Below are 72,089 nucleotides of genomic sequence, written 5' to 3' on the forward strand. Positions count from 1 at the left end.
GCAATTCCACTACTAAGCATCTACCTAGAGGAAAATAAATCATTATATTAAAAAGACACCTGCACTGGGATGTTTATCACAGCACAATTCACAGTAGCAACATCATGGAACCAACCTAAGTATCCATTGATTGGATTAAAAATGTGTTTTATATGCACCACGGAATTCAATGCAGCCATGAAAAGGAAGGAAGTCATGTCCTTTGCAGCAACATGGATGGAGTTGGAGGCCATCATTCTAAGTGAACTAACTCAGAAACAGAAAATCAAAGATTGCATATTCTCAGTTAAGTGGCACTCATAGACATAAAGACAGATAATAAACTCTGAGGACTCCAAAAGGAGCGATGGGAGAGGGATGAGGGTCGAAAAATTACCTATTCGATATAATGTTCACTATTTGGGTGATAGGTATACTAGAAGTCTACCATTATACGATATACCCATATAATAACATGCACGTTTACTCATTGAATTTAAAATTAGAAATGAAACAAAATTTCAAGTTACCTCTGGAACCAACAGCAAATAATTCTGTAGTTGATTAGTAATTCCTGCCATAGGCACAGGGTGAAGTAAAAAAGGCAGGAACATCAGGTATTTGCCATCCCACAATAGGGCAGATACTTAGGAACTGAGCAGATCTAAGCTCAAATCCTGACTTTGTCACTCACTAACTCTATGACAATGAAAATGCTACTTTATCTCTCTGGGTCTTCATTTCTTCTATAAAAGGGGGGCTAATAATTTCTACCTTACAGGTTACAATGAGGATTATATTATATAGTTTATGAATGCTGTAAACTGAAGATCTCATATACATTAAGAGCTCAATAAATGCTTGTTATCATTATTTAATATAAAAACAGTAAGTTGTCAGAATTTTCCCTATTCAGTAAGCTCTCTAATTCAATTAATTTCCCTGTGATTTTTTTTTCTGTTTTAACCTCCAAAATATTTTTGACAACATAAATTTTAAAAAATTATAATTTTAGAAAATACAAAAGTATGCATGGTTTCTAATTTTCTTGAAACATACCATTTTCTTCACCAGTTTTTAATCTTTTAAGTAAGCACTCATGTCCTGTGGATATCTTGGATCAGGATTTGCTGTTGTTTATTTGTACCTAATTTTCACTCTAATAAAATGGATTGGATACTATAGCACAGTATTAAAGGAAAAAAAAAGAAAGAAACTAAGGAGAGCACTTCTCTAGACTATGGATCTCCAAACTTTTCCTGTAAAGAGCCAAATTGTAACTATTTTTGGTTTTGTGTAATATATAGTCTCTTTTGTTGCTGCTATTGTATAAACAAATGCAAATAAATTTATATTATGTAAACATGTTCCCACAGCTATGTACCAATAAAACTCTATTTACAAAGGTACATGATGGGTTGGATCTGACCCTGGGGCTGTAGTTTCCCTGGTGCAGACCAACTAACTCAGTAATGGATGAATGTCTGGCTCTTGTCCTTATTTGCAACTTGTCTACGCTTTGTGCCTTTCCACACCTTCAAACACCAACAACATTCTTCATTTTATGATAATAACAGTAATAATTTTTAAAAGTTCACTTTTATAAAAAACTTAATATGTGCTTGAAATCAAGAAAAACACATAGAGAAGCTCACATTTGTACCCCAAATCTATGTGCTATTTTATGGATTGAATATCATTCCCCCAAAATTTGCAGGTTAAACCCTAGCCCCCACAGTAACTGTATTTAGAGATAGAGCTATTAGGGAGGTAATTAAGGTTAAATGGAATTATAAGGGAAAGACCCTAATCTAACAGGACTGGTGTCCTTATAAAAAGAGGAAGAAACACCAGAGATCTCTCTCTGAATGTGCACAAGGAAGGGTCATTTGAGGACATAGCAAAAAGGCAACCACCTGCAAACCAGGATGAGAGCCTTCACCAGAAACGGGATTTTCTGGCACCTAGGTCTTGGACTTTTCGTCTCCAGAGTGTGAGAAAATACATTTTTGTTGTTTAAACCACCCAGCCTGTGGTACTTTGTTACAGCAGCAGAGCTAACTAGTGTAGTTGTGGCCTTCTTGATTGACTTTGACCAAGGTTACTCCAATATCTAACCCAGTTAGATTATGAATGAGTCCTCAAATGACACTCGCTGAGGACCTTACTAATGATGATGTCCCAAACTGCTCTTTTCATAGAAAGAAGCAGAATAGGACATCCTGTTCTTTCCTGGCCACCATCCTGGCACAGAGATCCCCTTTTCTTTCCAGTACTGAAATTAATCTTTTAAGTAAATAACATATGACAATAAATCATTCTTCAAGCATGAAGAGAGAACAGAGAGAAAGATTGTCACTTTTTGATAGATGCCTGGAAAAAACATCAATTAAAATATTTTTCTTTCTTGATAGAATTTTCATTTGACCATGTAAAAAGTTTTTCTTGGATTATTTTGAGGGATGATGCGCTGTCTTGCTGCAAGTCATTCTAGGTACTTTATTTTAATTTGCTATAGTGCTTTTAACTATTTCTCAAGTCTATGGACATCTTGCATTCTACATTATTATTATTATTATTATTTTGAGATGGAGTTTCGGTCTGGTTGCCCAGGCTGGAGTGCGGTGGCACAATCTTGGTTCACTGCAACCTCTGCCTCCTGGGTTCAAGCAATTCTCCTTTCAGCCTCCTGAGTAGCTGAGATTACAGGCGCGTGCAACCACGCCTGGCTAATTTTTTGTATTTTTAGTAGAGACAGAGTTTCACCATGTTGGCCAGGCTGGTCTCAAACTCCTGACCTTAGGAGATCCACCTGCCTCGGCCTCCCAAAGTGCTGGGATTACAGGCATGAGCCACCGCATGTGGCCTCTACCTTACTTTTTAACATGTATTTTCTACCCTCTTTCTCACTTCAGCAGACTTTTGCAATAGCCTTCTGCAATACACTTGTTTGTAATATGAATAATTCACATTCATAGGGGAAGGAGGTCATGGAAGACTTTCAGAATAAAGCTGCATCTTTACTGAGATGAGAAAAATTAATATAGAGTTTGGAGAGACAAAAATTCTAAAATGGAAGGAAAAAGGGGAAGAGAAGGACCAAGAATGGATAAAGTGGTTGTGCTAGGAAGAGGGGGCAAGTGTAGAAGGGAAGGAGAGCAACACAAGGGCTGTATCTTTTACAATTTGTTTGTTTTCAAATGACCTCTTCAAAACACAGATCTGTTCAATTTCCCAACTCAAATTGGTTGAAAAATCCTACTCAGCAGCCAAACTTCATTAGAACAAAGCAAAACTAGGCAAACCTGAAATCTATGCATTCTCCTCGTCTTCCTCTTTCAGTTTTATCCTTCATGTAATCACCAAATTTGATAAACATTTGGTTCCAGCTATCATCCTTCCTTCCTGATTGACTACAACAGCTTTATAACAGATCTCAGTGCTGTACTCTTTTCTCCTTCATTCCCTTCTCCCCTGTGGTAATTATCTAAAGTTAGGATTTGATGGTATTGTGCTTAAAACCTTGAAGTGGCTTCTTCTGACACATGAATGCTCTGTTTACCTCTTCAGCCTCAACACTTGTGTTGCTCTCCTTCCTGTCTACACTTGAATGATTTTCTTGAAATTGTTTCCACATGTCCCCTCTTCCTAACATAACCACTCTATCCATCCCTGCTCCTTCTCTTCCCCTTTTTCTTTCCACTTTAGAAATTTTGCCTCCCCAAACTCTATACTATTTTTTTTCATCTCGATAAAGATGCTGCTTTATTCTAAAAGCCTTCCAGGACCTACTTCCCTATATGAATGTGAATTATTTATTCATTTGTTATGCTCCTATAACACCCTGTTCTTACACCTATATTACCCACTGTCACTGTTTACTAGCTACTTATTTACAAGTTGGTCTGTCTCACTGGAATGTGACTTCTTTAAAAAGAGACAGTTTATTATTGTTTTTATCCCTACTGCTGAATGCGATGCTGGGCATGAAGCAATTGCTCATTAAAAGTTGTTGAGTAAACTTAGACCTTTAAGATAAGAATTTTAAAAGGAAGTAATATTTAGGGCAGACACTCTCAGTTCTGATCAGTAACATAAAGCCTCTACAAGGATAGAGAAGGGAACTTATTTTTCAAAGAACTTAGGGATTCTGCATTCTCTTCCAGGTACAGATTAAAAATTGTTAGCACTGATGGAAACAGCTGGCATTGTTGGAAATAAGCTAGCTCCATGAAATATGAACTTACGAAATGTACCCATCTCCCTCTGAAGAAGGCTATACTCATGAGGTGGTTCTCAGAAATATTAGATAAGCTGCAGCTAAAAAGGAGGGCAAAGAGTAGCATGACCCCAGAAAAAATATCCTGTTAAGTGTATTTTTTTTTTTTGTAATTAACATTGTACTTTCAGCTAATTAATTGTTTTTTATTAGCTAAATACATAATGTGTAGTTGACAAAGATCTCAATCAGGAAAAGGTATTTCTTTAAGGTTGATAAAATCCTGGATTGACAGAACTGGAAGAGACTTAGAGATAATTTATCCAATATCCTTAATACATGGAGATCCTGAAACTGAGAGGAACAGTGATTTTCTGAGCAAACCTAAGTGAGTATAAATCAGAAATAAAAATTTAAGTGAATGGCTTGTAATCTCATGTTCTTTACACCACATCCTTTAGCCTCATGAATCGTAGTCTTGTGTTCTCTGTATAAATAATATTGTCTATCTGATTGTGTTTTCAGGCAAAAGGAATGGAATTTGTATTCAGTGATCTTAGAAAATTGTTAGTTATCTGCAGAAATGGTCACTTCTGCTTATTTGTAGAATATTTCAGTTTTGTATCTACAGGACATGAGGTAGAAAAAGTACACTTGTAGATTTAATCCACATATAGCAATGGGGTTAGTGATAAAAAGTGAATTCCAATGCCTTGACTTACATGAAAGAAATCCACAGGGTCAGTTATACAATGAAAGGTTGTCAGCTATTATATTCTTACTTTGGAATCAACTTTGTTCCTGTAGTTTTAAGTAAAAAGAGTTGGCAGAAATTCTACTGCTAAGATCTCTAAAAGTGAGCTCTTAAACATATTTGCTTATGTTCTAGCCTTTGTTTGTAGAACAGGCATTGAGGAGTTGAACAGGAAATGTCACAACATTCTTTAGCAAGGAGCTATTCCTATACACTCAGAAGAAGCAGCTGGATGAGCTCCAGCTGTAAGGGTTTACTTAGGAACTTCTGGTAGGGATGCTCACCCTCAGATTAGCTGTCTTAGTTCATTCTGTTTTGCTCTACAGAATATTTGAGGCTAGGTAAATTATAAAGGAAAGAGTTTTTGTTTTTGTTTTTTTTTAGCTCATTGTTCTACAAGCTAAGTTCAAGAGCATAGCACCACATCTGGCTGGCTTCTGGTGAGGCTACATTCTGGGTCAAAACATGGTGGAGAAGCATTAAAGTGAGTGGCATGTTCAAAGAGATCTCATGGCAACACAGCAAGGAAGAGAGAGAATCTAGGAAGCTGAACTCAATTTTATAACACCTGCTTTCTGGTAACTAATCCAGTCCTTCAATAGTGAGAACCCACTCACTACCAAGGGAGGACATTAATCTATTCATGAGAAATACATATATTTTGGGGTTCTCCAAGGCTCAAACACCTTCCACTAGGCCTCACCTCCCAAAATTTACACATTGGAGATCAAATTGCAACATGACCTTTGGTATGTTTAAATGCCATGTGGTTTGGCATGTGCTTTTCCTTGACAAATGAAGCAAATACCCTATCTTGAGTTAACAGACAATCATCATTGAAAAGGTCAATCTTGGATGTGGGAGGGACCCTGCCTTGTTTGTGTATTTATACCTCTATGGGATAGACCACTCTTCTCTCTCTGGACTCCTTGGCTCAGAGCAGCATATCTCCATCATTGGCATTCACCATCACTATGAAGGGCTTCACTGCTTTTGCCATCCTTGGTCTAGCAGTCACTGCTTGGGCTACCTCGCCATATGGCAAGTCAGGGTTTCTTTCCAATAGTCACGTGTTTATGTTAACTGTAATATATTCAGCCTTCATTAAATTATAAATGTTAATGTCTAAAGAAAATTTAGAAGGCATCTGTTTGAATTGGCCTGATTAACAAAAGTGAGTTGAGTCAGATCTTTAGTGTGAGGAAGAGAGACTGAGGAGATGGATAGAAGGATTGTGGCTGTATGTTCCATTCCTGAGCAGGATCCCTCAGGTTTATGACTTGCCCTTTCAGAAACAACCTATAAAGCTTTGGGACCATAACCCATGCCATCCTACTCAGAGGATGCCCACAGGAACTCCTGGACATCTGTGACAGCCCTTTCTCAATAAACTGAGCTTTCCCCACTGGATTTTTTTTTTTTTTTAAATCAGAGCCACATGCATGTCTATCTTCATTCTGAGTTTGGACTTGCATGAAGAAATGGCCTCTTTTAGGGCTGGGATGGGAAATGGGTTTAGGTTACCATGAACAATGGGGATTTAGCTTTGCACTTCTAACTGTGCAATTTGTTCTTTCTCCAACTGCTCCTCTTCAATTGATTCTTGCTTCACTCTCTTCTGGTGATCAAACAAAAGGGACAAAGGTGAGTGCAACCTTCTCTGTGTGGTATTTGTAAAAATGAAGTCATAGTGAATGTGTAAATAGAGCTGTGAAAGTAGCTAAACTGGCTCACAGTGGATTCACGTAACTCCTCTGGAGGTAAAAACATGTCTGCTCTGCGCCTTCCTGGTGGTATTTCCTTCTCTAAAGCTTGCACAAGGAACCTCTTCTCAAAAGAACCGCAGATAAAGTAAACTTTTATCTTTGTATAGTACTTTAAATTTTCTGAGCATTTTTCACATTCCTTATTCTTTTAGACTTTCATTAGAATCCTTAAAGGAGAGATTGATATTTCCTTGTTAAACAGAAAATTCCCTTATTATTTAGGGCATGTTCTGGTCTGTTTATTTCTGTAGCACAACACCTGGTCCATAGAAGATCTTCAGATGTGTTTGTTGAAAAGCTGAAGAGGCTAGTTTTCTTTCCACTTCCTTCCCCTTCAACATCTTCATATAAGAATAGAATTTAATAATGGGAATACAGGGCATTATTTTTTGTTCCAACTATAGGTGAACTGTTCCAGATACATTAAAGGCTTAAAGACTGCATGCCCAAGAGACTGGAGACCAATATGTGGCACAGATCAGAAAACTTACAGTAATGAATGCATGTTTTGCATGCAAAACCAGTAAGTGTTATACTCAATTTGAAGCCCCAACTCTTCTTTTTTTATGATTATAAAGCCCACACTGGCCAAAATCTTGGTCTTTTAAAACATGGCTTGACAAATGCCACTTTCTGTGTGCTTCTTCAATACCCCATGCACATTGCTCTGTTAAAGTTGTGAAAAAGAAAAGCTTAGCTATATGTCTAAAGAAATATACATATATGTGTATATGTGGATTTACATATGTAAATATATATATGTGTATGTTTGTGTACTTGTTGGAAGTAATGGCAAAAACTGCAATTACTTTTGTACATATATTATATATACATATATAAAATATATTTGTTATTCAACCAAATTCTCATTCACATTATACACTATCTTTTGGGTATAGCTGTTACCTATATGCATTTGATACCCACATTGCATTTAAGGAAACAGTCTCAAGCAGGAAATATATATTGGTCACATTTTCATGAATCTCCTATACTTTTCTTCCTCCACAGGATAATTTTGAGGATAGCTATTTCTATTTAGGCTGTTAGCCATAGACACATAAAACCTTGTGAACTTATATGGAAATAAATGACTTTGATCTATCCTTTAGAATTTGTGTTTCCTCTCATGATCATCTAGAAAAGTTGAGGGAAGAGAATGATGGTACAAATGAATAGTTGGAATTAGCATATCCCCACCACTACTAGCACTACAAGTTTAATATTAAGTCTTTACTTTTAACAAGATCTGAGACTTTAGAAGAATGAAACAATGATTATTACCAGCCTTCCAGTAGTATGAATTCAATACTTTATGATTCATGGTTAAAATCATGGGCTTCGGTGTCAAACATTCGGATTAGAATCCAGACTCCACTTTGTAGATTATGCAAATACCCAAATTACTACAAGCTTCAGTGTTCTTATCTCTAAGACAGAAATTATAATAGAATTTAGGATTCACTGTGATAAAGCATGCCAAATCTTAGCTAAGTAGCCAACACAGAGTGCTTTATAGAAGTAAGCTCCTTTTTTCTTATCTTTTTCTTCCTTCTTTTCTCCTATTTTCTAGTCCTTTTGAAAATTTAAAGTCAAGTGTCACAGCAAGTGTTATCCAGAATAGGGTCTCTCAGTATATGTTAGCTCACACACTAATGCAACCAGAAGAGATTAAAATTATATTATCTCATATCCTGTTTTTAGAGAGCAGAAATCTAATATTTAGAAAGAAGTGACTATACCAAAATTGTACAGACTTTAAGTGGCTGAGAAAGATTTGGGTGTATTTTCTTTTTCTTAATTGCAAAGTTAAGAATGTTTTCACACTATATTATGTCTTAGATTCTCACTGAATATTCACAGGATTTTAAAAAATGCTCAATCTACTTTTAGTGTTGATTTTATGTTTTTATATTCTTACTTGATTCAAAAATGTTCATATATTAAAGATGTTTACTATCAGTATTAACCAACTGGGATAGTTATTCAACAAGAACTTCTCATTCTCAGTCTAGGTCAGACAACAAAGAAATAACATATGACTATTTTACTCTATAGACTATGAAATCTCAAATTATCACATTATGCATTCAATAAAATCTTCTCTTCCAGAGATCAAGAATTTCAACTCAGAAAACTTCATGAAGGTAAATGTGTAAGTATATGCAGAAATTTTATTAATTCTTAATTCTTAATTCTTAATGTAAAATATGCCTCACTTTCGTAGAAAACAACTATTTAAAAATACACATTCTAAAAATTACCTATGACTATTTATATTCATAGATAAGGCATCTGGCCAACCTAAGCAGATCTGAAATATAGCAGAGGAAGAGTTCACAAACCTTATTTATAGCCCTTAATTGGAATATATTGCTATCCATATAGTTATTTTCTAACATTGCAATTAACTAGAAGGTTAAGGTGAGGATTTCAAGGAAAATTAGGAACTCAAACATGCTCTTATAACAATAAAAAAGTTATAAATAAAGTATGAAAAAATTTAAAAACAAGCGTAGACACAATTAATTCAGGGGTAAAAAGCTAGGTGGGTGGAGTGTCAATAATTCTAATAGAGTTTAAAATGTGATATAAGATAATTATAAACATGGGGTTGTGACAATAAAGACAGTTCATTTTTAGGACAGGCACCTAACCAAATTTGATGGGTGAGAAAGAGAAGTATCATCGTGAAACTGTTCTATAAGTAGTTAAAATGACATTTAAAGAAGGAGTGGGAATTGTCCTGATAGATACAGTTGGTAAAAGTTAGGCAAGACAGGAAAACAGCAAGAGCAAAAGCACAAATGTATCCAGGGGCAGGAAATACTTGGGAACTCAGTCCTGAGGTTTAATTAGAGTAAGATGCAGAAGACATTGCAGACAAACCTGAAGAGATAAGCATGAGTCAGGAGAGGATTATCTCCTAATGGAGAATCAGTTAAGTATTTGAAGAGCAATATCTATTTTGCTTTTTAAAAGATCAGTCTGGCATCAGTGTGGAGAGTGATTGAAACCTCAGATAAGCATAGAGAATGGGCAGAGAATTAGCAGAAAATTGGGGTCGTTTGAACAGGACATATTGAGGGCTTGAATAAAGTGGATGACAGTATGATGAGGAGGGGACTGACTCAGAAATGAAGTACCAGATAGAATCCACAAGGTGTATTCATCACTTAGATATAGGGAATTAGTGAGAGGGAGGGCCTAAACTGGACTGAGCTGTCCCTAGCTGTGACAAGACTCCCAGCCTTGTTGAGACAGAGTATGTAAGGTGCAGCAGCTATATTTTTTGCATATGGAATTTTGGAATGAATGATCTTTTAAGATATTTTAAAAGTTTGTTTTCTATGATTTAATTATTTGAAAGATAAAACATGTTTGTTTGTTTGTTTCTGATGGAGCAGATTCGGTGTACCAGGTATTCTGAGGCATGTACCATGGACTACACACCTCACTGTGGATCTGATGGAAATGTATACTCCAACAGATGTACCTTTTGCAATGCTGTTGTGTAAGTGCTGAATTTAATGTATTATTTGCAGAACTAGCCTCTCTCAGAAGTAGCTGGAAACAATCTTAGTACCTAACAGGCTAGATGTTACTATGAAGCATAAGACTGATTATTATCGTAATATTTTACCAAAAAAAAGAAAAGAAAAGAAGAAAAGAGAGAGGAAAAGAGGAAGAAAATATATAAGGAAAAAAATTGATGCTAAGAAAATAAAAAATTTGATCAATATCACTAAGTGGCTGCTAAGAGAAACATTTACAGATTCTTTGGCTTCTGACTCTGGCTCTTATTACCATGAAACATCTCTTTTCTACCATGTTAAAGCTTATTGATTAATTACTCAGTTTTTTAATGCCATGTACTCATCTAGCTGGCTTAATCTAAAAATATGAAACATTTCATTTAATATTTCCAAAGCCATCCTTTTAAAAAATAATAATAATAACTTTTCTTGTAGGAAGAGCCAAGGTGCAATTTGGTTGAAAAATTATGGATTGTGCTGAATCTCCCTGATGCTTAAGGATATCAAGTCTCCTTTGGCAGATTCCACTTAGATAACCAGTTTGTCTTGGACAGCTGAGCAGGCAAGCAATAATCTGGTACAAACATGGATTTGAGTCTTCAATAAAGTATTCTCAGCAAGGAACTGACTATCAGTCCTATCTGTGGATGTGATTCTTCTCTTAAGGAGAATATCTATGGTCATTTTCCTAAGCTAAAAATCATACAGAAAGATTTTCTCTATTTCTATACAAATTGGGAACTAGATATTATACACACAATGGTGAGAAGAGAATATGCTTATATCATGTTTAAAAGACTCAATTGTTTTAAGTAAACATGAGTCAGAGGATGGATCTGTCCATTGGTCTCATATTATCTTTGGCACACTAATGAAGAGTGAAAAATTTAGATTTGGAGAAAGTGAGAATCCAAAATACTATACACTAATCAGAACAGACCAGTCATAACGTATATTTTAGGTGTCATCATTTAAAGAGGACTCAGTCACGTATGGGCACATGCAAAAAAGGCATTATGTTGAAGGGAGAGAGACATTAAAAACAAGATCTGATTGATTAAATGTTGAAGTCACTAAAAAGGCCTCAGGAAAATATGATGGAGGTGGGAATGATGAGGGTATATTCAAAACCATCATGAGAGAGAAACTCCAGAATTTTCTCATCTAGCATGCCATAGAAAGCACCCAGAGAATTAATTCAACTTGCTGAGATAGATATTTCACCTTGAAGGAGGAAAGAATTTTCTAATAGTAAGTTTGGAACACAGTAATGCCCTATAAATTTAACTGTGGAGAGCACATGGTTTTTAAACACAGGTTGGTTAAATACATGCCAGATATGCAGTAGAGATGTGTGTATGTGTGTGTGTGTGTGTGTGTGTGTGTGTGTATTTTCCTAGTAACACGTATAGAAAAGTTATGAAGGGTAAGGCAATGTTTTGTGTGGGGAAAAGCAATACTAATGGGCAAAAGAAGAATCCGTTTCATAAAGAAATTTTCAGACTAGTGAGAGAGACATACTTTTAAGGAGTTAATTACTATACAATGTCACAAGGACCATACTATTAGAAGTTTAATCAAGACAAAAAGAAAGATATGAGGTGTTAACGACATACTATATCAATCTGTCTACTTGTTTCTCAGTTATTACAAAATACCACAGACTGCATGGCTCAAACAATGTAAATTTATTTTCTCAAAGTTCTGAAGGTTGAAAAGTCCAAGATCAAGGTGCTGGTTAATTCAGTTCCTTGTAAAACCTGTCTTCCTGGCTTGCAGATGGCTTCCTTCTCACTGTGTCCTCACATGATGTGGGTGATGGTGGGAAAAAGGCAAGAAAGGGAGAGTTATCTTTTTTTCTTATATAAGGCCATCAATCCTATTAGATTGAGACCCCACCATTATGACCTCATTTAACCTCAATAAACTCCTAAAAACCTTATCTCCAAATACAGTCACATTAGGGGTTAGAATTCCAATATGTGAATTTTGGGGAACATAATTCAGTTTATTGCAGCTAGGTTACTAGAGTTTTATTTTTATTTTTATTTTATATGCATAAAGGATGGTACTTGGACAGGAGAAATGAAAGTATTCTATTATGAATTTCTTATACTATAAGTAAAGTGATATCATACCATTTAGACTTACACAGTGAGAATACATATATTTTGGGGTCTTAGTGAGAAACTAAGGTTGTATATTTTTAAACCCTATAACAACATTAAATAGTCAATAAGGGAAATAAAATGGAATAATAATTTAAAAAAAAAAAACTAAAAAAGAAATTTCAGTCCAAAGAAGGAAAAGAGAATAAAAAGGAAGTAAAACGAAGAAAATAGGTTGGACTAATGGAAAACAAGTGGCAGGATGTTAGAATTAATACAACTGTATTAGTCTGTATTAGTCAGGGTTCTCTAGAGAAACAGACTGATAAAATAATAAAGTGTGTGTGTGTGTGTGTGTGTGTGTGTGTGTGTGTGTGTGTGTGGAGAGAGAGAGAGAGCAAGACAGTAGGAGATTTAAGTCCCTGGCTCACACAATTATAGGGCTGGAGAGTCCAAAATCTGCAAGACAGAGCACCAGGCTGGAAACCCAGAGGTGTATTGACATTGCTGCTCAAATCTGAAGGTGTCCTGGAAGCAGAATTTCCTCTTCTTTGAGGGCTGTAATTAGTCCATTTACTGTTGCTTATAACAGAATACCTGAAACTAGGTAATTTATAAAGAAAAAAATTATTGGGAACCATGCACAGGGCTACCGTAGAGCACACTGAGATTCATTCCCGGCCCCCAACCACTCTGGGGTATTGGTTGAGTTAAACTGGCAAGGAGCAACCTGTTCTCATGATGGGGTTCTGGAATCCTGGCAAGACAAGACCCCTCAACCACTATGGACACTTGAGTTGGCAGGGAGAGCTGCTTAGTGAAGTATTAGGGGCAGCACTCCACTTGGTGTAGAGCCCAGAGGGTTTGGTGTGGGAGCATCTGTAGTGGAGCTTGTCCAGGGATGCCCATCCCCCTAGGCTCAACTTTCTCCTGTAGGAGACTTTAGCCCTGGGGGAACTGCCAGACCTAAACTCTGCAGGGAGGTCTTGCTCATCAGACAGGGCCAGTCTGACCTGAGCACCTATTAGTCTGCTGGCCTCTCTTGGGGTCCCAGCCTTGCTGTATCTGTTTGCAGTGCAGGCTTTGGTGCCCTGGCGACCCTCATCATAGCTCTTGCACTGGCAGACTGCACCTGACCAGCAGAGCAGTCTCTGTAGACATGCACCAGCCTGCCTGATCTCTTCCCCCACTGCAGTTTCCCCAGGGTCCACAGCCACACCCCGCATTGCCTTATTCATATCCCCTAGCACCATTCTGCAGCTGATGAGCATGCACCCTGCCCTGTTGTTGCTGCCACTACTGCTGGCACGTGAGAACAATGACAGATCCTGCCACCTTTACCTTACAAATTGCTTTGGCTATCACCACCCATCAGGGTTTGGTGACCAGTGGTCTGGAAGCACCTTGACCCCCATCCCCAGCATAATGGATTTCTAACTTCAAGTAGCCAGAGAACAAAGTCGGGGCCTGATAGCAGTCCCCCAGAGTTAAAGCAGAAAATCCAGCAGTTGGTAGCTGAGCCTTTGCCCCCTAAAAATCTTCCAATAATGAAGCCATGAGACATAATCCAATTTTTACATACAATCAAACCCTCAAGGTCATAAAATAGAATACAACAAAAAATAAAATTCCAAGGGACAGCAGCTTCAAAGATTAAAGAAACATCAGCCCACAAGATAAGAACAGCAGCCGGGTGCGGTGGCTCATGCTTGTAATCTCAGCACTTTGGGAGGCCGAGGCGGGTGGATCACGAGGTCAGGAGATCGAGACCATGGTGAAACCCCGTCTCTACTAAAAATACAAAAAATTAGCCGGGCGTGGTGGTGGGCACCTGTAGTCCCAGTTACTTGGAGAGGCTGAGGCAGGAGAATGGCGTGAACCTGGGAGGCGGAGCTTGCAGTGAGCCGCGATTGCACCACTGCACTCCAGCCTGGGTGACAGAGTGAGACTGTCTCAATAAAAAAAAAAAAAAAAGAAAATAAAGAATCAGCACAAGAACTCTGACAACTCAGAAAGCCAGGCTGCCTTCTTTCCTGCAAATGACTGAACCAGGTCTATAGCAAAAGTTCTTACCCAGGCAGAGATGGCTGAAATGACAGAAATAAAATTCAGAATATGGATAAGAAGGGAGATCACTGAGATACAGGAGTACATTGAAACTCAATCCGAGAAAGCTAAGAATCACAATAAAACAGTGCAGCAGCTGACAGACAAAATATCCAGTATAGAAAAGAACATAACCAACCTCACAGAGTTGAAAAAATATACTACAAGATTTTCACAATGCAATCATGAGTATTAATAGCAGAATAGACCAAGCTGAGGAAAAAAATCTCAGAGCTTCGAGACTGGCTTTCTGAAATAAGACAGTCAGACAAGAATAGAGAAACGAGAATAAAAAGGAATTAAAAAAGCCTCTGAGAAATATGGGATTACGAAGAGACCAAATCTACAACACATTGGTGTCCCTGAAATAAATGGAGAGAACGGAAACAACTTGGAAAACATATTTCAGGATATCATCCATGAGAACTTCCCCAACCTGGCTAGAGAGGCCAATATTTAAATTCAAGAAATGCAGAGAACATCAGTAAGATACTTTTCAAGAATATCATCCTCAAGACAGATAATCAACAAATTTTCCAAGTTCAAAATAGAAGAAAAAATATTAAAGGAAGCTAGAGAGAAAGGGCAGATCACTTACAAAGGAAAGCCTATCAGACTAACAGCAGACCTTTTAGCAGAAACCCTATAAGACAGAAGAGATTGTGGGCCAATATTCAGCATTCTTAAAGAAAGGAAATTCCAACCAAGAATTTCGTATTTGGCCAAACTAAGCTTCATAAGCAAAGAAGAAATGAGATCCTTTTCACACAAGCAAATGATGAGGGAATTTGTTATCACCAGACCTGCCTTATAAGAGCTTCTGAAGGAAGCACTAAATATGGAAAGGAAAGACCATTACCAGTTACAACAAAAACACACTTAAGTACACAGACCAATGGCACTATAAAACAACCACAGAAACAGGTCTGCATAATAACCAGCTAACATCATGACAACAGGATAAAATCCACACATGTCAATACTAACATTGAATTTAAATAAGCTAAATGCCCCAATTAAAAACACAGCAAGCCAGATAAAGAACCAAGACACAATGATATGCTTTCATCAAGAGACCCATTTCACTTGCAACGACACCTGTTGGCTCAAAATAAATCTACCAAGCAAATGGAAAACAGACAAAAGCAGAGGTTGCCATCCTAATTTCAGACAAAATAGACTTTAAACCAACAATGATCAAAAAAGACAAAGAAGGGCATCACATAATGGTAAACAGTTCAATTAAATAAGACCTAACTATCCTAAATATATATGCACCCAACACAGGAGCACCATGATTCATTAAGCATATTCTTAGAGACCTTAAAAGAGTCTCAGACTTCCACATAATAATAATGAAAGACTTCAACAGTTGAAAACAGTTGAAAGACTTCTCAGTTGAAATACTTCAACTGAGAGTATTAGATCATCGAGGCTGAAAATTAACAAAGATATTCAGACACTGAACTTAACCCTAGACCAAATGGAACTGATAGACCTATATAAAGCTCTCAACACAAAACAACAGAATATACATTCTTCTCATCACTACCTGGCATATACTCTAAAACTGACCACAAAGTCAGACATAAAACAATCCCTAGCAAATGCAAAATAACTGATATCATAACAACCACTCCCTTGGACCACAGCGCAATAAAATTAGAAATCAAGACTAAAAAAAATTACACAAAACCACACAATTACATGGAAATTAAGCAACCTACTCCAGAATGATTATTGGGTAAATAAAGAAATTAAGGCAGAGATCAAGACATTCTTTGAAACTAATGAGAACAAAGATACAACATATGAGAACCTCTGTGACACAGCTAAGGCAGTGTTAAGAGGGAAATTCATAGCAGTAAATGCTCACATCAAAAAGTTAGAAAGGTCTCAGTTTAACAACCTAACATTAAAATTTTAAAAAACTACAGAACCAAGAAGAAACCAACCCCAAACCTAGCAGAAGACAAGAAATAACCAAAATCAGAGTTGAACTGAAAGAGATTGAGACACAAAAAAATCATTTAAAAGATAAATGAATCTAAGATTTGGCTTTTTAACAAAAATTAGTAAAATAGATAGACCACTAGCTAGAATAATAAAGAAGAAAAGAGAGAATATCCAAATAAACACAATTAGAAACAATGAAGGGGTATTACCACTGACCCCACAAAAATTTAGATAACCAATGCAAAAATCCTCAACAAAATATGGGCAAATAGAATTCAGCAGCACACCAAAAAATGTATCCAAAATGATCAAGTAGGCCTTATCCTTGGGAGGCAAGACTGGCTTAACATATGCAAATCAATAAATGTGATTTATCACATAAATGACACTAAAGAAAAAAAAACACATGATTATCTAAATAGATGCAGAAAAGTCTTTTAATAGAATTCCACACACATTCATATTAAAAACTCTCAATAGACTTAGTATTAAATAAACATACTTCAAAATAATGAGCCATCTATGACAAACCCATAGCCAACATCATACTGGACGTGAAAAAGCTGGAAATGACATGATCTCATTCCCTTCATTTGCTGCATAGTATTCTATGATGTCTACATACCACACTTTCTTTATCCAGCCTATTATCAATAGGCATTTGGGTTGATTCCATGTCTTTGCTATTGTAAATAGTGCTGCAATGAAAATACACATATATGTATCTTTATAATAGAATGATTTATATTCTTTGGGTATGTACCCAGTAATGGACTGCTGGGTCAAATGGCACTTCTGGTTCTGGGTCTTTGAGGAAATTGCCACACTGTCTTCCACAATGGTTGAATTAATTTACATTCCCACCAACAGTGTAAAAGCATTCCTTTTTCTCCACAGCCTTGCCAGCATCTGTTGTTTCTTGACTTTTTAATTATCACCATTCTGACTGGCATGAGATGGTATCTCATTGTGATTTTGATTTGCATTTCTCTAATCATCAGTGACGTTGAGCTTTTGTTCATGTTTTTGGCTGCATAAATGTCTTCTTTTGAAAAATGTTTGTTCATGTCCTTTGCCCACTTTTTTTTTTTGAGATGTAGTCTCGCACTGTTGCCCAGGCTAGAGTGCAGTGGTGCAGTATTGGCTCACTGCAACCTCTGCCTCTGGGTTTAAGCAATTCTCCCTCCTCAGCCTCCCAAGTAGCTGGGATTACAGGCACCCACCACCACACTCAGCTAATTTTTTGTATTTTTAGTAGAGACAAGGTTTCACTATGTTGGCCAGGCTGGTCTCAAACTACTGACCTCGTGATCCGCCCCCCTCAGCCTCCCAAAGTGCTGGCATTACAGGCGTGAACCACCACACCCAGCCCCTTTGGCCGCTTTTTAATGGAGTTGTTTGTTTTTTTCTTGTAAATTTGAACATACTCTTTCAAACATTAAGACCTTTCACTGCTCAGAGTATCAGTGATATTCCTTCCTCTGTCTTTGGGATTGTGTACCAAGAAAACAATCCCCTTGTCAGCTTCTCCTAGCCCTGGCCCCAAATAAGCACATTCAGCCTACACAGTGTCTCCTCTCTGACATAGTACCCTCTGACCTCGAATTGTTATTTGCTTAATTTATTGTTTTCTCTCTTCTAGGATGTGAATTCTTTTCTGTTTTCTCCTTTTTATCAGTATCTTCTGCTTATGGTGACAGCTTATTTTGCCTACGCCAGCCTTCCTGCCTGTCAATATGAGTGATTTCATTTATTCCTAGCCCTGTGAGTATTTTGCCTTGTCCAGCCTCCAACTTAAATGCCCTGTGAAAAAATGTCAACAGAGATCTGTAGTTGACTAACCTGAGGAAGATATTTCAAGGTATTATTACTTAAAATTAAAAATGTTCAAATAAAATTTGTTTTACCTTCTATATCTTGTTGATAATTTTGTTAAGCTCAATGAGCTCAGTGTTAGTCACAATATTACAAACTTTTGATATATTTCTAGCAATAAATTTACAATTTAAATTAGACACCCAAGGGAAATTTGATGTGACTTCTTCAATTGGCTGAATGAGTATTTACTAGGGATAGCTAATAACTGCTTTTAAGATTTTTAAAATTCTCAAGTTCTAAAATATTTTTGAAAAGTATTGCATTTTTCTCTAAATCATTAAGATCTCAGTTGGTCAAGAATGCACTCATTAACTTTCTCCAAATCCATTACCAATCAATAAATGAAAGTGAGTGATATTCATAGTTGTTAAATTTTTTTCAATAGTTTATTATTAAATATCAGAAAATACAGAAAAGTTGAAAGAATTTTATGGCAAAACTCATATACCCACCTCCAAAATTTTGCCATTAATATTTTGCTGTACGTGTTTTACCATATAAATAATTTAATTTTGAAATTTAAAAACAAATCTATCATTTCCCTATCAAACTTATGGTCAATATAATTTAAAAGTGCTTCAGAAAAGTCAAAGGAGTTATTTAAAAACATGTTCAACTGTTGGTCTTTGTGAATCTAAGTGTTCTAAACATGCAACTGTATTAATTTGCCAGGGCTGTCATAATAAAGTACTACAGACTACATGGCTTAAACAACAGAAATTTGCTCACAGCTCTGGAAGCTAGAAGTCTGAGATGAAGGTGTCAGCAGGGTTGACTTATCTCTGGCTTATAGATGGCGATATTCTTTGTGAGACTTCTCATGGTTTTTCTTCTTTGCTTGTCTTTATCCCAATTTTTTCTTCTCATAAGAACACCAGTCATACTGAATCAGGGCCCACCCCAATGACCTAATTTAACCTTAATTACTTTTTTAAATACCCTATCTCCAAATACTGCCACATTCTGCTATACTGGATATCAGGATCATAACACATGAATTTAAGGGGTATATAATTCCGTTCAAAACAAAATTGAGATGTAAAGTGAAACCTGAAGCTGATATTAGACAAAAATATCAATCATAACTTGTAATTATATTTTTCCTATTTAATCAAATAAGCCTTGATATTCATGCTGTTTGATTTTATTGCAAGCATATGGTATAAGTGAAATAATTCCTAATTGCAGAATACTCTTTTGTGAGCTTCATTAAGAAAGTAGGGATCTTGGCTGGGCGCAGTGGCTCACGCCTGTAATCCCAGCACTTTAGGAAGCCAAGGCTGGCGGATCACCTGAGGTCAGGAGTTTGAGACCAGCCTGACCAATGTGGAGGAACCCCGTCTCTACTAAAAATACAAAATTAGCCGGATGTAGTGGTGCATGCCTGTAATCGTAGCTACTCAGGAGGATGAGGCAGGAGAATTGCTTGAACCCAGGAGGCAGAGGTTGCAGTGAGCCAAGATCGCGCCATTGCACTCCAGCCTTGGTAACAAGAGCGAAACTCCGTCTCAAAAAAAAAAAAAAGAAAGTAGGGATCTTAAAGTTAATAACAAATACTTTCTAAGTCAAAAATAATAAAACAAGCAAAATAAAGATGGGAATTATATGTTGATAAAATAATAAGAAAGATGTTGTACCAGTAAATGAAGACAATGGTTTCTACGTTTTTAGAAAAATCTTTAAAAAAAAAAATACTGGGAGCAATTTGTTAAGAGAAAATCAGAGCTTATGTAAATATACTAACTTTTTCCATTTAAAGGTAAATAATTATATACTTATTATGAATTATAAATGTTTTAAATGTGTTAAGTAAGCTCAATCTATAAATTATAGATTACATATAAATATATAAAACCTCTTAACATTTAGGGACAATCAGGCACTCATGCAGACATATTGAAATGTATGGAGATAAGTTTTCTTACCAAAAATAAAAACCCCAAAATCAGATATGACAGAAGATTTTAATATATGTAATTAAATAATTTATTGGGAAGAAGTATATAGCTAGATGGAAAGAAAATAAAAAAAAGTAGGGGAGGTAGGTGTTGCCATTCTTATTCTAGCACTGCGGAAGGTCAAGAGCATTCTCTCTCAGAGTGCTGCAACCTTTTATACACTTCAATGATTCATACACCTCTTGTGGATGTATATGCATCAGCTATTACTTTGCAAGGCTGGAATTCTAAACCAGTCGATAGTCTTATTAAGATATGTTAAGAGTAGCCAGGTGCGGTGGCTCACACCTTTAATTCTAGCACTTTGGGGGGCCGAGGCAGGTGAGTCACCTGAGGTCAGGAGTATGAGAGTCTGGCCAACATGGCGAAACCCCGTCTCTACTAACAATAAAAAAAAAAATAGTTGGGTGTGGTGGCATACACCTGTAGTCCCAGCTACTCAGGAGACTGAGGCAGAAGAATCACTTGAACCCAAGAGGCAGAGGTTGCATTGAGCCAAGATTGTGCCACTGCACTACAGCCTGAGTTACAGAGTGAGACTCCATCTCAAAAAAAAAAAAAAAAAAAAAAAAAGATATGTTAGGAGATTGGTGCCCAAGGAAGTAATGAAAAGAAAGGCTGAAATTCAGTTTGAGTTATTAGTATTTGCCACCACTGTTGTCAGATCTTGTACCAGGTTCTATGGATACAGTGATGTCCAGGACAATTTCTGCCTTTATGGATAGCCTTCTTAGGGGTGAGTAACATAGAGACACAGAAACAGACAGGGAGACTGCCAGGAAATAAGGACATTCAGAAATAGATTTAAGAGAGTAGTGCTGTCAATAGCAGGAGATGGAAATAAAACAAGAAAATAAGGGAATAGAATATCACCCTTATTCTTCAGTTTAGAACCTGGGGAAATGAAAGATTTTTATCTCAGAATTTAAGTCCTCATTAAAATGATCTTTCAAAAACATTAAAAATGAAACTGATAGAATATTCACTGTAGCGATATTTAGCTCCTTTCTTATTCTGGCAGGCCTGAAAGGGCTCCTTCTGAAAGTTGAAAGAATATAAACTTATTTTCTCCTTAGAAGAGGTGGACAGTTTGCAGATGGTGAATTATTGTCTTCTTCCTTGAAGGTTAAATCTAGGGTAAAAATAAATGTGTTTTCTCCTAGGAAGAGGTGTATAGATTACAGATAGCACATTTTTGTTTCCTTGCTTGTGTTTGAGGCTTTTGAACTTTCTTGATTGTGGTATCAGCCTGTTCTTGCACTGCCACAAATAACTACCTGAAACTGAGCAATACATAAAGAAAAGAAGTTAATTGGCTCACAGTTTCGCAGGCTGTACAGGAAGCATGGCTCAGGAGGCTTCAGGAAACTTAGAATCATGGCAAAAGTTGGGAAAAGAAAGCAGGGGAAGCAAGCACATTTTACATGGCTGGAAAAGGAGGAAGAGATTGTGGGAGGTGCCACACACTTTTAAACAACCAGATCTCATGAGAACTCACTCACTAGCATAAGAACAGCAGGGAGGAAATCTGCCCCCAAGACCCAATCACCTCTCACCAGGTCTCTCGTCCAACATTGAGGATTATAATTCAACACAAGACTTGGGCAAATCCAAATCATATCATTTCACCCCTGGCCCCTCCCAAATTTTATGTCCTTCTCACATTGCAAAATACAATCATCCCTTCTCAACAGTCCCCCAATTCTTAACTCATTTCAGCATTAACTCACAAGTCCACAGTCTAAAGTCTTATCTGAGACAAGGCAAGTTCCTTTCACCTGTGAAACTGCGAAATAAATAACAAGTTAGTTACTTTCAAGATACAATGGGGATACAGGAATTGGGTAAACACACCCATTCCAAAAGGGAGAAATCAGCCAAAATAAAGGGGCTACAGGCCCCATGCAAGTCTCAAACCCATCAGTGCAGTCATTAAATCTTAAAGCTCCAAAATAATCTTGTTTGACTCCATGTCTCATATCCAGGCCACACCAATGCAAGGGGTGGGCTCATAAGGCCTTGGGGATCTCTGCCCCTGTGGCTTTGCAGGGTACAGCACCCTTGGCTGCTTTCACAGGCCGGTGTTGAGTGACTGCAGCTTTTGCAGGATCACAGTGCAAGCTGTTGATGGACCTACAATTCTGGGGTCTGGAGGATGGTATCCCTTTTCTCACAGCTCCACTAGGCAGTGATCCAGTGGAGACTCTGTGTAGGTGATCCAATCCCACATTTCCCCTCTTTACTGCCCTAATAGGGGTTCTTCATATGGGCTCTCTGCAGCAGACTTCTGCCTGGTCAAAGCCATTCAACAAGTCTCTAGGGAGTTTCAAACTCTCCCTCAACTTCCTGTCTTCTTTTGAGCCCTCCAAAATTGTTCCAACCTCTTCCCATTACCCAGTCCCAAAGCTGCTTCCACAGCTTTAGATGGCCAAAGCTCTGCCCCTTAGACATCCTATAAGATATTGTGGGCAGAATTTGTTGTCCCAAAGTGAAGTGGAGAGAAGCAAGTAACTCTTTGGAAGGGATCATAAACGGGAAGAAAGAAAAATCAGTTAAGACCCAGATGAGTTTTCCATCAAGGCCTACTTTGAGGATTTCTTATTTTCCTTCTCATTTCTGAGGAAACTTATCTCTAGGTTACAGCTTTTTAACTTTCCCCCTTCTTGATAATTCTCTTTAAATAATTTTATCATATTATTATTTTATGAGATATAATTAGATACTATTATATTATGTTTATACTTGTAAGTTTAGTATATATGTATGCATTTCCCTTTCCTTACCTTTTTTGTAAAGAAAATATGTACCCTTGTACATCCAGGGGCAGGAGTTTTAGGGAGAATGAAGGGTTAGGGTGGCTTTCTCTGTTCCACCTCTTGGTTAATCCCAATGGACAGGGAGTAGCAGCCCATGGTGGTGGTTGGGACCAGGGAGCTGGCCAGCTGGAACTAGCAGGGCAGTGACTGGGTAGTTGACAGAGGATCTCAGAATGACACAAAGGGGTACATAAACAGATAATTTAGGACAGGAAGTAAGGTTAATAAATAGCATTTTTATTTTATGCTAGAAGAATTGCATATCTGAAAGGTAGAGGAGCTGACACTTGGATTATGCAAGGCTAAATATTGGCCCTCTGATACGGTTTGGCTCTCTGTCCCCACCCAAATCTCATCTTGTAGCACCCATAATTCCCACGTGTTGTGGGAGGGACCCAGTGGGAGATGATTGAATCATGGGGGCGAGTCTTTCCCATGTTGTTCCTGTGATAGTGAATGGGTCTCATGAGATCTGATGGTTTTCTCTGCACAATGAGAGTTCTCTGCACAAGCTCTCTCTTTCTGCCTGCCACCATCCACATAAGATGTGACTTGTTCCTCCTTGCCTTCCACCATGATTGTGAGGCTTCTCCAGCTACGTGGAACTGTGAGTTCTCCATTAAACCTCTTTTCTTTGTAAATTGCCCAGTCTCGAGTATATCTTTATCAGTAGCGTGAAAATGAACCAACACACCCTCTAAAGGAGTTAGAGGAAAAGTAAAAATAAAACAAAACAAAAAATGTTTTGGTTTTTTGTTTTGTTATTCATGTTATGCAAAGAGAAAAGATAAGGAGATCTGTTATTTGGTATGTAAGGTGGTTCTTCTGAAGCAAACATTGTACATGACAAAGTTAAACAGGCAAGAATGATTTTATTTAAGGTTACTGCAGTCAGGAAGAGAGGCCAGAACTCAGCCTGAACCCAAGTCACCGAAACAAAGGAAATGGGAGGGTTTTTAAGGGCTGGGGTGAGCTAATGCCAAGTACTGGAGGATATTACGGAGAAACCATAGGCCATCTGTGTTTGCTAATTGGCTTAATCCAAAGTAAAAAAAAGCTCATATCTTTATGATAGGAGGTGTTTTTGCAAATTGGAGCAAGGTGCTTACCACCCTCAAAGGTAGCTCTGTACCATTCCACAGAAACTAGTAGATACGGGCACTATTTGCCTTAATGATTACATTTCAAAGGGATATCCCCCAGGCCACCGAGAAAGACAGTCCTGGGTTGTTAAACTGGCAAGAGGCTTCTAAAAGGATTTACAAGTCAAATGGATATATAAAGAAATTAGAGTTACGCATTATAAAGTAAATGCTTCACAAAAAAAGGAGGTCAGTGGCTTAGAGTTAAGAAGCTTATCTACAGTTCAGTTGAGCCAAGGGGAAGGTTAAAGCCGTAAAACCATCTTGGTCAGTCCAAATAACTGGTTATCCAAACCCATAGTCAAGACCAGTGCAAAAGAATGTACAAGTCTGGTTAATGCTGTCCTAGGGCTTCCCTAAAATCCTTGAGAAGGGGAAGGCTTAATCCTACAGCCTGGATGGGACCAATTATTTGCGTGGTATCTGGTGGTTTTTCTGTGAGGGATAAAGCATTGTTGCCACTTATCAGTACTGTGGTGGAAATATAATTGGTCATCAGAATGAGGTGGACTATGAAATTTCTAACCATTGGGCAGTGGAGCTGAGACTTTCTGCAAGAGGACAGTAGTAGAGCCTTAGATCAATCCTGTGACACTAGAAGATTTTGCATCCGTGAAAGGTGATAAGAATCTGCTTTGGACAACAGGAGGAGGCATTGGGTTTTGAAGATGTGGGTTTGAGGTGAAATTGGAACACATAAATTGAATTACTTCACAGCTAGGGAGGCTGGAATTCGGTGAGAAAGCCCTAAGCTGTAGCTTTTGGAATTAGACTGGGTGTAACAGATGATGACAAAATCATAGACTAAGGATTCTCTGAGGGAGATATGATCCTTTAATCTTACTTCTTGTCTTCTCCCTGTATTAGTTCAACTGAAATTTGGGGGGATTGGAAGAAGTAAAGATGTTCTAGCCTTAATTATTTCCTGTAGCACTTGGTTTTCCTCTGTGTGCTTCAGGATTAAGTGATGTTTATAGACCTCCCTCTGTTATCTTGTTTTTACATCTATTAAATAGAGCCATGTGGCCATAATATGCAATTCTCTTTATCTTAGAATATTTTGCTTCAGTTTTACATAGTTAAAATATCGGATTTGTGGCATTTTATTGTTTGATTCCTTAATGCTAATATAAATGAGAAACACAGGGGTCATGATTAATACCTAAATGTCTCAAGATTCAGAAAACACAAATATTGGAAATTTCCTCCTCAAGTCTGCTTTCCTTGAGTAATTATTTGTTTAATGACTTTTCCTGTAGTGTGTCTAAGCTCCATTAGGGTAAGGATGATGCCAATAGTTTTCACAGCTGTACTTTCAGGGCCCCTCACAATTCCTGACAAATCAGAATCCCAGACTGTAGAAGACCTATGGGAACTCACCTTATGAGTGATGCTCTGCTAATAAAATTTGCAGCAAAACAAAGTAAAAAAAATGTAAATTATTTATTCTCAGATGGGAAGTAATTTCACACTTATTATTTTTGAATGCCATAAAATGAGTCCGTGGCTCTGAATTTACAACACTCACATCCATATAGTGGCTGAGAAGAAGCCAAATTAAAATAGCATTTATTGGTGGCTTATCTGGTTCAGTTTTCAAAGCTGTTTAAGTGTTTGTTCAATTAAACCTCCAAAGAGCACTTGATGGAATGTGTGATTACCCAATAGCACAAAATGGAAAATTCTGTAGTCCAGATAGAATAAATTACTTTCCAAGTTGACAAAACATTATAAATTGATGTTCTGATTCTGCGTTCAGAATCCTTTCTAAACAACAGGATGCATCTACCTTTCCAAACTGGAGAACAAATGATCTACTCAGGAAGATAGCAGGTTGTTTTCAAAATATTTCATGTAAGTATGGAGCCCAGAATTACAAGTATGGAGCCCAGAAATTGGATGAAAACCACCACCTCCCTCATATTCTAGGTGACCTAAGTTCTTTCTGGAAGTTTTCAATGGGTTTATTTACAGGCATTTATTAAAATAAAATATTAAAAGACAACTGACGTAAATAAAAATCTGCCTATGCTAGCACTATTAATAACAATAAAAAATTGGCATCACCCTAATTGAGCAACTATTAAAGAATATTAGTATAATTAAAATCCACATATGTGATGGAATATGACACCAGGCCATCTAAATTCATGTTCAATATAACTATATTTAGAGATCAAGAAAATGTAATAGCGCATTTCTAAGTGAAAAAAAATATATATTATAAAAGTTGAATATTGTAATAAAACATATGTACCTGTGTGATTATGTATATATATTTAAACTGGAAGAATATAATTTTATATATATTTAATGGGTACCTCTGAGTTGTGAGATTTTACATCTTTTTATTTCATTTGTATATTTTTTGTTTTATATATTTCTATTTCATTTTGTATGTTTCTTTTTTTTCATATTTCTATTTGGCCATTTCTATTTGTATGTTTCTACTTGCTCCGCCTCCCTCTCTTTTTTGTATATTTCTATTTTATAAATTTTCTAAGTGAGCATATATTTTCTTTGTATAAGAAAAATAGCTTTTTACAGAAGGAATGGTAGAGGCCAGAAGTTCAGATAATAGGACCTTAAGCTATAATAATATATCTTCTCTGCTAAAATGGCAAAAGCTCTGGGTTACTACAGGCACAAGGCTGGATCTACTGCAAATGGTATCCAAGGATCTCATCTGTAACTGCAACCTCCTGTACCAGCCTTCTCTTTATTAGATGTTTCCACACATTTTTTCATTCTGGTCCTAATACTGGTCCTGGTCTTGATACTAATTATTGTTGTGGAACATGTTATATTCTTTCTGCTTGCTCTTTCCTACTGTGGGATGTTTTCTCACGCTATTGCCTCTCTTGAATTGCCTGCTAATGGCTGCCCTTTCCAGTGATCTGTTCTTACCCCACTCAGGTCTTCCCCTGCTGAGGTTTGATGCAATCTGAACGATGGATCTCCAGGGCCTGCTCAGTCCAGCACACAATGCCTCAGTGACTTTTCTCTCCTACGCAGCATTTACTCTATTTCCTCCTGGGGCCCTAATACATGCTTCTTAAAAGGAGCACATTATATTCCTCTTCCTTTTCTCTTCTTTCTGAGGTGGGTCAGCTGTGACATGAGGGATGGAGAGAGTGGGCCTCTGTGTTTTGCTCTAGTTTTCTGGCTGCAGCTGAACTTGTACTGTTCCTGTTCCATTTCTGGAGGAAGCCAGGGAAAATATCAGGATGAGATGGGGGTGTGTTTAGCAAAACATGGTGTCCCAGATTGTGCCAGGAGTAGGCATGGTAGGCAACCTTGCATAGTGTACAAAGAACTTCCAATCATCCTGAGAGTAGAATACTCTGGCTACATTTTAATGTCTTAAGTAACACCTGCCACATCAGAGCATATCAGCAGTTTATATAAATTATCCATTGACGTGTGTTGCAGACAGAGATAAAAGCCTAGAGAACATATGGAAGACCAGCCTACTTTTCTAGAATTAGGAATGGAGGAACAGTTAAATGTGGTCCTTGGTCAGGCCCTAGAAACTGCAGTTTCCATTCTCTGGGGTCAGAAATGTTGCTACAAGGAAAGTCCATCCCGAGGGAGGATTTGCTCACTGACTTTTCCCTTTCTGTGTCTGGATTAAAATAGCTGTGGAACCCCAGTGAGATGGCAGATAATGATTTTTCTCCCTGTGAATGTCCTCAAAGAGTCTAGGATTCAACATCAGAAGATCCTTAGTATAGACAAGCATGCCTGAATCATCAGAAATCTTTGTCTTAATCCAAAGAGGTATTCTTTGCTTGATGAGCAAGTACAGATCCACTCCACTTATTGAGAAGTTCATGTTGTCTAGGGACCTCAATAGCCCCATCTTTTTTTTGCATCCCCTCAAAAGATAAATTTAGGTGAAGCTTCAGGTAAGGAGTTGCTTTTTCATGACATGTAAAATGTTTTCCCACTAAAATAATACACTTATGCCCATAGAGCAACCTATGATTTACTTCTGAGTATTCAAAGATCTGTTACTGAGCTCTATACTTTTAATCAAGATAGTTATTCAAGGTTTAACTTTTTAAACATTTGTTTCTGAAGAAGAATGGAATAGGCTTTCCAAATACATAGTACTGAGGATACAATGGGCAGAGTAGAGATGGCTCTTCATTGTAAAAGTCATCTTAAATCCTGAGTGTCTCTACTTTAGTGATTGTATTAGAGGGCAACAACCTGAGACAATATTTCAGAGCATCAGTCCAAGGACACACCAGGAGGAAAAATGGCCAAATCTTTCCCAGTATTCTCACTTTTGTCCTTTATCTTGATACATTTGGTGTTATCTTCCGGTGAGTAATTTAGCTGGTCTTGGCCAACAGTTGAAATTGATTTGTGGGCTTTTACATCATAATCTGAGAGAGAATGCTTTGAAATTATTCTTTAACTGGGATGAATATATATATATATGTGTGTGCATATATATATATAAATTATCCATTGACATGTGTTGCAGAGTGTATATATGTATATATATATATTTATATATATACTCAGAGTATATGACAAAATGAAGGTCTCTGCCCATTGAATCAGTGTTTTAGACTCTCTCTGTCTCTATATTTGTATATACACACACACACTCTGAGTATACTCAGAGTATATATATGTATACACATACTCAGAGTATATATATATATACACACACACACACATATGTATATATATATAGAGAGAGAGAGCGAGAGAGAGAGAGAGAGAGTCTAAAAGACTGATTCAATGGGCAGAGACCTTTGTTTTGCCATCTTTTGCATGCCAATTATGAGATTTAACTCATGAGGGCAAGGAGGCTTGGGTGACTCACTGAGGTAATATGTAAAAGTGACTAGCAATATAATATGCATACATGAGATCACATCTGGAAAATTTAGAGTGTTTGATTTGCTGTGTATTTGACTGGACCATTATCTTTTGTGCCCTCTTCTAGAGAAGAAATCATGTAGGGAGTCATAAAGAGGTCTAGCCTCAAGGGCTGCAGAGCTTGCTTTTTCACATATTTACCAAGAATTCCTGAGTATTACCCAGGTGTCTTTTACGCCTAAAAAAATATGATGATTGGGCCAAAAGATCACTTTAAAGTTACAGCATTGCTTGTTTCTTTCATACATAGATTACCAGCTTTAAATCCTCTCAAGTCCAAGCTAATTAGGAAAATTATTTAGTACACTGGACTGCCAGCCTTTATGAAACAGTGATGCGGCTATATAGTCCCCTGCTGATATCAATTAGGAGTAAAAGATTTATTTCACATTTAAAAAAATGAATGAATACATGTATAAATGAAATAATGTTTTCCATTGCTGAAAACTTCCTTGATAATAAATTAGAACTCTTTTATTCTGCCAACAGATTAAGCTATAATTTAACAGGAATTAAATTCTGTAACTATTTTCATGTATTCTCTAGTTTCAGGCCCTAGACACTGGTGGCCACCACATGGAATTATTAAGGTAATGTTCCATTAAATTTCCCCCCAGGACTGACATTATAATATGAGGTCTTGTTTTTTGGAATTGTTACTGTGGAAACTTAATGCCTCAAGGTCACCCGTAATAGTCTTCAAGGCCTATTTGTATGAGGGTGGTGGATACACTGCTGAAACAGTACCCCAGAGTAGAGATCCGAACTTGGAACCCAGACAACATTCACTCATACATACACCAGAGAACCCTCTTTAGTGCCTGAGAAATATTGAAGAGTATTGACAATTGCCAGGAGCATGACAGGTTCTTAAGAACCTATGGACTTGGGCATAACATGGTCCTGGCTCTCAAGAAGCTCATAGTCTGATGAAAAGAATGACTTAAAAGAATGCTCCTAAATGTCTTGAGATGTACAGAGAATGCCTATGCAAGTTGTGAATGCAGAAGGCAACTTCTGGATATGGGTGGAAGAAAATGTGAAGAACAGTAGATACCTGAAGAGAGCCTCAAACTATGTTTGCAACTGAGGGCAAAATGGAGACATCTTTTTCATTTTCGTCTACCTTAATGAGCACTGCATATAATGTGAGGTCAATCGATATTTGATAAGTGAGGGAAAAGATGAATGAGGGATTAAACTTTTGATTTTGATTCACATTTGCATCACTGTATTCCTTCCCTTTAGAAGTATTAGCACCTTAAGCTTTTGTCTAATTCATAAATTTTAAATTTTATTTCTTCTTTGTAAAAAAGTCTGTCATGAGTTGACTGTTGAGAAAGATATTTTGAGGGCAGCTCTACCTTCAAGAGACCCGAGGACCAGAATGTGAAGCTTGTCAGAGGCTACTGCCCCAGAAAAAGGATCTGCAGAATTTGTCCAGGATTTATACCCTGGTCTCATAAAGCTCAGTTCTGGAATTTTCTTCTCCAGAAATTTACCTGCAGGATAAGTCTGCCTCATGCCCATAAATCCATAAACAATAATAAATGTGCTCACTTTTACTTATTTTCTTTAAAAAATATTTATTAATCACCTATGCTGTGCCCTAAGATACACTATTGAGGAAAGCAGTTATATTCCTTTTCCTCATGAACCTTGCAGATAACCAAAAAAGGAAGAAACCAACTATGATTTATGGTAAATTTTATAAATACAAGAAATAAAATGGTATGATAGAGAATATCTGTTGAGTATAGAGATAACTACTGTAAACAATGGGTTCAGGCAAGGTTTGTCTGTCATGGGGATATCTAATGTGAGACTTGAAGGATAAAAAGTAGCCACCCAGGTGAAGAGGGGGGAGAAAGACCTTACCTACCTGGGTCACTAATTGAAGCCCTGTGTGACTGGAGCACAGACAGGGAAGAAAAGTGGCAGATGCTACAGTGAGAGCAGCAGGTGGGATTCTTACCTGAAGAATGCATAACTTCCTCCAAAGAGAGAGAGAGAAAAGAAGCTATATTTATAGACAACAATATAAACTGTTCTTACTCTTGTCTTTGATAACTGTATATTCTTTCAGACTCAACTATTTTATATCTCATTTATTCATTTGGCAAATGTTTATATAGCAATGACTAATGCCAATATATGTGCTGGGCACATAATGACTAGCCTAATCAGACACAAACCTTTCCCTTCTGGGCTTATACTCCTTTGGGGGTGTGGGATTAGTTAAATAATTAAACAAATGCACTGTTACAGACTGATTAAAAGTATAAAAATAAATAACAGAGAGTTGTGACCGTATTTTAATAAATAGTTCTCAGAAAGTGGGTTATAACCTGAGCTCTAAAGTTAGAATGATTTTAGGTTGAGAAAAAATATATTTGGTGGGGTGGTTATGACACGTCAGAAGACCTTGAGGTGAGGGAAAGATAAAGAATTTATAAAAAAGAAAAGCAAACTAACGAACTTACTAAAAGGGCAGAAAGCAAGGTAGTATCAGGTAAGGGCGGAAGATTTGGGAGGTTCCAGGTCACATAGGGACTTTTAGCCCATATTAAGAAATACTTTTTTATAATGTGCAATGAGATTCAACGAAAGGACCTTAATCAAGGAAATAAAATGATTCAATAGAAGTTTAAAATATGAAACTTCAGGAAATAAGGAATAAAGGAAATGGAGGGATTAGTTGGGTAACGATGGTGACCTGGCCATGATGGTGTTGAATAAAAAAAGAGGGAAGAGGAATTTCTAAGTTAAAACATGACCCCCTTCTTTCCAAATTCCTAGCCAAAACTTTCTCCTACTTTGTGCGTGTGGTATTTTATCTGTACCAATCTTATGACACTTATGGAGCCCCTGAGAAAACTAGCCTCAAGCTTCATAATCCCAGAGTCACTACTTCAATTCATCACCAGCACCAGCATTGTCCAGAGGAGAACTTCCCCCTGAAAACAAACATCCCTGAGTCCGGGTCCCTGAGGAGACATGTCCCTTCCTTTGTTTTCGATTTTTTTCTACAGTGCCAGGGCATTAGTCTTAGTGATCTCGCACTTTACAACTTTGAAACAGGAAATGGCTTGAGGATTTAGAGAGTGAAAAAAAAGTGATAAATATTTGAAATCAAGGCATGTGGATTCTTCCATTATTGATCTTCAGTTTTCTTTGCTGAGCTGTCATAGAAAGTCTCTAAGAATCTTTCCAGATCTAATAATTGGGGCATAAAGAAGATTGAGAGAGAAGCCCCAGATAAATAATCTATTTATCTACTCTTCTTCTTCTTTTTTTTAACCATAGCATAGTTGGCCATTGTTCTCCTTTATTGAGAAGGTCCTGACAACCAGGGCATCATATTGTCACCAAATGGGATATATATAGGTTCTAGTTCCATGGCTTTGTGGAGATGGGAAAGAGAGCTTTTGTGAGAGGGGAATATTGTCTTGACTATGCTTAGATTTTTTTTTTTTTTTTAGGTGGGGTCTTACTGTGTTGCCTAGGCTGGAGTGGAATGGCACCATCATTGCTCACTGCAGTCAAGTGATCCTCCTGCCCCATCCTTCTGAGAAGCTGGGACTGCAGGCATGCACCACCATGCCTGGCTAATTAAAAAAAAAAAAATTGGAGAGACAGGGTATCGCTCTGTTGCCTAGGCTGATCTTGAACTCCTGGGCTCAAGCAATCCTCCCACCTCAGCCTCCCAAAGTGTTGGAATGACAGGCATGAGCCACCACGCCTAGACTATGCTTAGATTTTCCTAATAAAGTTCAAAGGTGACCTACCTGTCTAAGTGGGATTCTAACTGGATAAATCTTTTCAACTCAATTTCAGGTGAAATGTCCATATGAGAAAGTAAACTTGAGTTGGTACAATGGAACAGTCAACCCCTGCCCTGGCTTATATTAACCCGTCTGTGGCACCAATTTTATAACCTATCATAATCCCTGCATTCTGTGTGTTGAGAGCTTGTGAGTACTATTTGGGGAAAAGAGGGGAACTGTAAATATGGTTGTCCATAGCAATTACCATCTACCCTTCCTATCAAGTACATCAACCTTGAAGCCAGGAATTTGCTCCAGTTCACACAGATAATAATCAGCACCCACTCAGAAAAGCACATACTAATTGAAAGTCCACAGGACTAGAAAGTAGACTCACTGTACCGAATGACATTCCTCAGGTCCATTCTGGTATCTGAGCCCTTACATTCCCATATGCCAATTGATTGACTTCCACTCAAGAAGCTCTCAAATATCCCTTCAGGCCCTGAATTATTTTTTTATTTTAAGAAAAATTGTAGTTTTGCTTTCTCTTAAATATCTTCACCCCCTTATGTGTTTGAAACTCTGAACTACAATGATGATGTAATTGCAAAGTTTGGATCTTTTAGCTGAGACAGTGTTTAGATTTTTGGATTTATGTGACATAAATCAGTGATTAGATACTGAAATCTTATAACGCAATGCTTTCAGCTTTGATTCCTATATGAGTGAGTGCATTTCACAGAGCGAAAAATTTTCCCCATGGCATCGGATTGGAGCTCTTAGCCCAATCATTTTTTAAATTTTGTGCAAGGAGCAATGACAGGAATGTGCAAAGCTCAGGTCATCCCCACTAATAAGTAATTCAGCTAAAGTGTGAGAGTATTAACAGAATAGTTGAGGATTGATATGCCTCACACATCACAAACTCGGACCTGATTACACAGCTTAATTTCAAAAAGACTGTAGCATGTCTCATATCTCCAGTGGCATCTTAGAATCAAGGAATGATAACTAGGTAAGAAATCCAATAATTTTGTCTTTTGTCATTAGTCAATTCCCTTTATACTCTGGATCTTAGTTTTTCCAAATATAAAACCAGGTTTTAGATAGATAATTTTAAAAGTATTTTTTTAGTTCTGACATTGTATTACTAAATGAAATGTTTATTCTGATACTTCCTTTAGGAAATCTCATGGAAGAATCAGGTTTTACCATGATGGAAAATGTTAGCTGAGTGGACTTGAATGTGGAAGATATCTTCTTGGTTTTTTCCTCCATGTCTCCAATCTCCCTCTTGCACTTTTTACATCTCCTTGCATTTGTTCTTCATGACAAAGAGCTATCACTACTGAGCTTGTAGCAGATTGTTTAAAGTTCCTTCCATGGACCTCTCCCCTCACTGACTGATTGCCTTCCATAGTCTCCCTAATAAATACACTTTTATGAAAGTCTGATTTGACTTGGGTCTCAGATCTGTGTCTAAAAATCTAAGAAGTAGAAGAAATTCAGAATTTCAGTCATGGGTCAAAGGCAACTATTGAGATTAACCAGCTCTCTAATGCTAATAACACTGAATTAATCTATGTCAAGCCTCCAGATTGTCTTCCGAAGAACATGACAGAAATTTCTTCCATATTCCTTTGGCATTAAAAAAAAAAGTAATGGAACTATAGGACATTGTACTCTGCTTGTAGGATTCCTGTTGCCTAACTTCTGCAAACTCATCATTAAACATCCTCCCTTTTGGACTCAGCCTCGAGACAGAGGTATTTACACATGTGCAGCTTTGATCAGCAGGGCCCCACATTCTCACCAGATCTATTTTGCCTAGAAGAACACCTACATTATTGGTATCCATAAATGTCCCATTGGTCATTAGCCTTTTTCTTAAATTCTCTGGACACATTTTAGCCCCTAAAACATATAGGGACACCTTTTTCTCTCTTATACTTCATATGTATTTTTTACTTCTATATGTACAGCAGACTAATAATATGCACTAATATGCTCTCTTCCTTTCAGAACTTTGCTCCCTACTGGCTTGGGAAAGAGTATCTATTCTGCCTCTCACTACCTTGCAAGGCTGTGGTCAGAGTGTGTACATGTTCTGTTACATCTTTGATCTTACCTCCCATGCTGATCACATGGTGAATACATGGCTCCAGTGAGAAGGAAACAATCACTTTTCATGTATCATCTTTAGAATTAATATCTCTGGGAAAAACTAGATATTCTCTAGCTTTATAGCATGCCAATTTCCATTGCTCCAAGTCCTGGGCTATGCAAGAACACCAAGAACTTCAGGGATCCTGGGAGGATTGTTTTTTAACATTATTGCTGTATCTTTGTTGACAATTCTTCTGCAATAATTAATTTGCCATTAATGTCATCAAGTGAATTCTTAAAAATCTTAAATAGGCACTATTAATAGCCTTGCATGAGATCTGAGCTCTGTTATCTCTAATCCTCTCTAATGACTTTTTCTTTGCTTTGGGTAGTTTCTTCACACACGAGCACCAATTGTTAATCTTCTGATCCCTTTATCCAGCTCTCCTGTGCAGTAGTCCTGCAGACACCAGCCAGTTTAGTCTCTATTTCCTTTCAGCTCTGTATCCTCAACTCGTAATTGCTTCATTGAGATTCCTCTTTCCTATTTCTAGAATCTCTTACAATGCAAAAACCAAGGCCAACTACAGACTTTAATTTATTTATTTTCCATCTGTCAGGAATCTGTCCTTCAGTGCCTCGTGTCCTAGTGTCATGTTTACATATTTGTCTGACTATTTTTGTTGTTTCAGGTAGGAGAATATATCTTATCTGGTTTTTCTTGCATCATATTGTTTGAAAGTAGAAGTTGACTTTATCTTTTATCATGCCATTGTACTTATTTTTTATACTTCTTTTTCCTATGATACCTCCTAAAGTCTACACTAGAATACATTGTCATTATTCTACTTTTTGTAAGAATTCCAACGGATAAGATTTGTGCTCTATAATACTACAAATCTTTTTAGTGGATAAGAAAGCACTGACTTAAACTGTCAATGGGTAACAGTAAAAAGATCAGTAAAAATAATTTTTTTTCTGTCATTTGATAGTAGGCATTCCCAAAGACGTAAAGGAGATCAGCATGCATCTAAATGCAAGATGGCCTCCTTCCAGTGCAACCCCTAAGGATAATTTTCACAGGTCTCTTATGACTGCTAACATGAAAGGAACTTCCCCCTTTTGCGGTCCTAGCTCTGACAGTCACTGCCTGTGTTCTCATTCTTTCTTTCTCTCTCTCCCTCTGCCTTTGGCAGGTGATTTCAAATTCCTCCCTCTGATTCCCTGCATATTTTATCCTTTGGTTATTGATTAGCCCCAGGTTTTAGTTATTGCCATCTTCCACCCACCCTGCTTCCTCTGCGTGACAAACCCGCTCACATCTGTATTACTCTGTTGCCTATATACGTATAACTCATTTACCCACATCATGAGACTGTGCCCATATTCTTAGCATGAGACACTGGACATCTTTATATATATATATATATACACACACACACACACACACACACACACACATATATATATATACACATATATATATATATTCAATTTAATGACTTTGGACATGCGCATACAACCTTGAAACCATCGTCACAATCAAGGCAGTAGACATATCTGTCACCTCTAAAAATTTTCCTGTGACTCTTTGTTTTTGTTAATGCTGCTGTTGTTGTTGTTGTAAGAAAAATTAATGAGATCTACCCTCAATCAATTTTGAAGTGCACAACACCGTATTGTTAACTATGGGCACTATGTTGTATAGTAGATCTTCAGAACTTATTCTTACATAATCAAAATTTTAAAACCATGAACAACAACTCCCCATTTCTCCCTCCCCCCAGTCCCTGGAAACTATTATTTTGTTCTCTGCTTCTATGAATTTGACTATTTTATTTTATTTTATTTTTTTGTTTTACTTTAAGTTCTGGGATACACATGCAGAATGTGCAGGTTTGTTACATAGGCATACATGTGTCATGGTGGTTTGCTGCACCTATCAACCCATCATCTAGATTTTAAGACCTGCATGCATTAGGTGTTTGTCCTAATGCTCTCCCTCCCCTTGCCTCTCATCCCACAACCACCCCAGTGTGTGTTGTTCCTCTCCCTGTGTCCATATGTTCTCATTGTTCAACTCCCACTTATGAGTGAGAACATGCGGTGCTTGACTTTCTGTTTCTGTGTTAGTTTGCTGAAGATGATGGCTTCCAGCTTCATCCACTTCCCTTCAAATGGCATGATCGAATTCATTTTTATGGCTGCATAGTATTCCATGATGTATATGTACCACATTTTCTTTATCCAGTCTATCACTGATGGGCATTTGGGTTGGTTCCATGACTTTGCTATTGTAAATAGTGCTGCAGTAAACATACATGTGCATGTGTCTTTATAGTAGAATGATTTATAGTCCTTTGGGTGTATACCCAGTAATGGGATTGCTGGGTCAAAGAGTATTTCTGGTTCTAGATCCTTGAGGAATCACCATACCATCTTTCACAATGGTTGAACTAATTTACATTCCCACCAACAGTGTAAGAGTTTCTATTTCTCCACTGCTTCACCAGCATCTATTGTTTCCTGACTTTTTAATAATCACCATTCTCACTGGCATGAAATGGTGTTTCCTTGTGGTTTAGAATTGCATTTCTCTAATGATCAGTGCTTATGAGCATTTTTCATGTTTGTTGGCCTCATAAATATCTTCTTTGCGAAGCAGACACTGGACATCTTAATTTCACTGGCTCTTGTGGGATCTTGAAAGTCAATCTATCTAATATGGATCCTATGCTTTTCTAAATTTGCTTTACACATGTTTTGATGTAATGAAAATTAATGCTATCACTCTCTCTAAGCCCTTTTTCACTCAAACTCAATTTTAATATACTATAAATATATATTCCTTATATCAGCTTACATATCGATCAAACTCATGAACATTTATTTAATTCAAGTCATCTTGTTTTAATGTTACTATTAATCTTAACTGTTATCTCAGGTTCCATTCTATTCTTCTGACCATAATTTTCCATTTAAATATTATCTGTTAAAAATCACTATCCTTGGTTAGTTATAATAGAAATAAACATCTTAGTATGACACACAAGACACTTTATTTCATCTGTGAAAGACACTCTCGAAGCCCAAGTTGAACTATAATGAACTCTTGTAGGACTTGTAGCAAACCCTATTTGCCCATAAGGTGGCAGTAAAGCATTGCTCTTTAGACCAACAACTTTGACAATACTTTTGGCCAACTTGTCATATAACAATATGATTTTGGGGAAATTGCTAGATCTCTATGAGCTGCAGATTTCTTATCATCTAACATGGTAATATCCTTCTCCCCAGGAAGATGAAAGCTCCTAACATACTCAGCCTTGACGTTTATTCAGGTGTCACATTGGATGAGAGTATTCGGAAATGTTTCTAACTAATGGAATATTTGTAACTAACAAATGGACTAAATATTACTCTTCTAATCCTATGGAGTTTTTTTCTTTCTGATTAGCTTATTTTTACCCTGAGAAAGTTAATTCAGAGAGACAGACTTGTGTAAACTGTTTTCCATGTATTTTCCAAGCAAAAATTTGGAATGAGTTAGATATGGGCCTATGTAGGCTTCCAGAAAGTCATTGTTATTTAAAATAACAATGAAAACAACATGACAAATCTAAGCCACAGTTAATTTTCTTTAATATAAAATTCATTGATTTATTTTTATTATTATTTTCAACAAATCATAATTGTGTACACTTACGGGGTGTAATGTGATGTTTTGTTATATGTATACAAAGTGGAATGATTAAATCCATCTAATTCACATATCCATCACTTCACTTATTTTTTGTGGTGTGACATTGCAAATTTACTTTCTTAGCTATTTTTAAATAGGCAACATGTTTTTATTAACTATAGTCATCCTTCTGTGCAGTAGATTTTATAAGCCTATTATTTTGTGTAACTGAAACTTCGTACAATTTGATAAACACCTCCTCATTCCTTCCTCCCCACCCCCACTTCTAGCTTCTGGTAACCAGCATACTACTCTCTACTTCTACTTCTATGAACTTGATCTCTTTTAACATTCTGCATTTAAGTGTGAGTATGTGGTGAAAGTGGGCATCTCTGTCCTATTCCATATCTCAGAGGAGAAGCTTTCAGCTTTTCACCATTAAGTATGATGTTAGCTGTGGGCTTGGCTTATATGCCATAACTGTGTTTAGGTACATTTCTTCTATGCTAACTGTATTTAGGTACAGTTTTTTTCTGTGCCTGGCTTATTTCACTTTACATAATGTTCTCCAATTCTGTACATATTGCTGCAAGTGACAGAGTTTCTTTCTTTTTAAAAGATGAATAGTATTCCATTGTATATCACACTTGGAAATATATCACATTTTCTTCATCCATTCATTTGTTGATGGACATATAGATTGTTTACATATTTTTTCTATTGCAGACAATGCTGTAATGAATACAGCATGCAGATACCTCTTCCACGTGTTGACTTGAATTCCTTTGGGTATATACCCAGAGTGGGATTGCTGGATCATATAGTAGTTCCATTTTTAGTTTTTTGAGGAACCTCCATCCTGTTTTCCATAATGACTGTACTAATTTACATTCCCAATAAGAGCGTACAAAGGTTCTGTTTTCTTCACCTCCTTGCCAGCACTTCTTATCTTTCATTGTTATAATAGCCATTCTAACAGGTGTGAAGTTATATCTTATTCTGGTTTTAATTTGCATTTCCCTAATTATTAGTGATGTAGAGCATTTAAAAATAAACATGTTTGCAATTTGTTTGCCTTCTTTTGAGAAATGTCTGTTCAGGTCCTTTGCCAATTTTTAATTAGATTATGTGTTTTCTTGCTATTTAGTTGCTTGAATTCCTTATGTATTTTGGAATACTAACCCTTTGTTAGATGCATGGTTTGTGAATATTTTTTTTCCCCAGGTTGTCTCTTTACTCTATTTTTTCCTTGGCTGTGCAGAAATTTTCAGATTTGATGCAATCTCGTTTGTATTAATACTTTTGCTTTTGTTGCCTTTGTTTAGAGTTCAGATAAAAAAAATCATTGCTCATACCAATGTTATAAAGCTCTTCCCCTGTTTCCTTCTAGTTTTACGGTTTCAAGACTTGCATATAAATCTTTAATTCATTTTGAGTTCATTTTTATATATAGTATGAGATAAGAAACCCATTTTATTTTTCATCAGGCAAATATTCCATTTTCCCAGCACCATTTATTGAAGAGACTCTCCTTTTCCTTTCTCCATTGTATGTTTTTAAATTTTATTTCAAAAATCAATTAGATAAAAATGTGTGGGTTTATTTTTGATCTGTCTATTCTGTTCCATTGGTTGATATATCTGTTTTTATGCCAGTTCCATGCTGTCTTTATAGCATGGTGCTGGCATAAAATAGCTTTATAATATATCTTGAAGTCAGGTAGTATGATGCCTCCAGCTTCATTCTTTTTGCTCAGTATACTTTGGCTTTTCACGGTCTTTTGTGGCTCCATACGAGTTTAAGAGTTGTTTTCTCTGTTTCTATATAAAAAGACTGGAATTTTTATATTGAATGTTTAGATCATTCTGGGTTGTATAAACATTTTCACAATATTAATTCTTCCAATCCATGAACACAGGTATTTCTGTATTTATTTTTTCTTCAATTTGTTTCATCACTGTTTTATAGTTTTTTGTATATAAATCTTTCACCTCCTTGATTAAATTTACACCTAAGTGTTTTCTTTTTTGGTTGCTATGTGGATGGGATTAAAAAACACTTTTGGATAGTTCATTATTAGTTTATAAATACTAATTTTTGTATGTTGATTTTGTATGCTGCTACTCTACTAAATTTGTTTATCTTTTCTAGTAGTTTTCTTTGTGGCATCTTTAGGGTTTTCTATATATGAGATCATACTGTCCACACACAGAGACAATTTCAGTTTTTCATTTCCAAAATTTTTCATTTAATTTCAACAAATAAAATGATTTTTGTTCTATGATAACTTTGTTTTCATTTTATGTGTGTATGTGTGTATTATGTGTAAACATTTGTGTGTGTGTGTGTGTGGCAATAATAGCTAAAATCTACTAATTTAGCATGAATCCCAATGTAGTAATGGGTAATTTTATTACCCGTAGTTCTCATGTTGTATATTAGATCTCTAGACTTATTTATCCTACATATGGGCTATTTTTAAAAATATTTTGACCTACATCTCTGTTTTTTCATACCCTTCCACACCAAACTTACCCCTGATAAACACTGTTTTGTTCTCTATTTCTGTGTATTTGAATTATTTTGAGTTTCACATATAAATGAGATCATGCAATACTTTTATTTTTGGGTCTGGCTTATTTCACTTAGCATAATGTCCTCCAGACTCATTCATTTTGTGGCAAATGGCAAGACTTCATTTGTTTTAAGGGCTGAATAATATTCTATACATTCATACATGTGCCACAGTGATTTTAATCCAGTCATCCATCAATGAACACTTAGGTTCTTCACATATCTTGGCTATTGGGTGAATAAGGTTGCAATGAACATGAAAGTGCAGATATCTTTACAAGGTCATGATTTCTTCCTTTTTGGGTATATACTCAGAAGAGGGACTGCTGGGTTATATGGTAGTTCTATTTTTAATTTCTTTTGGAACTCCTGTACAGTTTTCCACAATGGCCTATTAATCTACAGTCCCATCAACAATGTTTCAGGGCTCCCTTTTCTCCATATCCTTGCCAAAACTTGTTACTTTTTCTATTTTTGACTATATATATAGATATATGCACAAATATATATATATATATATATATATATATATATATATATACACACATATATATATTTGAGATGGGATCTCACTCTGTCACCCAGGCTCCCAGGCTGAAGTGCAGTGCAGTGACACAATCATGGCTCATTGCAGCCTCCACCTCCTTGGGCTCAGGTGATCCTCCTACCTCAGCCTCCCAGGTAGTAGGGATTACAGGCGTGTGCTACCACAGCCTGCTAATTTTTGTATATTTTGTAGAGACGGGATCTCACTATGTTGCCCAGGCTGGCTAGAACCCCTGGGCTCAAGCGATCTGCCCACCTCAGCCTCCAAAACTGTTAAGATTATAGGCAGGAGCCAATGCACATGGCCCCTTTATATATTTTGGATATTAATTTTTTATCAGATATATGGTTTACAAATACTTTCTCTGTATACGTAGGTTCTTATTCATTTTGTTTATTGTTTCCTTTGCTGTGAAGAAGCTTTTTAGTTTGAGGTAGCCCAATTTGTATCAATTTTTTCTTTTTCCTTTTGGTATGATATCCAAAAAATCATTGCCAAGGCCAACGTTAAAGAGCTTTTCCTCTATGTTTTCTTCTAAGAGCTTTGGGGTTTCAGGCCTTATACTTGGAAGGTATTACAATAGATCCCTCAAAAATAGAATGGATAATAAGGGACAATAGAGAAAATAATTTCTTAGAAAATACAGCCTACAAAGATTGAGTCAGAAAAAGTAGAAAGTCTGAAAAGTTCAATAACAAATAAGGAGACTGAAGTGGTAATTAAAACCTCCCAATGAAGAAAAGCTCAGGACAAGATGGCTTTGTAGCTAAATTTTACCAAATATTAAAGCAGAATTAATACCAATCTTTCTTAAATTTTTCCTAAAATAGAACTAAGGAAATACTCCCAAACTCATTATATGAGTCCTTGTATCACCAGCTCGATATACCAAAGTCAAAGATACCACAATAAAAAAAAAAGACAAGCGATTCTCTGACGAACATTGATTCAAAAATTCTCAATAAAATATTGTCAAAAGGGATTCAACAACATGGCGTGGTGGCTCACGCCTGTAATCCCAGCACTTTGGGAGGCCGAGGCTGGCGGATCACGAGGTCAAGAGATCGAGACCAACGTGGCCAACATGGTGAAACGCCGTCTCTACTAAAACTACGAAAAAGCAGGGCGCAGTGGCAGGCGCCTGTAATCCCAGCTACTTGGGAGGCTGAGGCAGGAGAATCGCTTGAACCCAGGAGGCGGAGGTTGCAGTGAACCGAGATCGTGCCACTGCACTCCGCCTGGTGACAGAGAGAGACTCCGTCTCAAAAAAAAAAAAAGTACATTATGACCAAGTGGGATTTATCCTTGGCAAGCAAGCCTGGTTTACCATACACAAATCAATCACTGTAACACGTCACATTAACAGAATAGAAGATAAAAACTTCTTTACCATCTCACTTGATGCAGCAAAAGCATTTCACAAAGTTGAACATTATTTATTGATTCAAAGCTCTCTATAGTTTAGGTATAGAAGGAAAGTTCCTCCACATACTACAAACCATCTTTGAGAAAACCACAGCTAACGTTATAATCAATGGGGAATAACTAAGCTTTTCCTCTAGGATCCAGTACCAGGCAAGGATGCCCACTCTCGTCACTTTGGTTCAAACATATTACAGTACTGGAAATACTACAAAGAGTAATCAGACTAGAACAAAAAAGAAAAAGGCATACAAATCAAAAAATAAAAAAGTAAAGTTATTTCTAATGGCAAATGACAAGATTCTAAATGTAGAAAACCCCAAATACTCCACAAAAAAGCAGTTAGAATGAATCAATGAATTTAGTAAAATTACTAGATACAAAATTGACATACAAAAATTAATTGCATATCTGTACACAAATCATAACCTATATGAAAAATAAATGAAGAGAACAATCCCATTTTCAAAAGCATAAAAAATACTTAGCAAGAAATTTAAGCAAAAATGTGAAAGATTATACAATGTAAACTACAAAACATTGATGAAAAAAAGACACAAATAAATAAAAAGATACCCCTTGCTCATGGATTAGAAGAATATTGTTAAAATGTTTGTAATACCCAAAACAATATACAGAATTAACACAATTTCTATAAAAATTCCAATGAAATTCTTCACAGAAATAGAAAAAAAAATCCTAAAATTTGTCTGGAACCACGAAAGTCATCAAATCGTCAAAGTAATTCTGAGAAAGAAAAATAAAGAGGTGTAACACTTTCTTATTTAAAGTTATGTTAAAAGGCTATAGTGATCAAAAGAGTGTGTAGAACAGGCTTAAAAACAGAAACATTTCAATGGAGCCGAATAGGAAGCTGAGAATCAAAAGCTCATGAGAGGGAAAGGATAATCTCATTAGTAGATAGGGCTGGAAAAACTGGATTTCCTCACGAAAAGAATAAGGTTGAATGCTTATCTTAGACCATACACAAAAATCAAACAAAAATGGGTATATTCAAGATTTTCCACATTTTGTGATCTAATAGACATCCATACTATTTGTGTAAGACCTTTGAAATCAGGCTTCTGCAAACAATGATTTATGATTTCTTCTTACTTGAAAATATTTCTGGTTCAGTGTACCTTATATGAAATATTTGGGATGAGAAGTGTTTGGGAATTTGGGTTTAGTTTTTTGGATTTGGGAATATTTTCAGAAAACCCAGTGGTTGAGCATCCTTCATCCAAAAATCTGTGATCTGAAATGCTCCAATGAGCATTTTCCTTTGAGCTCCATGTTGGGGCTCAAAAAGCTCCAGATTTTAGATCATTTTGCATTTCAGATTTTTCATATTATGCATGCTCAACCTGTACTAAAGAAGATTATGCCATTTTAATGACTGGATAATATAGACATATAAACCTAATGTAACTCTGAGGTGAAGTATATCCCTTCCAATGTCACATTCATTAAGTAAAGAGACATGGAAGAGATGCAGATTCAGTAGAGATCATAAGAAATTTAGTTTTGGATATAATGAATTTTAGGAAAAACTGGGACCATCAAATGAAAAATGTATATACCTTAGAATAATGAAATGACCCTTCTTAACTTTTCTTTTTGAGGAAATTCCTGTATGACTACAAGTAATAATAAAAGAATATGTGTGTTGTAGTGGTGGTAGTGGGGGCCTTGCTCAGTTTCTTCAGTTGGCTGAACATTTTCTGGCAATGAGAAAGGGACACATAAGACTATTAAGAAAATATAAATATGTCAAAGGTATACTTTTTTGCATAATAATAACTTAGCTTCTATGATTACTCAATCTCCTCCTTCGTCAGTGTTCCAAGGGAAACTACGACTTGTTAGCATTATGACTAAGTGTTAGCAGAGGAAATGCCCATATTGCAAAGTTGCATCCTAAGCAGTCAAGCAGAAGTTTGTGGCTTTCTTTCTGTGAAACTGACTCTTACAGAATGGCCCTTGACTAAGGGGAGAAGTCATTATACTCTTTCCCGGGACTCTCTACTTCTCCTACCTCAGACATTTATAATTATATGGTTAAGTGACTACTTCTTTTGTCTTCAATATAAGAATGTAAATTCTAGGCGAGCTGATATTGTGTCAGTTGGGTGCTTTTGGACTGATTCTAGGAAATAGTACTGTCTAATATCTATATTAGCAATAGGTATATTATCTATATCTAATATCATGAGCCAGATATTGCACAATAAGAAGAATCAGCATTCTGATCCAGTTCTTCAGCTCACTTTCTGTACAACTTTGGAGAATTCATTTAATTTTGCTAAGCATTGGTTTACTCGTGGGTAAAATAAGCTTGTACCTAATAAGCACCTCACAGAATTGTGATATTCAAAATGAGATAGCACAGTAAATGCACTTTTTAAAGTGACATACTCATGTAAAGAAGTTGAGGAATAGCTTATTTTATAGAGAAAAAGATTTTAAAAATCAGTTTTTCTACTTTGCTTACTTTTCCTCAAGTATTCTTGTGTTCTGCAATATGATCTGAGGTTTGAGTTACAACTCTTGTCTGAGATATTGAAGCTCAAATCTTTAGCCTGTGACAAGTAGAGCACTAAATCTGCTTTTAAAAAACTTTAATAGTAAAATGGCATAATTCAAACAGCAATCATTACAATAAACTTCGTACTATAATGTCTCCTTGTACAAGAAGATGAAAAGGTATTAAAAAACCACATTACAAAAACCAATTTAAAAATTAAAAAAACATACAAAATATGTGAAAAATATAACAATTAAATGAAAAAAGTGAAAGTTGTCAATATTAATAGGAAGTAAAGCTGAATACAAGCCAAAGAACATTAAATTTATTTCCTTTAGCATCCTCATTCTCAGATAAGCAAGCTTCCTTTGTGACTGAGAATATAGAAGCAATTCCAAAAGATCTACAACAGGTTCCCACCAGCACGTCAGCATCCATACTGTACTCTTCTCTGTTACTGTGGAAGAGGTCTCCATGTCCCTACCAAAGACTAACCCTGAACATTTTCTTTTATTAAAAGGAGGGGCCGGGCGCGGTGGCTCACGCCTGTAATCCCAGCACTTTGGGAGGCCGAGGTGGGTGGATCACGAGGTCAGGAGATCGAGACCACGGTGAAACCCCATCTCTACTAAAAATACAAAAAATTAGCCGGGCGCAGTGGCGGGCGCCTGTAGTCCCAGCTACTCGGGAGGCTGAGGCAGGAGAATGGCGTGAACCCGGGAGGCGGAGCTTGCAGTGAGCCGAGATTGCACCACTGCACTCCAGCCTGGGCGACAGAGCGAGACTCCGTCTCAAAAAAAAAATAAAAATAAAAAATAAATAAATAAATAAAAGGAGGAAGATCTGAAATCAATAATCTCAAGTTACATTGTGAGAAACTGGAAAAAATGAGGAAATCTGAACAAGATAAGCATAAAAAAGAAATCATAAATCACAAACGGGGAAAACAATTAAATAGAAAACAGAAAAGCAGTAGAAACAGATCAATGAAACCAAAAGGTAGTTCTTTGAGATTGATAAAACTGATAAACGTGAAGTGACCAATCAGAAAAAAAAAAGACAGAAGACACAAATCACCAATAAGAAGAATGACAGAGGTAACAACCCTAGAGTTCTTATATAAATTAATAATAAGGAAACATTATGAAAAAATTATATCAACTATTTTGTTAATTTAGTTGAAGTGGAAGAATTCATTTAAAGACGTAAACTACCAAAATTCACTCAAGAATGAATTAATTTATATAGTCCTACATCTCTTAAATTAATTGAATTTCTAGATAAAAATCTCTGATAAGAAACTCATTGGCTCTGGTGCCATCACTGGTTAATTCTACCAAAAATTTAAATAAAAAAATACTGATTCTATACACATTCACATATAATATTAACGAAAAGAGAACACTCACTAAATTATTCTATGAAGTTGCCATTAACCTACTAACAAATAAAAAAAGACATTAAAAGAATAAATAAGAAAAGCAACTACTGCAGATAAATGTCCCTCATGAACAGAGAGGAATGTCCTAAACAAAATTTTAGCAAATAGAACCCAACAATATATAACAAGGACAATTAATAATGAGCAATTGGGGCTCAGGCAGAAATGCAATGTTGATTGACATTTAAAATTCAATCAATATAACTCAAGGTATTGGCAAACTAGAAAAGAAAAACCATGTGATTACTAGTGAAAAACGAAAACACATTTGACTAAAATTCAACATCAATTTCTTGTTAAAGCAAACAACAACAGCAATAACTCCCTGCAATTTACATATGGAAGGGAATTTTATTAACCTGATAAAGGGCAGCTATAGAAAACTTGTGGCAAACATCATAACTACGAAAACTCAAATGTTTTCCCCCTTTAAACAAGTACAAGATAAAGATTTCCACTCTCACTACTTCTTTTCAATATTTTGCTGGAGGTTTTAGCCAGCACAATAAGACGAGAGAGAGAGAGAAAAAAGAAAGAACAGAACAAAACTTTCAGATGGGAAAGTAAGAAATAATACTGCAATTTTCTTTATTTGAAGATGAAATGATGGTCTCTGTAGGAAATGTGATGCAATCCACAAAAAAGGATACTAGATCTAACAAGTGAGTTTAGCCAGGTTGGAAGATATAATAACAAAATACATTAGAGGATTTGGCAACAAAATGCTACATTGTACTTCATTTTACAGTTTTATTTTTAATCGACAATGACAATATATGTATTTATAGGGTATATGATGTTTACATTACGGAATGATTAAATCACGCAAATTAACAAATCCATCATCTCACATACTTATTTTTTTGTTGTGAAACAAAAAATCTAATCTTTTTAGAAATTCTGGAATATGCAATGCATTGTAAGTTATTATAGTCACTGTTTTGTGCAATAGCTCACTAAAGCTTATTCCTCCTCTCTTACTGAAACTTTGATCATGTTCCCTTTCCCCACCTAACTGCCTCCACCAGCCTCTTGTAACCACCATTCTACTTTCAAAACAAATTGTATTTCTATAAACTAAGAGCAATCAGAAATTTAAATGAAAATAATTCTAACAGCATCAAAAATATGAAATCTGTTGAGCTTGTAAATGTCCTATACATTAAAATTTTTAAAAAAGCATTGTGAGGTAAATTAAAGGAAACTTAAATAAATAGAAAGATAGGCCTTTTTCATGGGTCAAAAAAATCATTTTTGCTAAATATCATTTCTCCTCCAAATTGATTTATATGTTCAATGCAATTCTTACTAAAATTCTAGCAATGTTTTATGCAGAAATTGACAAGATTATTCTAAAATTCATATGGAAATCTAAAAGTCCTAGCATAGTCAAAACAACTTTGAAAAGGAGAACAGCATTAAAACTAACATTACCATTTTTCAGGACTAATTATAAAGCTATAGATATCAAGACAGTATATCATTGGAGTCAAGATAGAAAAATTGATCAAAAGATCGGAATAGAAGGTCCAAAAATAGACCTATATACATATAAAAATGATTTTATAAAAAGATCTAAAGACAATTCAGTGGAAAAAAATGCTTTTCAACAAATGCTACAGAAACAATTGAATGTACATAGACAAAAACAATGAACGTCAATTATAAAAATATTAATTCAAAATGGATCCCTGAACTAAAATCAAAACTATATAACTTTAAAAATTATGATTTTAGAGTAGGTAAAATTATTAGATATGACACGAAAAACATCATCCATTAAAGAATATTTTGTAAATCAGACTTTATCAAAATTAAAAACTTCTGTTTTACAAAGAAACTCTAATTGAAAAAAACAAGTTACAGGGTGGAGAAGGTACTTTCAAAGCACATATTTGATAAAGAAGAATTTGTATAATGCTCTTGAAACTTAACCAAATATAAATGAATGTTATCATGTATAAAAGATTTGAAGTAGACATTTCATCAAAGAATATACATGGATGGAAATAATCCACCACAGCATGGTGGCTACAGTCCAGAAAGGTGCATGCCAAGAGGGAGCATCCTGACAGCAGGGGTTCCCAGACAGCCAGGTGCATCCTCTGTGGCTTTGTATGATCTACCCTCCCTTTTGACACAGTCTAGTGACTAACACAATCCTAAGCCCACCCAGATTCAGGGGCATTAACTATAGACCTCACTTCTCAATGAAAGGAGTATAATCAGTTTTGAAACAGTTTTAAAATTGCCACACTGTGATAAATTAAAAGTCAGATCACGTGCTGCCTAAGCCTGTCATTCTAGAGGAAAAGATTGGAAAGAGTCAGAGTGAAAGTGTATTTCGGCTTTTATTTTCTTATTTTACATGATAGGATAAGAAAAAGAACTTAGGCAGGTATTTGGAGACTTGTAATTAGAAATTAAAGGAAATGTAGAGAATACTAAGAAATGTGATGCCATAAAGGAAATTTAAAAGCTATTTTCTTCTAGACACCCAAAAGTAAGAAATGCTTTTAGTAACAAAAACCATACGTATTTTCTGAGTTTAAAAAAGGTTTTCAGGTTTGTTGCCATGATCATATTAAGACTGTTGACTTCTCACCTAAGCTTATAGTTTCAGATGGCCACAAACTATCTGCCATTAAATTTAGAAACAGAGGTAAAAGAATAAAGAAAAAAAAAGGTAAGCTTCAGAATTGTGGCTAGAAAGAACTTAGGACACTTTTAAAATAGTTACTGGTGTATGGAAAAAAAATAAAACAAACAGTTAAGGAACCCTCTAAATGTTGAGGGATTTATATCGTCAGATAAACAATAAGCGAAGATTAAAGAACCTATGACCTTCAATAAATTTTCAAGACCCAGAAAATGACCATAAGCAAGTAGCCTTTGAAGGTAGCACAGCCCCAAAAAGTAAATGTGGTTTTCTAACTTTATCTCAGTTTGGTTTTTGGTAGAAATGCAAGAGCCTATCAGAGGGCACAGCCAGAAACGACCAAGAACAACTGACAAGGGCATTATTTTCAATAACATAATCAGAGTCTTATCAAAAGATATATGCCACTGCCAGACCAGGGTGTCTCTACCCTTCCAAGTAAGCAATTACTATCAGTGCTGTGTGCCAATGACATCTATATGTATCTCATTACACTTTTTTTTAATGAGAGTTTAAATTATGATTATCCTGTTCATATTCCTCTACTGTATAAAAATCATGGGGGAGGGGTGAGGAGTTGATAAGTCTCCATAAAGAGCTACTTTTAGAAACCTTGAACTTTCTGGTGGTTGCAATGACTGGATAAGACTTTACTTGGTCTCCTTTGAGGGGCAGGGTATATCCCACATGTGGACAAAAGGGTGTGCACAGTTTTTTATTGGTCACGGGGCCTAATTGTCTACAAAACTCATACTACAAAACTATAATATAGAACATTTCTGGGAATTGGAAGTCTAATAAGGGAATCTATTTCTCTGTCCTTTTTGCATATGGTGTTACTATATGCCTAATTCTCAGCAACAATGAACAAAAATGTTGTATTCCACTTTTAAGCCACCTTTGAAGAATCACATTTTATTCTTCTCACCACTTTGATGCAAATGAGCAGGGCAAATTTGAGCCATGTATTGAAAATGGAAGAGCCAGAAATGAAAGGAGACTGGGTATCTCCATCACTGCCTGAAGGCAAACGGCCTGTGAATTAGGGACAATCATGGGGACGTTATGCAATTGAGAAACAGACTTCTATACTCTACAAATTATTACACAAAGGGGTTATTTGTTGTATCAGCCGGGATTACCCTAAGTAAAACATTTGTAATAAAAGGCACAGTGCAAAATTTACCTGCATTAGGGTATGGAGATAAGGGAGTTATTGGGTCGTGCTAGCTTTAGAAATTAAATCATGCAGGCATTGATGATTCCACCCAAAGTAGTTATTTTGCTTTTGTTACTTGTTCTAGTGGCTGTAAAGGATACTGGCATGTATCAAGTAAACGCTACCCTTACAGGCAATATTGTATTTTAAGTAATAAATAACTTAATAGTAGGCAGATAGTCATGATATGCCACATGCTATACGCCATGAAAGATAAAATGCTATACTTCATTTTAAGTCAAAAGAGATTGGCCGGGCGCGGTGGCTCACGCCTGTAATCCCAGCACTTTGGGAGGCTGAGGCCGGTGGATCACCTGAGGTCAGGAGTTTGAGAACAGCCTGGACAACATGGCGAAATCCCGTCTCTAATAAAAATACAAAAAAAAAAAAAATTAGCCAGACATGGTGGTGCGTGCCTGTAGTCCCAGCTACTCGAGAGGCTAAAGCAAGAGAATCGCTTGAACCCAAGTGGTGGAGGTTGGCAGTGAGCCAAGATCGCGCCACTGCAGTCCAGCCTGAGCGACAGAGTGAGACTCTGTCTCTATTAAATAAAAAAAGAAAAAAGAAAAGAAAGAGATTTATTGATTCCTTACTGGATAACTGCAGAACACATTTGAGAATAGGCTTCATTTTAGATTAGTCAGGAAAATTGAGTTAGATTCTGAGAGGTAAAGGTAGCAAAATGTGCTTTAGCAGAGAAAATATTAATGGGCAAAAGTACTGAAAAGTACTAGTGGTTCAAGTCTCTGATAACTGGAAGAGAAACTGGGAGATGGAGTAAGAAGAGAAGTATGCCATATTGCAGAAGAACTTTGAATCACAAGCTAAAGCTCTTTAATTTTACTGAGCAAGCTTAGTTAAACAATGGGAAGGCACACCCAGTTATTTTTCCTTGGGGTGGCTTGGCCAGACCAGAGATGATAGGCTTGGGGGAGAATTTGTGTAGCAGACATAATGGGAATTTTTGAATTTAGAAATAAAAATATCGCAGAGGATTTTTATTCCCAAAGTTGAGGGCAAACCTAATAACAATTTGTTTAAAGTAAATCACCTGATCTGGGCATTCCTGCTTCCTTGTGATTTTAAAAGACTTTGGCAAACTTTCCCTCTCATATTTCAGTGTCTTAGCAAACATTTAAGAGGCTTCCTCTGATGCTTATAATTAAACTTCAAAGGGAAGGGGAAAAGCCAGACATGTAGTTGGGATGAAACTGTTTCTTTTTTTTCTCTCTTATTGTTACCAATATGCAATTCTACCTTGCTTATTTTCCATTACATTTTCCAGAGGTAGTATTGACATTTATTATGTTCTGATTTAAGATGGTAGGGAAAGTCAGTATGTTGGCAAGAATTTTTACTGCTGTGTGATTTAGACCTACCTCTCATTTCACTTTGGGCCACCGTACTTACTGAAAACAACATGGTGTTGCATTACCTATTTTGTACTTACTGGCCTCTTTTCAGTCTCCTTTTCAACCATCTTTACCTGATATTCAGTGCTCTGGCCTGCTGAACTATTTGGTGTTAATGCAATCAACATTCTTCACACACTCATGCCTATTTTCATGGGTGGTAGTTTAATTTTCTTTCGGCATATGTGTCCTCCTATTCTTCTTCAACAGCGAACATTACTATTCTATCTACAAGCAGTCTTATTTTGCCTCAGAACTCTTATTTAGCCTTCAAGATTCATACCTGTGCAACCGTATCTTTTAAATGGGGCTTTCTCTGATGACATTGTGTTAGCAAAAGTAATTGGTTCTTTATTTATGTATTCACAGCTCTTTGGGCACATTCTGTTTTCTAGGATGTTATCCCATTATGTTTGAATTACATTGTATGTATTTGATTTGCTAAACCGTGAGCTTCTTGAGTACAGGGATAACACAGTGTAAGTACTATATTCAAGCCATGTGTAAATTGGTATGAGAACATAGAATAATTAAAAACAAACAAACCTTTAGAAACCATTGAAAAACTGCCACAATCAAAGAATAGCATAGAAAATTAGAAGGCAGTTCACATAAGATAGCAAAAAGACTAACAAATAAAAAATGGCTAGGCATAGTGGCTAAGGCCTATAATCCCAGCACTTTGGGAGGCCAAGGCTAGAGGATTGCTCGAGGCCAGAAGTTTGAGGCCAGCTTGGGCAACATAGCAAGACCCTGTCTCTATAAAAAGTAAAAGATCAAATAAAAATTTAAATAAATATTAAAACAGTTTGTATTTTTTCACTCAAGACATATTGTATAACCTCAGACTCAGCCCAGGAAAATCAGTAGTAGAATTTAAGAGAAGAATGAAAGAAGCACATGTTCTGCTTTAAGATCATTATAATCTCATGCTATAGAGTAAGCATGAATCAGTCAGTAAATAATGTAACAGAGCAACTTAGTATTCACCTCTGTGGAACAAATTTATAAAAGTTCTAAGAAGAGGGAGATAAATGACCACAGAATTATTAATAGAATTTAGCTTGATTCTTTGAACACTTTCCCCATTATCTAACCTGGACCTTTTAAAAAATTTGTTTTTAGGCCGGGCATGGTGGCTCATGCCTGTAATCCCAGCACTTTGGGAGGCCGAGGCGGGTGGATCACCTGAGGTCAGGAGTTCAAGACCAGCCTGGCCAATGTGATGAAACCCTGTCTCAACTAAAAATACAAAAAAATTAGCTGGACATGGTGGCGGGTGCCTGTAATCCCAGCTACTCTGGGAGGCTGAGGCAGAAGAATTGCTTGAACCTGGGAAGCGGAGCTTACAGTGAACTGAGATCATGCCATTGCATGCCAGCCTGGGCGACAAGAGCGAGACTCTGTCTCAAAAAAAAAAAAAGTTTTTAATTATGACAAAATGCACATAATTTAGTATTCACTATCTTAATCATTTTTAAGTGTCCAGTTCAACAGTTCAGTGGCATTAAGTGTGTTCGTTGTGTGTGCAACTATCACTACCATCCATTTCCAGAACTATTATACTACGTCTTCCTCAACTGAAACTCTATACCTATTAAACAATAACCTGCATTACCCACTTTCCCCAGGCCCTGGAAACTACCATGATACTTTCTGTTTCCCTAATTTTGACCATTCTGAGTACTTCATAAAAGTGGAATAATACAAAATTTGTCTTATTGTGACTGGCTTATTTCGCTTAGCATACTGTCCTCAAGATTCATCCATGTTATAGAATATGTAAGAACTTCCTTCCTTTTTAGAGCTGAATAATACTGCATTTTTCTCTGCATAAATATGTGTGTGTATAGAAACATATATATAATAACAAGTATATATAAATGTGGTATATATACACATTATTTTCACATTTTCCTTATCCATTTATCTGTTGAAAGACACTTGAGTTTTTTCTACATTTTAGCTACTGTAAATAACGCTACTATGAATATATATGAACAAATATTTCTTTGAGACTCCTTTTCAAGTATTTTTGGTATATACGCAGAAATCCCACCGAAACTCTTTTTTTTTTTTTTTTTTTTTTGAGATGGTGTCTTCCTCTGTTGCCCAGGCTGGAGTGCAGTGGTGTGATCTTGGCTCATTGCAACCTCCGCCTCCTGGACTCAAGGGACTCTCCTGCCTCAGCCTTCTGAGTAGCTGAGATTACAGATGCTTGCCACCAAGCCTAGCTAATTTTTTTTTTTTTTTTGTATTTTTAGTAGAGATGGGCTTTCACCATGTTGGCCAGGCTGGTCTCGAACTCCTGACCTCAAGCAATCTGCCTGCCTCGAGCTCCCAAAGTATTGGGATTACAGGCATGAGCCACTGCACCCAGTTTTGGATTACCTTGTAACTCCCACTCTCTTTGATCTTTTAAATAATCTTATTTTTTAAATATTCATTTTTAAAATCCAAATTCAGATGCAATCAGTGAGGGTGTGATTCTATGCCAGGAGTCAAAAAGATCTTTATATATTAAAAATGATGATGAGTCAAAATGAACAAGATGAAACTTGATTAATGGCTTTCTATGTATGTCAAGAAAATGAACCACAAAAAGAGAGGAAAACAGATCTCTGATTTTGTATTTGTAGCATGCTTTATATATCATCATTTAGGTTAGTTATAAACATACTGACTGGGACAAGATTCTATTCCTCTTGGTTATATTAATTAATCTATCGGCACTTTTTTGTTCAGTTGTTCAGTCAGGTGTAGTAGTCTACCCATGTATCTTTATCCGTTTACAAAGACAGCACGAGAGCTTATCTAATGCCTTGCTGATGTTCAAATCCGTCGTATCTGCAGATACCTTATACCATCAGTCTAGTTACACTATCAGCGAAGAAAACAAAGTCACTGTGACCTAGTTTTTTCTAAACCTAGGGATCATGGCATCCTTTTGTCATGTTCTTAAGGCTATGCTAAACTAATCTCCTCCTGAATAATTCTCTGAATTAACGTTAAGCTAAAACACTAAAACTGAAAAGCAAAGAGATTTGAGGAGACCTACCACAAAACACATGTACAAAATCCAACTTTAATAAATGAATTTAAGAAGAAATATCCAAAAACATAAAAAAGAAAGCAAATTAAGAAGAGATTTTGAATGAATTATAAACTACTTAATGCTTTATTAATATTTATAATATCTGTTAACTTTCAAAAGTTTTATGTTGCAAACTATACTTTGTGATGTAGTTTGATTTCCATTGTAGCAAACGTAATTTAGAGAAATGTAGATTGCTTTGATCCTGGTGAAAAGGGATCTGAAAGGAGAATAAATTGTGGAGCAGAAGTGATGAATAACACAGTTTATATGAATTGGACAGAGAGAGAACTGTCACTCAATAATCTACAAATTGGAAAAACGAACTTCCAATTATGTACTTAGTGAAATGTACTCTCGTGCAAGAGCCAGTGAGTATTAGAAATTTGTCCTTTTATCTCCTTAGGAAACAGATAAGAATATAGAGATTCCCAAGTGAGACTGCAATTGTGTTAAAATATATCAGTAAGAAATTGAAGAAACGAAAGCAATGATAGAAAACTAGAGATGGGCAAATATCTACATGTTTAAAATAAGGAAGAAGATAAATTTTGGAAAATGTCAGAATAGTTACTAATAATCCCTGATAATCATATAGTGGTAATTATTTTTTAATCATATTCTTTGAATATTTATGCAGTAATTGCTAAATATTAGATGAAAATTTGAAAAATTAAAGATTAATAAGGTACAGATTCTGCTCATAAAGAGCATCTAGACAAATAGAGGAGATACCATATAGGCATAATTTTATAATGTAGAACAGTTTCACAAGAAAAGTAAATACACATATTCTGAGAATTAAGAAGTATTATTAGTGTCAAAGGGCAGGATTCTCAAACTCAAATGCCTCCAAGGGCCAACAATAAGAGGGGCAAAAGAGTGAAATAAGAGCACATTTAAATGAGGCATATACCACTAAACTCCAGCTGACGTTTGCCATGGCAATGAAGTGCCCAAATATTTTCAGAAAAATCTTCTGTTTTACTTCTATTTTTCTTTTTTCTTTCTTTTTTTTTTTTTTTTGAGATACAGTCTCACTCTGTTACCCAGGCTGGAGTATAGTGGCACAATCTCAGCTTACTGCAACCTCTGCCTCCCGGGTTCAAGCGATTTTTGTGCCTCAGCCTCCCAAGTAGCTGGGATTACAGGTGTGCACCACCATAGCCAGCTAATTCTTCTGTATTTTTAGTAGAGATGGATTTTTTTCATGTTGGCCAGGATGGTCTCAAACTCCTGACCTCAAGTGATCCACCCGCCTCAGCCTCCTGAAGTACTAGGATTACAGGTGTGACCCACCGCACCCGGCCTACTTTTCTTAAATATTCAAATTTAAAAGCTGTAGATTATTTAGAAAGACATTTAAAACCACAGCATAGGCTAAATAAAATTTATTAACAAGCCTGAGTTTGTCTCTATGCTACCAGTTTAGAATGTCTGCCTTGGAGGATAAAGAAATGTTCTGTGAAGAGTAACATAATTTGGACTTTTTATGGTTTGATATATAGAATTGAGAGATATAATGATTAAAGAAAATAACATCCCAGGCAAAGGCAACACTGTAAGTTCAGGTAGGCAAATAGATATGTAATGAAATTAAATGAGAAATGAGGAAGAGCTTATTTTGGAAGAGGTGTAGAGTCTATGATGGGGAAGAGCAGGACATATGATAATATGAGCATTTAGGAAAGAAGGCGAGGATGATTGGTAGTCCACATAAATTCATTACAAGCAAGTCATGCCAAACTTCCTTCATTGTATTTCACAAGGATGAGAAGCTTGATACCATGCCATAAAATATATGAATATTGATTTCAGTAGAGTAACTTGGAAATAAGTTGGTGAAATATCTTTGAGCTTGCTTTGTTCAGCACTTTTGCAATGACATAGATGATAATCAAGAAGACATACTTATTAAATTTTCAGTTGATACAAAGGTGGAAAGGATTGCTAAATTGAAGACACAGTCAAGCCTGAGCAATCTTGAGGGACTGAATGCAAAGTTTAGTTAAAAACTAAAAGTGCTTATAATCAAAGAATGTCAGTGAAATAGGCATATGATGTATGAAAATAACCCAGAAACCTGCTCTTGTTAAGAATACTAAAATTCAGAAAGGTTAATTAACATCCCCCATATCATAGAGATTTGGCAGAAGTAGAATGCACACCCCATATCTATCTGGACTCAAAGTCTGTGTTCATTCTAATCTATCACAGAACCACAATGTGTATTTCTCAGTAGAACTTTAGGTCATTTTTAAATATTGAATGGAAGATTGAAGTAAATGTTTTCTAAGATGACAATCAAAGAATCTATGTATTGTTTTTTTCTGCCAAAACATTAATAATAATTGAATCTAATCCATCAAGTAGAATAGATCAAATTTTATATAAGCTAAGATTTATAAGTGTCAAAAAATAAAATTTTTATGTTTGTTATCTTCATTTCAGTGTAATATCAGAAAATATGTTATTAATTAAAGGTATTTCAATCTCAGTCATTCAACAAAGATTTTCTGAATGGCTATTAATTGCTAAGCATGGTTGAAAGTACAACAGATACCACATTGAAAAAAAAATCTTTCCCACTAAACACTCACATTTTACAAATGTAGTGTGTCTCTCTGGTTCTCCCTTTTTATTCCCTTTTTCCCCCCCAGATATAACATTTGAATCCAGGACAAAGCTTACATAACTTCATGACATTTACATGACATTGGCACCTGGTGAGGTATTTCTTACCAGTTGGTCCCTAGATATTGACTTCTATCTCTCCAGGAATTTTTGCAGTGTAATAAAACTCCTATGGTCACTGTATCATAGAGGGCCTGGTTCTCCATTACCCAGCTCCCTGTTATCTGTTTCATGTGTTATCATACTCTGCTGAGTTATATGATTCCCCCCATCAAGCTATCAATTGTAATGTCTCTTAACTCAAAGTCCCTTGTTCTGAAATAAAAACCCTTCTTGTTCTTGAGCCCTCCCAGCACTTGGCTATCTTGGGGACTATGGATTTCAGCTGCTTTTTCTGATCTTCATTGCAACATGACAGACTCCTGTAAGACTGCTATAAAGTCCAAATACTTGGATATCTTCCTTGATACTGCCCACTCTGTTTTACCCATGATATGTTGACTAATGCTTTAGATGTCTCCAACAGCCAAGGAATTTGAACTAAACCAGGACAATGAAACCTAAGCTCGAAAACCCCCTTTTTCTTCTCTTCCCGAACCCCTCCTCTTAGTCATAGGAAACAGTTCTCCTCTTTTCCTAAGTGGTCCAATGGAAGTTCTAAGAAAAACAATCTTCACTCTGAATAAAGATTGGATAGTTGCAAATGAAAAATGCTTGACTTTAGTCTATTGAACAGCTAAGGACGTTAACAAAGACCACTTTATAATTCAATGGCAAGCACTGACTTCCTCGATTAATGCTTTCTTGGATTAAAGTGGTGGCTGTCCTTTTTTTATTTAACAAAAAAAGCCTCTATTTCATGCCCTATGCTAAATGGTGGAAGGGTTCAGGGGTTTGAGAGAAAATAGAGTACATAGCTGTCTGAGAAATGACATTTCAAAATAATACATTTTACAATATATATAAGCAATGGTGGGAAAAGGAAAATGTATATGAACAAGTAAAATGTGAAAACACACAGGCACAGATATGTATATCTCCTTGGATTCAGAGCTAAGCATTCTGAAAGCAATGAAGCTGCATTTCAATAAATGAAATAATATTATATATATAGTTGGCAGCAAAAAATGACAGAATTAAAATTTACCTTAAATTCTCTTGCATGTGTATTAAATGAAATGCAGATGATTTTATATGCTACTATGAATAGTAATTTTTTAGTAAATGTATAACGTTTATATAATAAATTTTACATTGAAAATATATTCTATAGGGTTTGTGTCTTTACATAAAAATGTATGCATAGCTATATTTTGGAAGACCACTGTACGTATGTTGGGACTGCATTCTAGTATGTCTGTATAAGAGCCATGGCTTCTACTGCATTCTCCCACATCTCCCTTTCTTTTATTTTTTCTGTTTCTTTTTTGCTTTTGCCTGATTCAGTATATTGACGTTTACTTATTCTTTAATGTTAAGATTTTTTTAAACTTTTCCTATTTTTCTTCAGGGAATTAAATAAAACAAAATTCAAACTACTGTCTTTTACTTGCTATGCAGCCAAACGACTATAATTTTATGTAGTCTGTGAATAACTGCCTTTAATTTATTAACTTCTAGTATTTCACCTTCTTATTTAAAGAGCCAATTAAGTGATTTCCCAGAGAATGTTTCTTACCTTTTCCTTTAGGTTGTATTAAAACAAAACCAAAAACTTTCATATGGCCTCAGAAACCTAAGAAAAAGGATAATTCAATCATTAGGGACCAGATTCTTTCTTAAATTATATATATTTATGATATAATATTTCCTTCCCTATGTCTATCCAGAGCCAATACTTAATATGTGCTTTCATGTTCCTAAGCGTTTTTGTGGTAGGTAGTGTAAGTGTTGAGGATAGAGAATTGAAAACATTCTAAAAAAGAGGATAGAGTCATTCTAAGTAAGAATAATTCTATAAAAAAATCACCTATTAAAAAAGAACTCTTGATGATCAAAGGAAAGCAGGGAAGGAAAGACTGGAAGATAGGGAGATGGTAATATTTAGGTGAACGGTGACTGAGAGTGTAGAGGTGAATATGAGAAGCAAGGACCAAAAATGAAACTCTGGGGAGAGAGGAAGAAGTTTAAACAGGAAGTTTAGAAACATCACCGTGAATTTAATGATGGCATATGATCAACTACCACTGTTACGTTGATTTTTTGTTACTATTTGTTTATGCTTTCAAACTTTTGCCACTTTTGGACATAAGATTATTATTAGACTAATTCTGTACATTCTAGTCACAGAAGGAGGGAAAAAAAGGTGGTCAAAGAAGGAAGAAACATAGGAAGTAGAATGGAAAGAGGGAGGAAGGTCACAGCAGTACCTAAAACCATGCTATGCAATGCTTTAGTTTTAGGAACTGATCTTTATATTATCTCATATGAATGAGAAAACATACTTAAAGTTCACAAGTGGGTAAATTGTACAACTGCTGTTTTTAAATTTCATGACTTAAGCAATTTCCCATATATTTTGTTTTTCTAGCTATTTTGACTCCTCTTCCCATAAAGGATTCAAGAAAATTTTAAATACAGTTTTTAAGGTTTTTCAGTAGTGTCTCTGAATACTTTTAACATCTGACCTACATCTTTCTGTAAAGGACTTTAAGATGATTTCCTTCATGATATTTTCAATAGCAGTTTATGATTTGAGGTAGACGTTCTTGTTATCACTACAACCATTCAAATTTTTTGTTGCTGTTTCCTGAAAGAAGGTTGTGGCATCGCACTCTTTGATCTATCTTGCAATTAAATTCGCCATGAAAGATAATGTGATTCATCTAACTTTTATATGAAAAGTAAAAGGAAATATATTGCTCATTTCAAAAATTCAATTCAGGCCAGGCACAGTGGTTCACGCCTATAATCCCAGCACTTTGGAAGGCCGAGGCAGGCGGATCATGAGGTCAGCAGTTTGAGACCAGCCTGGCCAACATGGTGAAACCTCGTCTCTACTAAGAATACAAAAATTAGCCAGGCATGGTGGCAGGCACCTGTAGTCCCAGCTACTCAGGAGGCTGAGGCAGGAGAATCGCTTGAACCCGGGAGGCAGAGACTGCAGTAAGCTAAGATTGCACCACTGCACTCCAGCCTGGGCAACAGAGAAAGACTCCATCTCAAAAAAAAAAAAAAGAAAAGAAAATTAAATTCAGTAACTTTAAAAAACAAATTTTTGTTACAAATTAAAGAAAATAATTGACTTCGCTATTTATTTTGACTCAAAACTGGACAACCACTGGCATTTGACTGCTATAATGATTTAAAAATTAATAAGCTGATTCCTGCTCAGAAAATGCTTCTTCTAATGCAGTTCTAGCTACAGTGTGGAATATCTGTCTCCTTTAGGTACACCTTGGATGATCTGGACTCTAAAAATCCAAGTTACACCCAAGATTCCATTATCCTGTGGTTACTCACTTGGACCACAGACATGTAGGACCTGTCTGAAAGAAATATAAGAATCAAGTGGAAGTCAACCAGTGAATCATCCCTACAATGTAGTGAAACTTTAGAAAGAAGAGCCGGGAGGATGTATTGGTTGCTAGGAAAATGTAGGCTACCAGTAGAAAATGACATCCTCTATTAATAAGATCTGAGGTGCGACACACATAATTGTCCCAATTTTTAAGATTGATGGGGAGCATGAAGCATTTTTTTAATGTGTTGGCAGGCCCCAATAAATGCATAAACTGCATAGGACTCATGTGGTCTGAATGTATTTTAGGGCTTTCTGGGAATTGTCTTGACAGAGAACCTCAGCTGGACAAAGCAGCCTTGATCTGAGTGAGCTAACTGACACAATGAAGCTGTCAGGCATGTTTCTGTTCCTCTCTCTGGCTCTTTTCTGCTTTTTAACAGGTAAGTTTTTTCTTAAAATTAAGATCCCATATTTATACTGAACTGGATATGATGAGTAGTTGTTTATCATATTTTAAATCCTAATGATTTTGATGTAAAAGACCAATTCTGGGAGATTATCATAATGATAATAATCATTGTGATGACGACAATGGTTATGGTAATAATTATAAAAATTACTGTGATTTGTTGAGCATATACTATATTCTAGGCATGTACCAAGGGATTTTATGTATTGTCTCTGAGACTCATAATAAGGTATTTCTATCTCTGTTCTTCATATAAGAAAATGTGGAACATAGAAATTGAGAAAATCAGCAAAAGACTTGCAACTAGTAGTTAGAATCTGGAATTTGAATCAGATTATCTTGCCATCACATTTAATGTTTGTTCCATAAAACTGGATTGGAGGATGGATAATTGCATTAAATATTGGTTTTGCTTTCCAGAACAAAGGAATATTTTCCTCCCCTTAGTTATTATTACAAAGACATTCAAATAAATTAAGACAATGGGGAAATTGGAAACTCAATGAGAAAAATCTTTGAAAATATGTAATTGAAACTTAGAATGCAGAAACATATGTTTCTGGTGAGCTAAATAATCTTTGAGAAGGAGAATATCTTTGGACACTTTAGTGAGGTTCAAAGCACAATCATACTTCAAGGTTATGTTTTTTATGAGAGAACCATTGGAATGAGCAGGTCCATCATAAGCTATTTCTTTCCTTCCTTATTATTCTACTCTTTCACGTTGTAGGGCACAAAGCAAATACTAGTTTTTAGACCTAAGACCTAGTTTCATCTCTTCTATTAATGGCCTGTGTCACTTAAAGAAATATCATAATTTTCTGAGATATTTTGTCATTTGTAAAATAATAGAAATAAAACTAAGCCCTGGGACCTTCCATATCTTATGTATCATTTTGTGTGACAGTAGCAGATGAATTTTACTACTATGCAAGATTTTAAATGGCTGTACAAGTAAAAAGAAAATCAATGAGATTTAGCTGATAGAGAAGCCATTGTTCACTGTAGCTGGTCATAATTACATAAACAAATACACTTAGAAATACAAAAAAAATGGGTAAAGGATTCCTGTGATATTATGGAGTAAGCTTGACTACTAAAGCCAAATAACCTTAATGTGTAGTTCAATCAGTTGCTGAGATGGCAGAAAAATATATATCTGACTATGTAAAGTTTAGCTGCAAAGATAGTCTCAGAAATCAATTGTTATTCCCTTTTCTTCTCTTTACAAAGGTGAATTGATCTTTAACAGGATCTGGTTGACTAATACGGTTTACCAAAGCATGGATGCTTCACAGACATACTAGATAGTATTTGGGAGGCCATAATGCCTAAGGGCCTTAATGTTAAAACAGAGTAAAGTGAATTTTAGCCCCAGCACTTTCATTTTATAGCTTTGTGACCTTTCTGATGTTTATTTCTCTCATATATAAAATAAACATATAAAGGACTATCTCTGTGTGGAGAATTAAATGAGAAAAAGGCATGTACAATGCTTAACATAGTGGATGGGGTATAGTGCATGTTTAACAAATGTCTATTAACATTATTGCCCTAATAAAGTTTAATAAAAAGAGTACTAAATTGGACTCCGTCGTTGTGAATATTAATCCTGTTTTTGCCTTGCCAATTCCTATGTATGAGACATTAGGCAAATCTCTCCTCTTTTGATGACAGATTTGTACAGTGGAGACTTACTTAAAATTCTAATAATAAATTATTCCTGGCTATAAAAACCACTTAGAGTCTTTAAAAAATATGGACTGTCCAGGAACTCTCTGGTTTTATATAATAGAATTTTTAAGTGATTGACCTAAGAATTTGTCATTTTAATAATCACCCATATTGCTAGTTATAAATCAATAAGGCTGGTAATCACTGCTGAAAAAATGAACAGTAACCTTCTTTCAAATTAAAAAACAACAGCTTGTTTTCTCCTTATCTTTATTATTAGAGATTGTGCTTTAAGGAATTTCCGGTTGTTATCCCATAAGTGTTGGCCATCATTGGAGATGGATTCCGCTAATCCACACTCTCTCTCATTGCGGTGCCCTTGGGCTTATGTGTCAGAGGGATTGGGAAAGGAGTCCCATAGGAATGGCCACACATCAAAACTCAGCAGCCCATTCCAAGACTGGATTGAGAGATTTTATTATTTAAGTATTTTAAACCACTGAACTAATTAGTCACACAAACTAAAATTACACATACAATATCAAGAGAAAGGAAAAGGGAGAGAAACAAGACTATATATATGGGATCTTTTCCCTTTTTAGGAATTTAGAGAGATGTAAAAGGAGAAATAAGTCACAAGTATGAATGAGTTGTTCCTTACCAGTTTATATTTGGGCCAAGTTTTAAAAGTTGAGCAATTTCAAACTCAAAGAACAAACTACAAGCTTAATCTCTTTCCCAACTGCCTGTGGCAAAGGCTTTTGGGAGGAACTGCATGAAATGAACCTTGAAATGTCAAAGGTAGAGGATACTTTCCAATTCAACTTCTCCAAAGGGAGACCAGCAATGATAAGGTCATTTTCGTAGTAAATTAGTGACTGGGCTAGGACTGTAACATGAATTTCCAGATCCTTAATCCATTTTTTTTCTACCCCACCCTAACCTCCAACAATTGTTACCTCCTCATGGTTCATGTCTTTATATGACCTTCTTAAGAAGTGAGCAGATTAAAAAAAAAAAAGAAGAAGAAGAAGAAAAGAAAACAAAAACAAACAAAAAAAAATACGATGACTTTTTAAGATAGCCAAGTACCAGGAGTAGATATTAGGAATTTCCTAATGTTGAAAATTTCACTTTTTGTACATCAATGAATTACAGTGTTTGAATGTTGTGCTTTTCTTTCAGGTGTCTTCAGTCAGGGAGGACAGGTCAGTGCCTATTTTTATCTCTTCTTTCTGCCTGGGTGGTGCTTGGCTTGATCTTCACTGGCCAAAAAGAAATTTGTCTATGGTTAACAGAGCAAAAACAATGAGCAGGCAAACCTTATGCAGACATCAGCAGAAATTATTATTCTTTAACTAAACTCTTGTCAGCTTAAAAGAACCTAACCACACATTCTCATAATTTTTTAGGGAAGAATAAATATAAATAAAAATAGGATGTATCTGGGATAAAATTCATGCTCTATCATTGATTTCACTGTGTGATCTTGGGGAAGTTACTCAACTTCTCTGAGCTGCAAGTTCCACAACTATAGAAAAGGGATAATATTATTCACTTCATAGAATTGCAATTATATTTAAATTATTTAAACAATGTGAAAGTATTTGGCAAGCCATTAAAGGCTATATATGTATTAGTTATCGATTAAAAATTAACATCCTCTGAAGAAGTTAGGATATAAGTTATTATTTCTTTTTCAGAAATAAGAACTGAAAGTAGACAAGAAACTAGTTTACTGCTCTGTAATGAGGATACACAGACTGATTCACTCAAATTTTAATAATATTTGGTTTAAAAACTGGAATGAGCACAAGTTATCTTCATTGTTGGATTTTTTTTCCTCCAAATTAGTTCACCAATGTTTTTCTATCTTTTTCATTTTAACTGTCAAAGGACAACACAAGTACTATTTGTTCTGCCAACCCTGTTCCTTTGTCCATATTAAGCATTTCTACTTGGTCTTGGCACTAGTTCTTGTTTAGCCTTGGCGTGCATTGTCATACCTTTGACACGAAAATTTCTAGACACTAATGCTAACTAACTGGAGTTGACAAAGCCATTGGAAATATTTTCCAACCCTGATATACCCACTGCATTATATAAGAATGTTAGTTTTTTAAATTTTAGCATCTCAGAAATTAGGATGCATCTTACAAATGATGATGCATTTGTGTGTGTGTGTGTGTACATGCATGTGCACTTAGGTGTATGTCTAACACATGCACACATGTGTGTTGGCATTGTCATATGAAACTGTATACCTTAAAGTTGTATTATTATATTTAAATAAGCATGATAGTATGGTCTATACTAAACATGAAAACAAACACACAAGGAAAGGACATAACATCCAGCCAACACATTTCATATCTCATTAGATAGTAAAATATAGTAAAACCATTACTCATAGAATTAAGAAATATGGAATTTAATCCTAGTTTTCTCATTAAAACACACATTACTTCCCTTCTTTGAACCTTGATTTCTCAGATTTTTTTTTCTTACAAACAGACGTTTTATTGCATTTGGTCCACAGACATATTTCACATTATCTCATGGAGCAGGGCCCCTGGGTGGGGGTCCCTGTGTAGTACTTGGCGGGGTGTGTGGCTGGAAGAGATGGCGAAGTATAGCTGGTCAGGCCCAAAAGGGGAGAAGGAAGGCTGGGGTCTCCTTAAAACCTACTGAAGGGCCGGGCACGGTGCCTCATGCCTGTAATCCCAGCACTTGGGGAGGCCGAGGGGGGCAGATCACCTGAGGCCAGGAGTTAGAGACCAGCCTGGCTAACATGGTGAAACCCCAACTCTACTAAAAATACAAAAATTAGCCAGGCATGGTGGAGTACCTGCAGTCCCAGCTACTTGGGAGGCTGAGGCAGGAGAATCCCCTGAGCCCAGGAGCTGGAGGTGCAGTGAGCCAAGACTGTGCCACTGCAGAGTGTTTTCTAAAGTTCATTTAAATTTTACTACTTACTGATTTTATGCTTTAGATGGGCCAAAGTCTTATAGTTTGCTTGCTTCATGATTACCTGGATTGCTTACTAAATATACAGATCCCCAGGCATCATGCAAGACATTGAATAATAATCAGAAAGGTAGGGAGTTTGAGTCTGCATTTTAAATAATTATCCAGATGACATTTATACATAAGAAAACTGAGCATTTTTCCCTAGGTAAGAGGACACAAACTGTATTGGGAAACATTGGCTCTGGAGTCAGATAATATAGATGAGTGGAGTCCTCATTCATACTTACTTGCTGTATGACTTGAAAAATGTGGTTTCCCTTCTCATTGCCTTTGTTTCCACATCACTAAGATGAAGATTTGAATTCAATGATCTCTGAAGCCCCTTCCTGCCCTAACTGTCTGAATTGTTATCAACCAAGCCTGTCCTGCCAAGGCTGCTGTCTCTTCTCCACTCAAATATAAATGACAGGGAAGCTCCTATACTTTTAAATGGTACTGAGGCTGCTATTTCTCTTTTGCACGCCTGGAGGGAGGGTGGAAGTTTCAATGCCAGCAGAAGACATTGAAACTATCATTAGGAGCATGCTTGCTCAAGTCTGATCCAGCCAGGACAAAAGGAAGTAAGATTTCCTCCAACACTGAAGTCATTCTTCTCATGCCAAGAATTCTCTACATGATGAGACAACTGATGGGAAATTATAGTTAGCAGTCTGAATTATGGACTTCAAAAAATATCACATTAATTTGAAAAGATTATTCAAGCTAAACTAAATCATGTTGCCAGACTTTTGGAAATCACATTCCAGTAAAATTTTACCTGTAAATGTAAATGACTAATATGCTGACAACTCTTTAATTTGCCAAGGAGATAGATTAAATGGCACAATAACAACAATAAGAGTAAAATAAAACTACTATTTGTCATCACTAGCATTTCATTAAGTAATTTGTTGTATAGCACCAAAATGTTTTAAAAGACATATTTTCAGAATAAAGATAGTCCTTTGACTGAATACATTTTGCTTTTTGAATCACTTACTGCATTGCCTTTAATATTTTTATATTTTCCTATCAGGCTCTGTATTTGGGAACCCTATCCTTAAAGAGCTGTTTAGATGAATAGTTCGAAATGAAATAACCAGAACAAGCCTTTTAAAAGCAATGATTGGCAACCATTTTCTGTTACAATACTTTTTGAAATACTTAAGTTTATTTTTGCTTGTATTTTAAGATAAGAATTGGTGAATTTTCATACAATTGGTAAAACAATGCTCCATGACTCTAATGAGTTTGAAGTTTTTTTTCATTTTTCCTAATTAGTTTGATTTTGCTTAAAATTAATATACTGACAAAATGTCTAAATAAAATTTGGAAATGTTATCTAGTACCTATAACTTAATTACAAATTGAAAAACTAAAGCCTCAGAAACGAGGTCTAGCTGACTTACATCTACCAACAGCAGTAAAGCTGCAAAGTCAACACTTCAAGACTCCTGACTCCATATGGAGTGAGCTTTCCGTGGCTGCATACTGCTTTTAATCAGCAATAGAGGGCCATTGTGTAGTGAATGTGAAAGAGCTTTGAGCAGTACAATTTCTTAAGCAAATATAAGGTAGTGATTACTATTCTCACTTAAGCAAATAATATGATAAGTATATTAGTTTCAAATAAGATAACTTGTGTCCACATGCAGGAAGAATTTGAAATTAGGAGGAAAATGAGGAAGAGACCATGTTAAAATGTCTCACACAGTGAGTTTAGAGGCTGTCTAAAATTAAAGGAGGAAGTATTTGGGCAAAAGTAGCTATTTCTCTCACCCAGCCGAAATTAAGGAGATAAAAACTGATTTTATTGGTCCAGACAAGAAATGTTGAGAACTGGTATAGGCAGTAAATTTGGAACTGGCAAAGAAAATGAGGTAAAGCAATGCAGAAGGTAACACAAGGGAAAATAAATGGCAATGTTTCCATCTGAGGGAGGGTTGGAGAATCTAAAAAATGCTGCTATCATGAAAAATGGAAAAAACAGAATACAAAACTAGTTTGAAAGAAAAGAGTTGTATTTTGCGCATAAATGTCTTAGGTATGAATGAAATTATTGAGTAAAAGGTTTTATATATATGTTTGTATTTATACGTATATATGTATACATTTATATATATATGTATGTATTTATACGTATGTATGTATTTATACGTATATATGTATTTATACGTATATGTATGTATGTATTTCTACGTATACACATACATATATGTATGTATTTCTACGTATACACATACGTATACGTATGTACATGTATACACATACGTATACGTATGTATGTATATGTATACACATACATATATGTATGTATAAATATAAAAAATATATATGTATATAAATATACATACATATATATGTACGTATATGTATAAATATGTATACATACATATATGTATGTATACATATACACATACATATATATTTATACATATACACATACATATATATGTATGTGTTTATACATATACACATACATATATATTTGTGTGTTTATACATATACACACACATATGTGTGTGTGTTTATACATATACACACACATATGTGTGTGTGTTTATACATATACACACACATATGTGTGTGTGTTTATACATATACACACACATATGTGTGTGTGTTTATACATATACACACACGTGTGTTTATACATATACACACACGTGTGTGTTTATACATATACATATATGTGTGTGTTTATACATATACACATACATATATGTGTGTGTTTATACATATACACACATGTGTGTGTTTATACATATACACATACACATATGTGTGTGTTTATACATATACACATACATATATGTGTGTTTATACGTATACACATACATATATGTGTGTGTTTATACATATACACATACATATATATGTGTGTGTTTATACATATAAACACATACATATATATGTATGTATTTGACCATTGAGAGTTAGAGTTTGAGATATTTATAAAAAATCTATGAAAAATATTCTGGGATTTTTCAGTACCACATGGGAAATTATATGTCATTAGGAAGAGAAAACCAAGTATATTAAACTATCTAGGAAATGACCATAATTAATATTCAGGAGTAAAAAAGAAAAGACAGCAAGAGAGAGAAGAAACAGAGAACCAGAGAACCAACATATAATGAAAGTCTGGAAAGAGTTTCAAAAAGGTTGGAGTGATCAAGAGTAGCACATGTCATGAGGAAATCATGAAAGTTTTAAAACAACCAATAGATGTATTCTGTATTTTTGAAAGCAGTTTCAGTAGAGTGGAAAGGGGAGGGAAATAAGGGTGAGGGGAAGCCAAGCTTGGTAGCAATTAGGAAAACAGATATGGTAAAGAATGGAAATTATTTAACCACATAGGTAGTGTTTGTCAGTAATAGACAGAAGAGATGCCATTATATATCCCAAATCTATGTTTGTGTGATTGCAAATTTTCATTGGTTTTATTTGTAAACCTAAAACGCTAGACTTAAATATGAATAATCCTGAGTCTTTAGTTGACTTAATGACCATATAAGCTCAAATTTCCAGAAGCAATTTGCACCTTCTCCAACCCCTGGGGCCCACAGAGAGTGGTCCTCTCCTGCCCAGCCACCATGTTAAAATGTCTCACAGAGTGAGTTTAGAAGGCTCTCTAAAATTAAAGGAGGAAGTATTTGGGTAAAAGTTGCTATTTCTCTTATCCAGCTGAAGTTAAGGACATAACAGCTTTATTTAAAACACATCACTGAAAGTATTCAGTGATAAATCTTGAACCATCAAAGCTAGAAGAGTCCAAAGATACCATTTAATCTCATGGTGTTGATGATTTTCTATGAGTTACAGAGATCTTTTAGAGCTACTGTAGTTAGCATAGACCTGTAATAAGGTTACTTCCTACACTCCTAACCCAGAACTATTTCAAATATTCTATATTAGTTTTCTACAACTTTTATATGACCACATTTGTTCCTTATAAAAACCTTAGGAATCTGAAAATTAGGCATGACATGTGTTCTTTCTTTGTTGTTTCTTGGTTAAGAAAATTGAGGTGCAGGCATCGAGTCCTTTGTTCAAGATAACACAGACAGTCAATGGCGGAACAGGTTCTAAAACACGATTCTCAGCTTACTTCAGAGATCACTGAAGGCCACTAAAATTTAAGAGTATGATATTTATCTGTTCTATGGAAGTTTGTTCATATGCCACTTGATTGATTTGCTTTCATTTATTGAAATGCTTTGCTCTTCCTAGTCTTCTTCCACGGGGCAGTGGAAGAAAATACTTGGGTGTAGGTTCAGTTGTGCTAGGCTCAACTGAGATAATCTGTGTGAAAGTAGCTGGAATATTTTGAAGCAATTGATAAACACAAGACAGTATCATTTTAGACAGAGATAAAGCAAGTTTCCTCTCTCCATATGTAAGTGTCACTTCATTCCACACAGATATATTTGGAGGGGTTCAGCTTAACCTATTGCTTATTGTCATTACTCTTGAAATAATGGCTCAAATGTCATTTACACACCATATATGGACTTAATTGACATTGTGTTGAAAACAGTCTTAAAACTCCAGACTACTTTTGAAAAACAGCTATAGTTGAAACGATATGTTAGTGGCACAGGTGCTACCATTCCTACTATGGAGCCCATAATAATAATTATTAATCAGTCATAATATATATTCTCAACAATAGTGCAACCTTAGAATCATTTTAAACACAGCAACTTAGGCAGCCATTACTAAATGATTGTAGTAAGCACAAAAGTTCAAATTCCACAGACTCTGAAACAGGGTAAGGTAATAAAAAGACATAGATGCACCTATAATCTTAGTGACTTGGAAGGCTGAGGCGGGAAGATGTCTTGAGGCCAAGAGTTTGAGACTAGCTAGGGCAACAGAGGAAGACTCTATCTCTAAAATACATATTTTATATATATATATATAAAGTATATATTTTTATATATATATAAAGTGTATATTTTATATAAAGCATATATTTTTATATATTTATATAATATAATATATAATATATATTTATATATTTATATAATATATATTTTATATATTATATAAAGTATATATTTATATAATATATATTGTATATATTTATATAATATATATTTTATATATATTATATAAAGTATATATTTATACATTTTATATAAAGTATATATTGTATATATTTATATATTATATTATATATTTTATATATAGCAACATAGCAAGACTATCTCTAAAGTATATATACTTAGTATATATATTTATAATATACATAAGTAGATATATTT

At 35.7% G+C, this 72,089-nt stretch overlaps 3 protein-coding genes across 3 annotated transcripts in view; all 3 read left to right on the forward strand.

Annotated features, from left to right (window-relative positions):
- Window positions 1-5,926: 5,926 nt before the first annotated feature.
- Window positions 5,927-10,735, forward strand: LOC129533564 (double-headed protease inhibitor, submandibular gland-like). The gene is given in 5 exon segments (XM_055387096.2): window positions 5,927-6,037; window positions 7,123-7,247; window positions 8,831-8,873; window positions 10,123-10,232; window positions 10,690-10,735. Coding segments are annotated over 5 exon segments (435 nt in total).
- Window positions 10,736-28,482: 17,747 nt separating this feature from the next.
- SPINK14 (serine peptidase inhibitor Kazal type 14 (putative)) lies at window positions 28,483-34,117 on the forward strand. The gene is given in 4 exon segments (XM_019026810.3): window positions 28,483-28,549; window positions 29,664-29,707; window positions 32,955-33,091; window positions 34,072-34,117. Coding segments are annotated over 4 exon segments (294 nt in total).
- Window positions 34,118-68,648: 34,531 nt separating this feature from the next.
- Window positions 68,649-72,089, forward strand: part of LOC101140376 (serine peptidase inhibitor Kazal type 6) — a 5,624-nt gene continuing 2,183 nt past the window's right edge. Inside the window, exon 1 of the mRNA XM_055387097.2 lies at window positions 68,649-68,699. Coding sequence (XP_055243072.1) covers window positions 68,649-68,699 — 51 coding nt within the window. The remainder of the gene's footprint in view (window positions 68,700-72,089) is intronic.

This window comes from Gorilla gorilla, chromosome 4, assembly GCF_029281585.2.
Source record: "Gorilla gorilla gorilla isolate KB3781 chromosome 4, NHGRI_mGorGor1-v2.1_pri, whole genome shotgun sequence".
In the NCBI taxonomy this organism is placed as follows: domain Eukaryota; kingdom Metazoa; phylum Chordata; class Mammalia; order Primates; family Hominidae; genus Gorilla; species Gorilla gorilla.